The following is a 67,500-nucleotide window of genomic DNA, read 5'->3' on the forward strand; positions in this document are numbered from 1 at the left end:
AGTGGTAGTACCTGTTAGGGTCCCAACTATGGGTTAAATAGAATCCGACTTAAAAAAATATATACTCCATTAAAAATCGTTCCTGAAAATGAGTAGATTCGGCATTAAATAACCTGAAAAAGGTTGATATGCCGTAAAACAAAAACAACCAACCTTAACTGCCTTCAATAGTTGTTGTCATCTCACCACAGTTTGGCCGACTAATTCTCTGGCCGGCTTTGGGTGGGATCGAGATCGCTACCTCTAGACAATACTCACGTGGAATCATAGACATTCCGCATTTCTATCCACTGTACCACGGGCCCCAAAGGGCAATAAATTGGATTTTTTGGTCTTATAAATCACCACCAAAAGATTTAAAAGACATTTTAAATGTTGTATGGGTTAAATTCGACATGTTTTTTTTTTATTAAATTTAATTAGATATCTTAACTTATATTTTAACGTATCTTTGTAATAATTAAATATCTTTTCAATATCCTCTGCAAAATCTCTCCATAAATGAAGATGAGATTTTACTCTTTTAGGAGAGGATTGCCACGGCCGCTGCAAGGAAGGTGGGCTCCCTCTTCCGTGCTAGAAAATTAGGTCCGCCTGATGAAAGTATCCTGTACCTCTACAAGGTCACCATTCGCCCATATATGGAGTATTGTTGTCACATTCAGGCTGATGCACCTGCTACTAATCTCTTGCTCCTGGACAGGATTTAATAGAGAGTCGCCAACTTGATACATCATGAACTGTCATCCAAGCTTTAACCACTGTTCCATCGACGAAATGTTGCATCCCTCTACCTATTCTAGACGTATTTTAATGGTGGATGCACTGACAAACTACAATCCTTATACCCCCGCGATGTAAAAAAAGAAAACACCCTGACAAACTCGACAAGCAACAAAGTTCCACCCCTACACAGTAGACATCCCTAGATGTAAGAAAGCCTTCTACTCTAATAGTTTCTTCCAAAGAACTGCTAGACCCTGGAACTCCCTTACGGGTTCCTGCTTTCCCAACTGTACTGAAATGCAGAAGTTCAAGTGTAATGTGAACAGACATCTTGCTGCTCGACTCCCTACGTAGTATCCCTGCAACTACTGTCCTCGATTCCTACAACTACTGTCCTCGATTCCTACAACTACTGTCCTCGATAGTAGTCTTCAAAATACCTTTCACAGTTAGACATAGTTAATCAATTGAGAACCACGTCACTCTATATAAAACAAAAAAGATACTAGACTACCCGTGACCCGTTGGGCCAGTATGTTATGTCAGCTATGGAATTAATGTATGAGCGTGACACTTGTGACGTAAAGAAAATAGTTTTTTTGTGACATAACAGAAACATTTCTATGAAAGTATATTAAAATGAAAAAAGAATATAGATAGATTTCTATGAGTCGTTCTGTTTATAATTGTTTATTTTTTGAAAATAAAAGACGTACAGCCATTGAATTATAAGTGGTTTGTCATACTTATAGGTAAATGTGCATTGAACAGATACCATAATACTTGAAGTTAAATTCAAATGTTGATATATCTTAATTTAAATGCGAAAAAAACCCAACAAACAATTGCTACGCTGAAAACGTACACAGTAAAACAATAGTTTTATTGCCGCATTGATTATTTATTTGTAACGCAAATTAAAAAAAAAACAACATATTTTCAGGGTTATTTATGTTGGTAGTGTAGAAGAAAATGTATGAATGTTTTTTAAGAAAGATGTATTAAAAATGGAGAATAAATAAAAAAATAATGGCGGCAGTTAAATCGCCGTTGTAAAATGCTCTTATGGTTGTCAACGGGTTAAAGTCGATTTATTTGTAAGAAAATTGCGTGAAAATAACTTAAACATAATACGGAAATGAACGATGTAAAAAATGCAGAAAGTATTAACAATTGTTTATTTGGATAATTTAAACGCGAAAAAAAAACAATTGGGACGCTGAAAAAATACGCAGTAAAACAACACGTTTTATTGTCGCGTTGATTATTTGCTTATATACGCATGCGCGACCGGAAGTCATAAACTGGATTTATGGGTTACAACATCCGTTACAAGGTCATTTGAGTTTTATAATTATATAGATTATTTCACCCCTAATGTAGATATTGCTAGACGTCACATTCCTATTATGCTATCTAGCATCTTCTCTCCTCTTCTGATGAGAAGCATTAGTCTTGTAAATACCATGGTATAAAAAGTTTTACTAATCCTATATTCTTATATTGTATTTTTCTTATTTTATTGAAACTCCCTCTCCCTCCCACCTCTCTCTCTCTCCACACACACACACACACACACACACACACACACACACACACACACACACACACACACACACACATACATATATATATACATAATATATATATGTACATATATATATATATATAATTATGTTTACTGTTTTATTAGAAAGAATTCCAACAAAGTGCTCGATTACAAAGAAAAAAAATCAATAAAAAGCTTAATATTTATTTATTGACAACTGTACAGGAGGTCAGAAAAAACATTGGTACCGTCAGGTTCAAGCCTAACATAAAAGGGACCAGTTAATGGTAAATAATGTTAGAGTTGCGTCAGCCATATATATATATATATATATATATATATATATATATATATATATATATATATACTAACAAGGGCTTTTCTTGGACTTAAAATACGCTTAAATATGATATTTTAATTTCTCCAGATTTGGTATATGAATTTTTTTTTGTCATGTATTTATATTCATATTAAAAACCATTTTTCTATTTATTTAAAAAGAAAATACAACTTTGTTATATATGATTCGTGGAATTGCATTGATCTACAAAAGCTTTAGCATATTTGCATATCTTTTAAACATTCATTTTAATGAATTCCCTATTAGGTTTTTTTCCGTTTTCTTATGGGATGATCATCTTTAGTTAACTATTACGTGTAATTATAGTCATTCAGATATTCTACATGATTTATACTTGCGTAACATGTGCGTAAAAAGATTATAGTTAACGCAAATCTCTTCCTATATATATTATGTATACCTATATATACTTGTTTAAAAATTTTGCCTTCTAAACTCCTCTCTCAGTCTGTGATCTACAAACATAAGACTCAATATATAGAGTATTCGGACCCATGCGAAACATTACATTTGAGTTTTAGCCAGGGAAAATCGGTGCAAAAGTGTAAAAAAAAAAAAAAAAAATGAAATTTGCCAGGTGAAGGTCGAACGACGGCATTACGAATATGCATGCGTAACGTAATAGCTATTGGTTCATGTTTTATTTTTAGCCTTGCAGTAATCATGTCTTCATAGGTCAAGCATTAACGTCAAAGGAAAAAATAAATCGTAAGCTAAACGTTTTGTATGTAGTATATGTTTTAGGGTTAAAGTTGGGGCTTAACTGGATGTGCGGTGGTTCTATTTTAACAGCGTGTAAGGTGTCTATTATCTATGGAGGGGCATTTTTTTTACAGATGCAAGCGAGATGACAACAGCACTATGAATTAGTGTATACTTTTGAGAGGGATATTATGGTTGTTATTTAAGGCGAAATAGGTGGGTCTGGGTAGGTAGTTATAAGGCTATAATACTGGATTTCAAAGTATACTATATGCTAGGTAATATGTGGCAATATTTTTATGTTTTCTTTTTTATAAGGAAAAGGTAGAGAGATAGGGTGGCAAATTCTTTGGAGGTGTCTAACAGGACAAGATAGATTATTTGATATGGATGATTGGCGTGGTGGAGTAATAGGGGGAATTTTACTATTAACCATAACAATATTAATAATAACAACAGTAATAACGACGATGGTAATAACAATAAAAATGATTATTATTATAACTGATGAACTCAAATGAGGGCGAAACTCGAGTCTTGGACTTCCGGTTCGTTGACTGTCATGGCTCTTGTGAGCTGCGACGTTGTTTGGCTGTGGAATTTATTATATACAATCTCTCACATTCTGAAAATCATATATATATATACATATATATACACACATATATATATATATATATATATATATATATATATATATATATGTGTGTGTGTGTGTGTGTGTGTGTGTGCGTGCGTGTGTGGGGAGGGGGAGATAAAGAGAGTGATCAAAACTAAATGAACCTATTAAAATTCAGTTGTCGAACGTACATTAACAGCGTAATTTAATTAAAATGGTATTAGCTAATAGCCGGTTTCATTAAAATTCGGTTATGGTAAGAGTTTTTTTGTTTTTTTTTAATCTTACATAAAATTATATAAAATAAAACACATAGTGAACTACAATAAAATAAACCGCGTATAATCTCTTTTTAATGGAAAGATCGATTGCTAATATAATCTTAAATAAATTAGGGAAATTATATGCGCTTCTAAGCGGGTTATATTTAAAATGTTTGAGAAGAAAAGAAGGAAAAAGAAGAAAAAAGAAGAGAAAATAAACGGTGTGCTAAAGGACAATATAAAAAAAGAAAGTTGAAGATGAGAGAAATGAAACCTGTGGAAATTCCACAGGGGATTATTTCATATGTAATATATTGATGTTGGCATTCTGTAGATGTTCAGCGTAAATGGAGACGCTCTGATATTATTGTAGCTCTTTTGTTAAAGCTGCAAAAGTATTTATCTAAGCTAGCACGAACGTCCGGTAAAGCTTGGTCGTAAAGTACGCTTAAATATGATATTTTAATTCTTGCAAATTTCGTATATATTATTATAAAATTAATGTTCTATCGATAATAAGTTGCGATTTCAAAAATAAAAAAAATATATCCATTCGACTTGGGTGCATTAAGTGAATCGAAACCGAGATAAACACTTATGAAAAACAATATATGTATAAGTATGTATAACTTGAGTTCTTTCATCCATAATCAAAACCGAAACCAAAATTTATGAAGAATTCTTGAGAAAATTATTAATAAAAAAAATAGATGATTTAAGTGCCATCAGCCATAGTCGAAACCGAAACCAAAACTTATGAAGAATTCTTGGTAAAATTATTTATGACAAGAAATAGAAAAATGTAACAATTAAACTATCGTATTAGTATATAATAATAATAAACAACAACAACAACAACAACAACAACAACAACAACAACAACAACAACAACAACAACAATAATAATAATAATAATAATAATAATAATAATAATAATAATAATACCACCCAAATTTCAGTCAAGACCAATGGTCGCTTCCAACGAGAAATCAATGGTAAGTGGTTGTCACCATAACGCAAATTCATCTGCAGAAGTTATTGAAAGAGGTGGAGAGTACTGGAAATCTGGGGAGACTTGTTGTCACTTAGACTCCAGATAACACCACAGTTTGTTCTCAAACTAACGACTAACGCAAAACAAATAACACAATGAACAACATATATATAGTGAACCTGCCAAAAGTCCATGGGCATGCACGAAATAAAAAAATACGGATTTTATTTGAGCAAAAATAATAAATATCGCACTGATTCAGTTTTCCTTAGGTCCATTTAGAAAATTCCAAAATCTTTTCCAGACTTTTCCAAGAATTATCGTGAGGAAATTACCTCCCTTGTGAACTCTCCTGTGTCTTGCATAATCGAACACGATCGCGTTCTTCAAATTCTATTTTCTTTAATAAATAATTTTCTACGTCATCGATTTTTATAATTTTTGGATATAATCATCTTAAAATTCGAAGAATACATAAATAGCATTGTTTTCATGCGAAATTCAGATTTACGATTTACAAAATTTCGTTCCAATAGTGTAGAAGTGCCACACTTTTTTATCTGACTGTTTGCTGCCGACTTCAAGTCGCCTATTCCTCTGCATCACTACGATTTAGTGAATGAACAAAAAATCGTGAGACTCCATTGTAGACGAGGTTTGTTTGCTAGTATACCATTAATAAAATGTATATTTAAACATCAAACGTAAGAAAAGTGGAGAAAAAAAAAACGTAAAATGCCGCCGGCATCTGGGGGATATCGTAGGAACCAGTCAAAACCATTCTTGCTTTTGACAGTTTGTTAGAATTCTCGTTCTATTTTCGGAGAAAATAATTGATTTGTTCTTCGACAAGATCATTCCAAATAACGGCAGACCCAAGTCAAACAGAAAGCTTCCCCCCCGCCACTTTCACTTCTACCAGTAACACCCACGCAAAAAAGTCTCCGAACTTTCTGAAACGGGCAAACATCTATACACGCACATATATATATATATATATATATATATATATATATATATATATATATATATATATATATATATATATACACAGGATGACCCCCCCAAAAAACGGGCCCCAACTCTAATTAATAAAGTGTACACGGCCCCCGTATTGGGTCACCCTATATATATATATATATATATATATATATATATATATATATATATATATATATATATATATATATATATATATTTGTATAATCCTAAAGGTTCTCAAGACGTATTTTTCCAACTGAAAACCAAGAATCTCTTTATAATCAACATTTATATCGCTAAGGCATTTTCCTGTACATTTCGATCACAAAAAAATATATATTAAAATACTCCTCAATTTTGGAATTAATCTGTTTAAAAATGCACTAATTGGACGTAATTTGCAATTAACTATCCAAGAGATTGACCTCTTACTAAAATTTTATATATCGTATTACTCTTGTTCTATTTGATTGTATATTGTTTAAAGCGCCTATCCTATTTTAGAGTTTTTCACTTGTTGCTTATTGGGTGTTTCTACAGAATAGAAATGAAACTGAAGCAACATTTGATGAATGAGATTTACGTAAACATCCAGAAGAGCCGATCTAACCTGCTTTCTTATCAAAATAATCTATAGTCCTATAAATTTTTTTCTTTTTGTTTGTATATTGATTTTCATATGAAAAAAAATATTTATTTACTTCCCCAAGAAAGCAAGATGTGACACAAGGTCGTTTTTAATGTGGAGTTAAACCAGCGCCGCCAAAGAAAGGCAAATATTGAAACTGGGTTAGTTATGCCAATTTTATGCTGTTTTATTTATTTTTTAAATTTTTTTTCCATCACGTTCGCTGTTTTTTTTGTTTTTGTTTTTCCGATTTTTTTAAAAAGAAGTTTTAACATTTAAACGGGGTGATTTATGCCATTTTCTTTTCGTTCGCTTATTCGGTATTTGGCATCACGTTTGCTGTTTTTTTTTGTTTTTGTTTTTGTTTTCCGATTTTAAAAAGTTATAAAATTTAAACTGCGTTATTACGTTCGCTTATTCTTTATTTCCATTTTTTTATTCCCCCCCCCTCCAACACACCTCACCACACCCAGTCAACGTCGGGCATCCAGACTAGTATAACAATAAACACGAAATTAAAATATCATATATAAGCGTATTTTACGACCGGGCAATATCGGGTGGCCTGCTATCAAAAAAAAAGAAAAAAAAAAAAACTTCAATGCATTTTTATTTATGTAGAAGAAAACAAAGTTACCTCACTATTTACGGAGTCTTTTTTGCGAGAAGTGTTTTTAACCATTACATGAAAACATTCATTATTTTTTGTTTTTCCTGGAAAGTATCTCAATCGTCGACAAACGGTTAAACAGAGGTAAGGGTTAAGTTAGGGTTGGGTAAAGGGAAGTTTAGGAGGAGTTAAAGTTAGGTTAGCTAGTATTTTGGGGTAAACAAACAAACAGCAAACTCTTAGACCGTTAAACATTTTCAGTAGCTATAAAACCGTTAACATGTGTCAATAGACGAAACAATAAAGATATAGAGGCAGACTAGCAATGACTATACTGTAAGCTGGTGGTAACTATGTAAAAAAAATAATCTGGGGCTAAAAAGGTCGCTCGTTTTAATAGTACTACTCCTGTCTTAGCCTTTTTAGTTAAAATATTAGGTTTTATTTTTAGGAACGACTTTTGAAATATAATAACAAAAAAATGAAGTAGATTTTGAATTCGTAGATGATAAACTATGCTGTGTTGATTGTAAAGATTTACGGATTTTTTTAGATCTAGCAGAACGAAAACCATATTGCATATCACTGGGGAGGTTATGTTTGCTGAGGTGGTTGACAACTTCTCTCATACAGATTCCAGCAACATACCCATAACGCACTTTATATTTAATCATGCATATCATTGAGGACTAATTATCTTTTTTTAACACTAACCAGTTTAATAATAATAAAACAACAGTGACAACGGAAAATGAGTATATTATTAACGTCATATATTAGCATATCTTAGATTTACTGATGTTAATATCGTTTTAATATAATAAAATACTGCTATAATATCAAACTACATCCGGTTGTACGCGTGTTAATTTGCATCATGAATAATTTGTTATAGCAAACATCGTGAATTGACAAATAAAACAAATACAATTCTTTACGCATGTCGAAATAAATTTTGTTGATTTTTTTTCCCCAACAAACAGCAAACATTTATTCTTTGTTCGTTCTGACGTTGGTATAAAAACTTTACCATTTCTATTGCTATTCATTTGCTTCCAGACGGAAGCAAAATATGACAGCAAGGATTTAGATGTGAGAAAAACAAGCCATCCCCTCAAGGGTTTTCTGAAAGCAGGCAAAACTAACATTGCCTTAGAACGGGTTTCCTCTGCATTAACTAAGGATTAATTAACACATTGAGCTTGAATGTGATCATAGCTCTACTTTTTGTATTTGAAAATTATTTAAACGAACATCTTAATATACTCAATCATGGATATGCTAACTATTACATGAAGGTTTACTAATTTGCATATTCCTTTGACATAATAAGCGTTATTTAATTACATATTTATTTTTAATGATTTCTTATTAGATCGCTGGTTTCATTTCACTATTACGTTGAATTCTCTTTATGCATAGTTTCTACATTCTGTATAATTCCGTAGAATTTTAGATAAAAACTTTCCAACACACAGAAATATTTCTCTCTTGCTCTCTCACTCCATATATAAATAGTCTGGTAAAAGGGTAAAATATGCAATAACGGTAAAATCCAAAAATCCAGAATTCAAAAAAATTGGTTATATATATATATATATATATATATATATATATATATATATATGTGTATATATATAGTTAAATGGAATATGTAGAAGGCGATACAATACAGAGGTAATGGGAGGACACAAGCTGAAGCAGGTGATAAAGTTTTATTAATACAACTTACAAATACATGTGTACATATTCATATATTTCTTATACACATTATATTTATATTTTCGTCGTGGTTACCTGGGAAAGTCGGTCTGGTGGTATGTCCGTGTTATATATAATATTTCGAGAAAGCTCTCTTCGTCAGATATTTATTTGACTTTGGTTCAAACGTGCTGTTGTAAACAGTAACAGTCCCGCGACAAACAATTTCCCGCGCCTTGTAGAAACATTTTAATTTAATATGGTAAGGGTTTTTTGTTCATTTCTTCGTTTTTATTTCTAATTTATTTTTTTATTTTTGTTTTTATTTATTTTATATATCTTTTCTATAATAGTTTATCTTTGGTTCAAACGTGCTGTTGTAAACAGTAACAGTATAGCGGTAAACAATTGCCCGGAATTTGTTGATAGAATTTTAATTTAATATGATTAAACTTTTTTTCTCTTTATTATTTTTATTTCTATGTATTTATTTATGTATTTATTTTTATAATCATTTATATTTTATATTGAGGAGATTTAATTAATTAATTGTTTGTGTTTATGCGTTCTGGTTGAGAGGGGGTGGGGCATAGACTTTGAATTAATCGGTTTGTAATGGGAGACTACTTGATGAGGTAATCTAAGAGAGATAACCGTTACAGATATTTCTTCTCAGATAGTGTATAACTTTTTATGTATTTTATTTATTTATTTATTTTATTTTAGTAATATTATTCCCATTCTGGGGGGTATTTTATTTAATTCGTTATGTAGTGTATATATACTCGTTTATGGATTCTTGTATCCTTTAATCTAATTATATAGTAATATTCTATTGACTATAATTATTTATTTATATACGCAATGTGTTATGATGAAGTAGTTAAAAGTTATTTCGAGAGTTTTTCTAATTTTTTTTAAATATATTTATTTATTTTGGTTAACTGTTTTTGGTGTATTATGTCTCATTTGTTATTTGTGATTATTATTATTAGGCTTACTCGGAGAAATCAATTAGGCTATACTAGTTCATAGAAACTTGTATGAGCACATATACATGCAGCCATGTAGCCCACATGCTCGCGTCATCTAATTCATATATCATAAGCTTGCTGTTTAATTGTTATACATTGTTATTATTATTAATGTGTAGTAATCTTGAATAATCTAAGCTTATTTATTATTTTGTTTATTTATTTATTTTGATTAATTTTAATTTAATTTAATTTTTTATTTTATTTTTAATTGTTATTATATAATGGTGGGACGGTGTGCGTTAAGTTAAGAATGGAGAGCCTAATTCATGCCGGCGATTAATCTTGGGATGCAATTTGGCAATAAGGATAGATTCTTTGATACGAAGGTTGCTAACATTGCGTTCGGTGGCTAAAATATTTACTCTGGTGGATTTGTTAGTGTTGCCGCATGTGTGAAGGTGTCTGCGAACAGAAGAGGCTTGTGTTTGTATGTGTTTTTTTACTCTAATATGCAGGTGTCTCACTGAGCTACTGACGTATGATTGGTCACATTTGGTGAACTGTATACGATATACTGTGTATGCATGATGGCACATGTTAGTAATGATCATCGGGCAGTTAATTAGGGTGCAGGGTACGTTGTTTAGGTTCGTTTTGCGCTTTGACAAATGCTGTCGTAGTGATGGCCTAGTGTGTATAAGTTGTATGTCTAGACTCTCTCTGCGTATAGCTTTGCGGATGGCTGTTGTGATCCTGTCGTTGAAATGGGGCAGCTTTAGAAAGTAGGTGTTAGAGGAGGAATGCTGCGTCCGTCTTCTAGGTTTATTGAGGTTTTTAATGGTTGGTGTGGGGTATCCATTGGTTTCTAGCACTTTGTTGAAGTTATTAGTGTAGGTGTTTTTATCGGCTTCGTTGCAACATTTTTTGCGGATACGCGTTATTTCATTCCTCGCATAGCTTATTTTAGCTTTACGGGGGAAGGCAGATTTATAGTGTACGAAGAGATCTCTACAGGTGGGTTTCTTATAGAATTTGGTGAATATATTCCCGTCTTTGGAGATGTTGGAGCTGAAGTTTAAAAGTGCCAGGATCTAGAGCTCTCGGGGTGCTGGATGGTGAACTTAATGCGTGGGTCAGTGTTGTTAAATATGTTAAAAATTGGGTTCGCATCCTGCCGGGATGGTGTTAAAAGTAGGATATCATCAACGTATCGCGTGAAGAAGATGTAGGAGTAGCAAGAGTTGAGGGAACGGCGTTCAAGTTTGCCCATGAATGCGATAGCGAGTAGTCCTGACAGGCTGGACCCCATAGGCAATCCTGTGATTTGTTTATATGTGCTTTGTTCGTATGTGAAGTAAGTGTTATCTATTATTATTTTTAGGAGGTCGTGTATGACAGTTCCAGTGAGGCCAAAGCAATAGAGGTTACAGGAAGAAATGCAGTCGATAATTATGCCAATTGCCGGGAATGCAGGGACAGATGTGTAGAGGGCGACAACGTCTAGGCTGAAGGCATATCTGTTGTGCTTGAGTTGTTCGGATGAAAGTGAACGTAAACGTAGGTTGCGTTCAATTTCATCAGAACAACTGGTCTATGGGGTCCAGCCTGTCAGGACTACTCGCTATCGCATTCATGGATAAACTTGAACGCCGTGCCCTCAATTCTTGCTACTCCTACATCTTCGCGCGATACGTTGATGATATCCTACTTCTAACACCATCCCACATTAGATATTCAGTGCCAACAATATTTTTCCCGATTTCGATACAATTCCCAATTCCGTACTAAATTTCCGATTCCGATACAGTTACCGATTCCGATACAGTTACCGATTCCGATTCTTTATAAATCTCTAAATATTTAACTCTAGAATTGTTTTCCCCGATTACACTGAAAACGCGTGCTAAATGCGGAGATATTTTCCTAAATGAAAAAAAAAAAAAAACTTGTTGGGGATCATCTATCGATTTTAGTTTTACTAATAGCTAAAAATCAATAAATGTTTACTATTTTATAATTATTACCAGCAAAGGAAGATTTTGCTTTAAACACATTCAAGTAAAAAGACAAAAGAATCGTTTTCGCATCGGAAAATATGTACAAACTTTTTCGATTCAAATACCGATTTCGATACTATCAAATGTTCCGATTTTTCCGATTCCCGATTCCGATTCCGATTCCGATTAATCGTCCTAACACTAGTAAAAGGCGACAAGGACACAGACTGCCAAATTGAATGTGCCAAATTCGAACCAAGTTCGTACCGCAGAAACACTTTTACTTAGGATGTTGGCAACCTTCACGTTGTCTATCCTATAACTTGTTTATATTGGACTTAAAAACGACCATGTTGTAGTAAGTTGGAAATTAGACCCGTGGTATAGAGCTACACAGACGTGCAGTTCTAGGAAAAAATATTTGTTTATGGAATTTGTGTTTAGATTCAAACACAGATAGAAAGTGGGGGAAATTGTTGATAGTGGCTGTAGATAGATGAGTGTTTTTTTTTTAAATAAATGTTTACTTTATTCACAGGTAGAGAGTCTCTAAGCATATAAATGTTTTAAAATTCATGCTTTACTTTGACTTTATATAAATTTGTGTGCAATGAATTTCCCCGAAGACTTTTGTCAATGCGATAAGCAGGTGCCCACTGAAACTCTAGACATTTTGATTTAACAATCTCTTAGATATTCGTCCGGCTTCTTTCGTGTCACGAACACCTGTCAAAGTTGGAGGCAGCTTCCTCTGCAAAATCTACGACGAATTTCTACGGATTACCGTCGTTGCGAACTGGAGTGATTCTAACAGACTCGAGTTCACTTAATAACTCTAGAAATCTAACATAAGTGGAAAATATAGTCCAACGCATTAGAATTGCAGGTTGTATTTGTTGGAAGGACAATGTTAATTATTGGTATGCAGGATAACTTTTCTTTGCATTGCGTAAGTTTGCCAAAAGCATTCGTTAACTTTTTTACTGCATATGCGATTTTTTTTTTTTTTTTTACTATTTACTAATTTGTCACAATCGAATCGAAAAACATCGAAACTTTTCAGAGTATCGGAATCCCTATACGAAAAAAAAAAAAAAAAAAATCGAAATCGAATCAGACCCCCCCCCCAAAAAAAAAACCCCAAAACAAAAAAGAAACGGAACTTTTCGGCGAATCGAAATCGGTATCAGGATCAAATCTGTACGGAATTATATTGAAGAAAAAAAATCAGAATTTTTCAGGAGATCAGATTCGGTATCGAATCTAACCTATTCGGAATCGAATCGAAAAAAAAAAAAACCGGAACTTTTCGGGGAATCAAAATCGGTATCAGGATCAAACCGGTACGGAATCGTATTGAAGAAAACCCCCAAGAATTTTCCAAGATATCAGAATCGGTATCGATATCGGAATCTAACCTATTCGGAATCGAATCGAAAAAAAACCCAAAAAAACCCCGGAACTTTTCGGGGAATCGAAATCGGTGTCAGGATCAAACCGGTACGTTTGGACTCCATCTAGGCTCTGGGACATAGTTGCTGATTCTCTGTTTTGAATGTTACTTTTCACTGCACTGCCTTCGTTCAGTGACATGTCCTAGTGACATATGGCTGAGTGGTCCTAGACATTGTATCAAAGTTTACAGTTACCCAAAGGTGCTGAGTTTAAAGACAGTGAAAAGTACCAATCAAAACAGAAAATCAGCAACTATGTCCCCGAGCCTAGCTGTAGTCCGAACACGGTACCCCCGTAATAATAACAAAGGGTTGGGTTCGAAACTCCTAACAAACGGTTCCCCAGTTCGATATAAAACATCTGATGACGGCCGGAGGGAAAAACGGCCGAAACGTTGTGACTATAACAACCAAGATGAGGAAGTCAGTCCGACAATCTCAATAAATATATTGTGAAGTTATTCGTCGTTTTGAAAGAACCATGGATAAATGCATATTATTTGATCTTGAAAAGAGTATCGAGTCGGATTTTTATTTCTTTCCTGTTTTATTTGTTTATTCCTTTGCGACGGCGTCAGACGGCGTGTGGGTCGAGAAGTTTGAAATGAAACGATGCAATTAAAAAGTAATAGCTACGTTACATCTTGAGCGATTTTCATAAAATAAAATAGCTTATGGAGTAAGAGATATTTTCCTCGAAATATTTTATGGAACAGTGTCTCACACAGTACATCACTTTTGTAGGAGTTTAACTTCTCAAGTAAGTCTTATTATGAACAACATTAATTATTAAAAAATTATCATGGTTAAACTGCTAGTTTTACTCATTTAGAACAGCTTTAAAGCTTCATCACTCACTCATTTTTGTGACTAATTTTCCAAAACATTTTCAGTTCATAGGTAACCTTCTCAGCTATATTTTGAATTAAAAATTGAAAATTTTCGTTCATTAACACAAAAGTTTAATAAAATTACTGGTGTTCAATCATCTTCAGATTAAGTAAAGAACGTGAGGGACGATTTCTTCTGATTGGTTGTTGTTACTATAGCAACTTTTTCGTCGTTGATACCATCATAAATCATAGCGAGAATGTCGCTCGCATGCCATCTTATTTGAATTGTATAGAGAGATTTAACAATAGTGATGCTCTTTGCCGTGCTGTGGCTGATAATCTTTCGCTTACAACGTCACCCGTTAATTCTGTTTCTCTCTTTTTTTGTCCCTTCTTTCTGTTTACTTACATAATTACGTCTTTTATTTGATTTTTTTTTATTTAGTCAATTTAAGAAATTAGTAATAAAGTTTTATGGATTGTTGACAATGCCTATGATATTGAACACAAAAAAGAAAATATTATTTAAAAGTAAAACCTGGAAAAATCGGATATTACATAGAAAAATGCGAGCATGAAAAGTAATATCGTTAAAATTAAACTTAGAAAGGTAAAAGTTGTTAAAATTGGAAAAGAAAAACACAAGATATTCTAGTAAAAATATAATACATTTATAACTTCAAATATTGCAGCATTAAGATATTTATATAATGTTAAATTGAATTTTAAAAAAAAAGTTCCTGATGCTGCAACATTTTAAATTATAAAATTATTATATTTTTACTAGACTATCTTGTCTTTTTTCTTTTTAAAGTTAAATCTTAATCATATTACTTTTACATGGTCGCATTTTTCTATGTAATATATATATATATATATATATATATATATATATATATATACTAGCAAAAGTACCCGTCGTTGACTGGGTTCAAAAACAGCCTACAGAAAATGGACTCTGATTTATGAAAGTATGATAGGTTATGAAAAGGAAGGGTTGCAAAGAGATAGCTTCGAATTTGAGGGTATCAAAACCAAAGCAAAATATGATGAAAATAAAAATATAATAGATAAACCTTATAATTTATTATACCATACCTGTTCACATTGAAACACTTATCACAATATTCTGTGGATCTATATTGAAAAACTTTATTAAACTTTGTGACATATTTCCATTCTATTGAGGTCAGGCGCGAACGAACACCCCATAATTTTATTATACCATATTTCTTCAAACAGAAACATAATTATCAAAGTATACTTACGCAGATAGATATGAAAATTTTTATTAAAGTTTGTGCCTATTTCCATTCTATGGAAGCCAGGCGCGAACGCAGACCCCACAATTTTATTATACCATCCCTATTTAAGTTGAAACATACTTATCCAAGTATTTTTATGTACATCTATATCAAAAACACTTGTAAACGTTTTTTTTTAATTTTTAATTTTTTTATTTCCATACTTTGTGGACCAGGCGCGTACGCAGACCCCACTATTTTAATGAATCATCAATATGCCAGATAAAACATACCCATTTCCGTGTCTCGATACATCTTCTATCATTATATGTGATCAGTTTTCTATAATAGTCAACAATATAGGAGCCTATTCGTGACCAGACACACAGAAGTTCAGCTTTATATATATATATATATATATATATATATATATATATATATACATATATAAATATATATATATATATATATATATATATATATATATATATATATATCCCGATTCCAATATAATTATCGATTCCGATTCTTTATAAATCTCTAAATATTTAACTACAGATTTGCCCCTATTATCGTAAAAAGAACACCAGTTTAACGCACAGATATATAAATATGTGGGTAGACATATTTATATATAGAGATTTAAATATACTACTTGTTTTTCTAATCCCTTTTCAACACCAAGAACATTCCATTCTTTGCATTGTGATAGCCTTCTAACATTTACCTTTATACATAACTCACACAATGCTTCAAGCAAACTACATTTCAATATATATATACATACATATATATACATACACATATATATATATATATATATATATATATATAAAATTCAATTATAAATTCAATTAACTTTCTTGAAGTTATACATTAGGATTTTACCGTCACTGGATTATTTATCTTCCACCAGACTATCCATTCATGTGTAATCAACTTTTTCTTCGTCATATTCCCTCTGCTTCACTTTTTTGTTTTCAAGTAAGATCTTTGACTTACTTGTGGTTTCATCAAATACTTTTGCATGCAAAATCCGATCCCGCATTTTGCTAATTCCTACCCTCTGATGAGAAGTAAAGTATTTCTTCGAAACTCCGCGGATTAAGGACTATCTATTCATCTAGTGTTTCCTTTTCAGATTAGATATGTTTTTAACTCATTTCAAAATGTTTTTTTAACATTTTTTATTAACTGTTTGCTCGTATATATATATATATATATATATATATATATATATATATATATATATTACTTGAGAGTCACCGCTTATCAAGGCTTGAAGACCACTCGAGGATAAGGGTTAATGAATGTAATGTACCAGTATAGTAGTGGCTAATGGTGTAAATTGGGTGGAATTTGATTATTTAGTGGGGGGCGACTCAACAAAAACTTGTTTACATTGGATTTTAAAGCCTCAATGTTGTATTCAACTGACATGAAGTCCAGCGGGACAGTGTTCCAAAAGAAGGCAGTTATGAGAAACAAACTTTGTTCATGGAGTCTGAGTTTAGATTTAGGTACAGATTGTGAGTGGGGAAATCATATATAGTGTTTAATCGCTAGGCTAGGTAGCTAGTCGAGGTTTTTTTGTGAAAGTTTTGCAAGGGGGTATACTTAGATTTTTGTATTCACTTCTAAACTAATTACGGGATCAACCATCATTTTGGAACACAGTTGATACTAGTATGTTGACCTGCTTATCAACTATTCCATTCTAACTGTCGATTTATAGATATAACATGGAATACGCACCATGAAAGCCACACACCGGAACGGTCAATTATTTTATTTTCTGAAAGAAAGAAAAGTTATTTCATTTTATAATTTTTGAAAACTAAATATTAGAGTGACACCTTAATCCATAATGCTTTTAAAAGTCAAAGTTCAAGTTTGCCGCCTTCCATCAAAAATCTCCGATGAAGAATCTTGCCTTTACGTGTGGCTGAAATGTTTGTCAATGTTTGAGAAAACAAATTGAAATTCAAAAGAAGCCGAAAATGGATTCTATTTCCATTTTGCATCCATCTTTTTTATTTTTTATCGCAACGAAGTTCCATTTTTTTTTTATTTTAATATTTTGTTTTACGAATGTCGAAACGAAGATTTGCAATAATTGGACACAAATGACATTTAATTATATTGAATAGCTGATTAAAATAAAATAAAAATAACATATCAGTTGGCCTGTCAAAGAAATCCTATGCGTATACGTCAAGATACGTGTTCAACGTGATATTTAAAACCAGCCGCGTCCGGCGAAAGGTTTTATCGCAATTAGCGCTCTTTTTATTCGTTTAAAAATGAATGAATAAATTGTGTGAATTTTGTTTAAACTAGAAGGACACCCGGCGTTGCCCGATCGTAAAATACGCATAAACACTGTATTTAAATTCATACAGAAACTGTGACATGTACATGCAAGTATTATGTCTTTTCTAAACAGTTCATTTCTAGTAAGTAAAAAAAAAACTCGAGCTGAAATAGAAACCAAAACCTGAAAACAGTGACTCAAGTATGATAACCATTAAGCCAGCTTGACACGGTCTTTAAAAGTCTGCTTTTTTAGTAAATATTTCGTCTTTTTAACACTTTTTTTTAATTGTGCTTTTTTTAGTTAATCATTCCTTTTTCTTCACTTTCATTTTTCTTAAATGTGCATTTCTTAGTTATCTTTCGTCTTTTTTCACTTTTTTAATAATTGTAATTTTTTGAGTTTATCCTTCGTCTTTCTGGACTTTCTTATTTCATAATTGTGCTTTGTTAGTTAATATTTCGTCTGATTCTCTTTCTATTTTCATAATTGTGTTTTTTTAGTAAATCTGTCGTCTTTCTTCATTTTATTTTTAAATAATTGTGCTTTTTTATTTAATCTTTCGTCTTTTTTCACTTTCTTTTTTATAATGTGCCTCTTTTAATTAATCTTTCGTCTTTCTTCACTTTCTTTTCTCATAATCGTGCTATTTTAGTTAACTTTCGTTATTCTTTCTTTATTTTTTCATAATTGTGATTTTTTAGTTAATCTTTGGTAATTCTTCACTTTCTTTTTTCATATTGTGCTTTTTTGTGAATTTTTCGTCTTTCTTCACTTTCTTTTTTCATAATTGTGCTTTTTTAGTTAATCTTTGTTCCGTCTTCCTTTTTTCATAATTGTGCTTTTTTAGTTAATCTTTCGTCTTACTTCATTTTTTTCATAATTGTGCTTTTTTAGTGAATCTTTCGTCTTACTTCATTTTTTTCATAATTGTGCTTTTTTAGTTAATCTTTCGTCTTACTAAATTGTTTTCATAATTGTGCTTTTTTAGTTAATCTTTCGTCTTACTTAATTGTTTTCATAATTGTGCTTTTTTAGTGAATCTTTCGTCTTTCTTTACTTTTTTCATAATTGTGCTTGTTTAGTTAATATTTCGTCTTTCTTCACTTTCTTATTTCATAATTGTCATTTTTTTATTTACTCTTTCGTTTTCTTTTACTTTCTTTTTTCATAATTGTGCTTTTTTATTAATATTTCGCCTTCTTTTACTTCTTTACATGTGTGCTTTTTTAGTTAATCTTTCGTCTTTCTTCATCATCTTTTTTCAAAATTGTGCCTTTTTAGTTGACCTTTCGTCTTACTTCACTTTCTTTTTCATAATTGTGCTTTTTTATTTAATCTTCCGTCATTCTTAATGTTTTCACAATTGTGCGTTTTTATTTAATCTTTCGTCTTTCTTCACTTTCTTATTTCATAATTGTGCTTTTTTTCTTGAATTTTTCGTCTTTCTTCACAATCTTTTTTAATAATTTTACGTTTTTTTATCTTTCGCCTTTCACTTTTTTTTATAAGTGAGCTTTTTTTTCTTCATCTTCCTTTTTCATAATTGTGATTTTTTATTCAATCTTTCGTGTGTCTTCACTTTCTTTTTTCTTAATTATGCTTTTTTAGTAAATCTTTCCTCTTTGTTAACTTTTTCATAATTGTGCTGTTTTTAATCAATCTTTCTCCTTTCTCCGCTTTTTTTCATAATTATGCTTTTTTATTAATCTTTCGCCTTCTTTCACTTTTTTAATAAGTGACCTTTTTTTAGTAAATCTTTCGTCTTTGTTCGTCTTGTTTTTTCATAATTGTGCTTTTTTATTTAATCTTTTGTCTGTATTCACTTTCTTTTGTCATAATTGTGATTTTTTTATTCAATCTTTTGTGTGTCTTCACTTTTTTCTTAATTATGCTTTTTTAGTAAATATTTCCTCTTTCTTCACTTTTTTAATAATTGTGCTTTTTTAATGAATCTTTCCTCTTTCTTCGCTTTTTTCGTAATTGTGCTTTTTTTAGGTAATCGTTTGTCTTTCTTTACTTCTTTTTCATAATTGTGCTTTTTTATTTAATCTTTTGTCTGTATTCACTTTCTTTTGTCATAATTGTGATTTTTTATTCAATCTTTTGTGTGTCTTCACTTTCTTCGTAATTATGCTTTTTTAGTAAATCTTCTCTCTTTATTAACTTTTTTCATAATTGTGCTTTTTTAATTAATCTTTCCTCTTTCTTCGCTTTTTTCGTAATTGTGCTTTTTTAGGTAATCGTTCGTCTTTCTTCACTTTCTTTTTTCATAATTTTACATTTTTATTTAATCTTTCGTCTTATTTCACTTTCTTTTTCATAATTGTGCTTTTTTAGTTAATATTTTGTCTTTCATTGCTTTTTTCATAATTGTGCTTTTTTATTAATCTTTTGCCTTCTTTCACTGTTTTTAATAAGTGACCTTTTTATAAATCGTTCGTATTTGTTCGTCTTGTTTTTTCATAATTGTGCTTTTTTAGTTGATCTTTCATCTTGAGTTTCTTTTTTATAATTGTGCTTTTTTAGTGAATCTTTCGCGTTTCTTAACTTTCTTTTTTCATAATTGTGCTTTTTTTATTTAATCTTCGGCTTTCTTCACTTTTTTCATAATAGTTCTTTTTTAGTTATTCGTCCGTCTTTCTTCACTTTCTGTTTTCATAATTGTGCTTTTTTAAATTAATCTTTCGTCGTTCTTCACTTTTTTTATAATTGTAATTTTTTAAGTAAATCCTTCGTCTTTCTTGATGTTCTTATTTCATAATTGTGCTATTTACATAATATTTCGTCTTTCTTCATTTCATATTTCATAATTGTGCTTTGTTAGTTAATATTTCGTCTTATTCTCTTTCTTTTATCATAATTGTGCTTTGTTAGTAAATCTTTCGTTTTCCTTCACTTTATTTTTAATAATTGTGATTTTTTATTTAATCTTTCGTCTTTTTTCATTTCTTTTTTATAACGTGGATGTTTTAATTTTTTTCTTTTTTCATAATTGTGCTTTTTAGTTAATCTTTCGTCTGTCTTCCTTTTTTTCATAATTGTGCTTTTTTAGTTAATCTTTCGTCCACTTAATTTTTTTTATAATTGTGCTTTTTTTAGTAAATATTTCTTCTTTCTTAACTTTTTTCATAATTGTGATTTTTTAGTTAATCTTTGGTAATTCTTCACTTTCTTTTTCATATTGTGCTTTTTTTGTCAATGTTTTGTCTTTCTTCACTTTAGTTTTTTCATAATTGTGCTTTTTTAGTTAATCTTTCGTCTTACTTATTTTTTTTATAATTGTGCTTTTTTTAGTAAATCTTTCTTTTTTCTTAACTTTTTTCATAATTGTGATTTTTTAGTTAATCTTTGGTAATTCTTCACTTTCTTTTTTCATATTGTGCTTTTTTTGTCAATGTTTCGTCTTTATTCACTTTAGTTTTTTCATAATTGTGCTTTTTTAGTTTATCTCAATTCCGTCTTCCTTTTTTTCATAATTGTGCTTTTTTTAGTGATTCTTTCGTCTTTCTTAACTTTTTCATAATTGTGCTTGTTTAGTTAATATTTCGTCTTTCTTCACTTTCTTTTTTCATAATTGGGCTTTTTTATTAATATTTCGACTTCTTCACTTTTTTATACGTGTGCTTTTTTAAGTAATTCTTTCGTCTTTCTTCATCTTCTTTTTTCATAATTGTGCTTTTTTATTTAACTTTTGTCTTTCTTCACCTTCTGTTTAAAAATTGTCCTTTTTTAATTAATGTTTTGTCTTTCTTCCTTTTTTTTATTTAATCATTTGTTTCTACTCACTTTCTTTTTTCATAATTGTGCTTTTTTACTTAATCTTTTGTCTTTCTTCATTTTCTTGTTTCATAATTGTGATTTTTTTAGTAATTGTCTGTATTTTTGAGATGAGGTGTTTTCATTTATTTAGATTGTCGGTCTGACTTCCTCATCTTGGTTGTTATAATCACAACGTGTCGGCTGTTTTGCCCTCCGGTCTTCATCAGATGTTTTGTATCGAACTGGGGAACCGTTTGTTAGGAGTCTCGAACCCAACCCTTTATTAGTATTACGGGGGTACCGTGTTCGGACTCCAGCTAGGCTCTGGGACATAGTTGCTAATTCTCTGTTTTGAATGTTACTTTTCACTGCCTTCGTTCACGATTGAACACAGCACCTTTGGATAACTGTAAACTTTCATACAAAGTCTAGGACCACTTGGCCATATGTCGCTAGGACAATTCCTTGTTGGTTTTTGTAATGTTAAACCTATGTTGTTATTCAAGGTTTTCTCTCTCTATCAGAAGTGTCCAAATTGCATTCAGCTCTATGCTTGGTTTGCTCAGTAGGTTGTTATGTCCGAGCATGTGAACTGTTTCTTTAAGTTTTCCCACTTTCCAGGGGGTCTCTCTGTTTATTTTTTACTTCATCCCATAGGGGGCGATGGTCCCCCCTCTCCATTCAGACTCAGAACCATAGTGAGCTGCCGAGACTCAGCATGCCACCCACTGAGCAGGTACCTTCTGGATATAATAAACCCATTAGCAGGCAAGTCAGCAACACATGTAAAGTATTCTGCCCACTGCACGGAACTGATCAAGGTAGCACACATCAGTACAAACCAAATGGTAAGCCTAGATGTAGTTAGCGTGTTCACTTAAAGTCCCAACCTTGAGGCACTAGCAGTAATTCAAGACAAACTAGCTGCGGACCTCTCTATAGAAGAGCGCACATGTGTACCATTGCCAAACTTAATGGAAATGCTGACATTCTGCATAGAAACAACCTACTTCAGAATGGGTACTGACCTATATCGACAAGAGGAGGGGCTAGCTATGGGCTCGCCATTATCACTAGTGATGGCGAACATGGAATACTTTGAAGACATGGCCTTAGGTTCAGCTCCCTTAAAGCCAACCATGTGGCTACGATACGTTGATGATACCTTCATACTCTGGCTCCATCAGGAAGACATCCAGGCTCTCCTAGACCATGTGAACTCAATAAAACCATCGATACAGTTCACAATGAAGAAAGAAAAAGATAACCAACTGGACTTCCTTGATATACTCATATTACGCACAGAGCATGGGTTTAAGACATTCGTATATCGCAAGTCTACCTTCACCAGACAATACCTTAACTTCAACTCCCATCAGCTATACAGTATCAAACATGGAATCGCACGCTGCCTACAACATCGAGCAGAGACAATAAGTAGCGACACCATTACATACCACCAAGAAATGGTCAGGTTGAAGAATACCCTCCGTCGTAACAACTACCCCGATAGCATACTATCCACCAGACATGTTAATAGTATAAGAGAGGAGAACGAAACCCAAAAACCACAAACTCTCTGCCTACCATGCATACGAGGCATCTCCGAAAAGATTCAGAAAATATGTGCCCCCTACAACATCAGGACGGTATTCAAGAGCGAGTCAACACTCAGACGACACCTGGTACGAGTGAAGCCCCGAATGGAAGAGAACATGACCAAGAACTGCATATACTCCATCCCATGCAGTTGCAAAAAGGTTTACAAGGGTGAAACAAGCCGCCTCCTCAAAGTAAGGGTGGAAGAACACGGAAAAGCGGTAACTAAAGGGGAGACGGAAAAATCGGGTATAGCTAACCATGTCTGGATGGAGAGGGGGGACCATCGCCCCCTATGGGATGAAGTAAAAATAATATACAGAGTGACCCACTGGAAAGTAAGAAAACTTAAAGAAACAGCTCAAATGCTCGGACATAACAACCCACTGAGCAAACAAAGCGTACAGTTGAATACAATTTGGACACCTCTAATAGAGAGAGAAAACCTTGAATAACAACATAGGTTTAAAATTAACAAAAAAACAACTAAGAGTTGTCCTAGTGATATATGGCCGAGTGATCCTAGACTTTGTATCAAAGTTTACAGTTATCCAAAGGTGCTGAGTTCAATCCTGAACGAAGGCAGTGAAAAGTAACATTCAAAACAGAGAATCAGCAACTATGTTCCAGAGCCTAGATGGAGTCCGAACACGGTACCCCCGTAATAATAATAAAGGCCTGGGTTCGAGACTCCTAACAAACGGTTCCCCAGTTAGATACAAAACATCTGGTGAAGGCCGGAAAGCAAAACGGCCGAAACGTTGTGACTATAACAACCTAGATGAGGAAGTCAGCCCGACAATCTCACTAAGTGCTTTCTTTTAGTTAATCTGTCGCCTTTCTGCACATTGTTTTTGTATAATTGTGCTTGTTTTAGTTAATCTGTCACCTTTTTTCACTTTCTGTTTTCATAATTGTGCTTTTTTAGTTAATCCGTCGCCTTTCTTCACTTTCTGTTTTCATAATTGTGCTGATTTTAGTTAATCTGTGTCCTTTCTTCCTTTTCTTGTTTCATAATTGTGATTTTTCTAGCTAATCTTTCATCTTTCTTCACTTTTTTAATAATTGTACTTTTTGTGTCTATCTTTTGTCTTTCTTTTTATAATTGTGCTTTTTTAGTTAATCTTTCGTCTTACTTCACTTTCTTTTTCATAATTGTGTTTTTTTAGTTAATCTTTCGTCTTTCTTCACTTTCAGTCTTCATTTTTGTTATTTTTTTAGTTAATACTTTGTCTTTCTTAACTTTCTGATTTCATGATTGCGATATTTTTAGTTAATCTTTCGTCTTTCTTCACTTTCTTTTTCATAATTGTGCTTTTTTATCATCTTTCGTCTTATTTCACTTTCTTTTTCATAATTGTGCTTTTTTATCATCTTTCGTCTTACTTCACTTTCTTTTTTCATAATTGTGATTTTTTAGTTAATCTTTCGTCTTTCTTCACTTTTTTTTTTCATAATTGTGATTTTTTTGTTAATCTTTCGTCTTTCTTCACTTTTTTTCATAATTGTGCTTTTTTAGTTATTCTTTCGTCTTACTTTACTTTTGTTTTTCATAATTGTGATTTTTTTGTTAATCTTTCGTCTTTCTTCACTTTTTTTCATAATTGTGCTTTTTTTATTTATTCTTTCGTCTTACTTTACTTTTGTTTTTCATAATTGTGCTTTTTTTGTTAATCTTTCGTCTTTCTTCACTTTTTTCATAATTGTGCTTTTTTAGTTAATCTTTCGTCTTACTTTACTTTTGTTTTTCATAATTGTGATTTTTTTGTTAATCTTTCGTCTTTCTTCACTTTTTTCATAATTGTGCTTTTTTAGTTAATCTTTCGTCTTACTTTACTTTTGTTTTTCATAATTGTGCTTTTTTTGTTAATCTTTCGTCTTTCTTCACTTTTTTCATATTTGTGCTTTTTTTAGTTATTCTTTCGTCTTACTTTACTTTTGTTTTTCATAATTGTGCTTTTTTTGTTAATCTTTCATCTTTCTTCACTTTTTTCATAATTGTGCTTTTTTTAGTTATTCTTTCGTCTTACTTTACTTTTGTTTTTCATAATTGTGCTTTTTTTGTTAATCTTTCGTCTTTCTTCACTTTTTTTCATAATTGTGCTTTTTTTAGTTAATCTTTCGTCTTACTTTACTTTTGTTTTTCATAATTGTGCTTTTTTTGTTAATCTTTCGTCTTTCTTCACTTTTTTTCATAATTGTGCTTTTTTTAGTTATTCTTTCGTCTTACTTTACTTTTGTTTTTCATAATTGTGATTTTTTTGTTAATCTTTCGTCTTTCTTCACTTTTTTTCATAATTGTGCTTTTTTTTATTTATTCTTTCGTCTTACTTTACTTTTGTTTTTCATAATTGTGCTTTTTTTGTTAATATTTCGTCTTTCTTCACTTTTTTTCATAATTGTGCTTTTTTTAGTTAATCTTTCGTCTTACTTTACTTTTGTTTTTCATAATTGTGCTTTTTTTGTTAATCTTTCGTCTTTCTTCACTTTTTTTCATAATTGTGCTTTTTTTAGTTAATCTTTCGTCTTACTTTACTTTTGTTTTTCATAATTGTGCTTTTTTTGTTAATCTTTCGTCTTTCTTCACTTTTTTTCATAATTGTGCTTTTTTTAGTTAATCTTTCGTCTTACTTTACTTTTGTTTTTCATAATTGTGCTTTTTTTGTTAATCTTTCGTCTTTCTTCACTTTTTTCATAATTGTGCTTTTTTAGTTAATCTTTCGTCTTACTTTACTTTTGTTTTTCATAATTGTGCTTTTTTTGTTAATCTTTCGTCTTTCTTCACTTTTTTTCATAATTGTGCTTTTTTTAGTTAATCTTTCGTCTTACTTTACTTTTGTTTTTCATAATTGTGCTTTTTTTGTTAATCTTTCATCTTTCTTCACTTTTTTTCATAATTGTGCTTTTTTTAGTTTATCTTTCGTCTTACTTTACTTTTGTTTTTCATAATTGTGATTTTTTATTTAATATTTCGTCTTACTTTAATTTCTTTTTCATAATTGTGCGTTTTTTAGTTAATCTTTCGTCTTACTTTACTTTTGTTTATCATAATTGTACTTTAGTTAATCTTTCGTCTTTCCTCTCTTTTTTCATAATTGTGCTTTTTTTAAATTAATGTTTCGTCTTTCTACACTTTTGTTTTTCATAATTGTGTTTTGTTAGTTAATCTTTCGTCTTACTTTATTTTTATTTTTCATAATTGTACTTTTTTTCTTTTTTAGTAAAATCAATTTTTTTCTTTTCTTATTCTGCTTTATGAAATGGTTTTCTTTTCTTTCTTTTTCACCACTTTTTCTTTTTATCTATTTGTCTTTCTTTTTCCTCATTTCCTCTTTCTCTGTATTCTCCAATTTATATGTATATAGGATGGCGTGTATGTTATTTATTTTTAGTGCCATGCTTATATCCGAGTGACTTAATTGTTATGGACTTACATTACTTGTAATGAATAAGTTTTCCAAGAATTCTTCAGAAGCTTTGGTTTCGGTTTCGAATATAGCTGATGGCACTCAAGTCATTTTTTTTTTGTAAATAATTTTACCAAGAATTTGTCATAAGTTTTGGTTTCGCTTTATCGTAAACCCACTTCATACCCTGCGCGGTATTTGCATATAGCCGCCATATCGCTCTGTTACATAAGTTTTATCCTCCTCTTCCTCCACCTATTCCTCCTTCCTCTCTATACTCTTTGTATTTCTTTTTCTCTTACCCTCTATCACTCCATTTTCTTTTATTTTCTATACTTTTGTCAATCGTGCTTATTATTCATATTTTATATCAATTCCTACCATCTTATTGACGACCTTCATTTTCTTCATCTTTTCCTTTTCACACCAGTTCGTCTCATTCTTTTTCTCCTTCATCCCGAAGTTTCATTGATAAACCCTAACCTCTTGCCACCCAGAGCTGCTTAATTGAATTAATTCACATCATCTGGCATTTTACAATCCTGTCATATCCGTCTAGACAAAAAAAAAAAAAAAAACAACAAAAAAACAAAACAAAAGAAAACAAAAAACAAAAAACACACACAGACACATACACACACAAAAAAACGGACCCATTCTTAAGATACGCCCATGAAATCTGTGCTTAAGATGCGTCTATTACATCTGCACGCTTAGCGATAGAAATACTCTTTAAGATTGAACGGTGACAGACCACCGAAAAGCCTATTTCAAACTTAAGCATAACGGATGAGGGGGGAGGTGACGGAGGTTAAGGACACAGAAAGAAAACCAGGATGTGCCAAGTTCGAATCTAGTTCGTTCTACAGAAACTTTTTCATCAAACTAACACTTGACCTTGTGCCTTACTTCCCGAAGAAAAGATGAGTAAAATAACGGACCATGCAGATATACATTAACACTTATATAACCCTAACCTTAACCCGATCCTCTCTATTCCATCACGATGTGCCTATCCAATGTACACATTTCAAGATGCCAAAGTTCTTTCAAACTATTCACCATCTATGGCCTATTGTTGCCACATCTCAGCTGGTGCACCAACCACTAGGGCAGGGCACAAAAAGAGTTTGCAACTTAATAGATCTCGCACTGTCTACCAATCCTCAGCCGCTGTCCCTTCGCCGCAACGTGGCACCCCTGTTCTATTTTGAAAAAGTACTTCAACGGAATGCGCCCCGATTAACTTAATGCACATAACCCTCCTTACGTAAACACTCCTCGACCAGCTCGACTTGCAGCAAAATCCCACCGCTTCGCTGTAAAAGCCCCCAAATTATTGGAAAACTTTCTCTTCTAATAGCTTCTTTTTTTTTTCTGGGACCGTTTGCCCTTAGAAGTTCACCGGCTCCTCACCCCACTTTTTCCGACTGTACCAATCCCGCAGTGCCTACCGATCCCCAACCACTTTCCCATCGCCGCAATGTGGCATCCCTGTACCTTTTTGACAAGTACTTCAACGGATTGTGCTCCGATGAACTTCATGCACATAACCCTCCTAACGTAAATACTCCTCGATCAGCTCGACTTACAGCAAAATTCTAACACTTCGCCGTAGAAGGCCCCGATTACCGGAAAACTTTCTCTTCTAATAGCTTATTTTCTTGGAGACTTTACCCTTAGAAGTTCATCGGCTCCCTACCCCCCCTTTTACTGACTGTACCAACATGTTGACATTTAATTGTATATTAAAATTTAAAGTCTGTGGAAAGAATAAAGTGGGCCGTAGATGGATGAAGAAGAAAAGAAAAAAGAGGAGGAGGAGAAGGAAAAGGAGGAGGAGAAAGAAAAGAAGGACGAGTAGAAAGAGCAGGAGAAAAAGACAAAAAAAGCAAAATTTCTACAACTACCCGTTTGTGGAACTCTGTTCCGTTGGCGTGCCTTCCAGCTGACTACAACATGGTCGTCTTCAAGTCTAATCTTAACAATTTTTCGTTATCCCCGCCCCCTTAAATAGTCCAATTCTGCCCGAATCCCACCAAAAGCTATAACTGAGCTGTTATTTCATTGATCACCTGATACTACTTAACCCTCATCCTTGAGTGGACTCCGGGCCTTGATTACTGGTGACTACCTTGTAAAAACAAGTGGGAGAAAGAAACAAAAGATGACGAAGAAGAAATAAAAATCTTACTGACCAACTCTCTATTTAGGATGCCCATGTATATTTGACCTCTTATGTCTCAGCGACAGTGTGCCTTGCTTCGGTTTGTAACGGTTGTCATACAGGTCCACGCTCTGTTACAGGTTGAATGGAAGTAAAAAAAGACCCCCCCAAAAGCAAAAACAAAAACAAAAAACAAAAAAAAAACACAAACAAAAGTAAAGCTAGAATTAAAACCGACCGACAGAGCCTTTCGTAAATATGCGAGGACACACGGTAAATAAGACGAAAAAGAAGGAGAAATTACAGAAGGAGAGTAAGATAAAATTAAAATCTTATTGTCAAACTCACTATTAATGATAGATATTTGACCCCAACTCACAGTAACCCCTTACGTTTCAGCGGCTATGTCCCTTGCTTTGGTTGAATAAATGTTAAAAAACATTAAACGGAATTAAAACCGACCGACAGAGCCTTTCGTAAACATGCGAGGACGCACGGAAAATAAAATGAACAAAGAAAAAAAAATTCTTTTCATGGCAACAAAATGTCAATATGAAAATAATTTTCTGTCAGCTGTAATGGAATTTTAATTTCAAATAAAATTAATTTCGCTTTCATAAAACTCAAATGACACGATAACCCGACCGAGCCATGTCCACATCCAATGAAGCCAGATTTGGGGGGAACTGTCACAGACAAATGGCCAATTATTTAGCTTAGAATCAATTGATAAATACCATTTCTGCTTCTTTAGACTACCGCCTTTAAAATGGAAGTCTGATAACAATGTTTCTATTACGTTTTTATGAGAAACGTTCTTAAGAATACCGATAAAACTAGTAATATCCTCTGCAGGAATGTCGATAAGTTGCGGTGGTTTAATGAGTAAGGATACGGACTGATGACGTTCATCTTTCAAGTTCGAATTCAGTTCATTCCACGTCCAAGGATGGAGTATTTTGCCACATTTGGGAAGGAGCTGCTAGAATGATTTTCTTCTTTCTTTTTTGCTAATTGTGCTTTCTTAGTTAATCTTTCGTTTCTCTTCACTTTTTTCATAATTGTGCTTTTTTAGTTAATATTTTGTCTTTCTTCACTTTCTGTTTTCATAATTGTGATTTTTTGGTTAATCCTTCGTCTTTCTTCACTTTCTTTTTTCATTATTGTGCTTTTTTTAGTTAATCTTTCGTCTTTCTTCACTTTCTTTTTCATTATTGTGCTTTTTTATTTAATTTTTCGTCTGTCTTTTTCATAATTGTGCTTTTTATTTAATCTTTCGTCTTACTTCACTTTCGTTTTTATAATTGTGCTTTTTTAGTTAATCTTTTGTCTAACTTCACTTTTTTTCATAATTGTGCTTTTTTAGTTAATCTTTGACTTTCTTCACTTTCTTTTTTCATAATTGTGCTTTTTTAGTTAATATTTCGTCTTTCTTCACTTTTTCATAATTGTGCTTTTTTCATTAATCTTTCGTCTTTCTTCACTTTCTTTTTTCATAATTGTGCCTTTTTTAGTAAATATTTCGTCTTTCTTCACTTTTTCATAATTGTGCATTTTTAGTTAATCTTTCGTCTTTCTTTACTTTCTTTTTCATAATTGTGCTTTTTTCAGTTAATAATTCATCTGTCTTTACTTTTTTTTCATAATTATGCCTTTTCTAGTTAATCTTTTGTCTTTTTTCTCTTTCTTTTTTCATAATTGTACTTTTTCTAGTTAATCTTTTGTCTTTCTTCACTTTCTTTTTTCATAATTGTGCTTTTTTTCTTTTTAGTAAAATCAATTTACCAATAATTCTTCATTAGCTTTGGTTTCGGTTTCAGAGTTCAAAATAGACTTTGTGTCCTAGTAGGAGATGTCCTTCTATATTCCCTTCAATCTATGGCCCCACCTCGCCAAACTTTCAAGAAAAACACTCATCTAGCTGTCTATATCAATAATTTTCCCCATCTTTATCTGTGCCTAAACCTAAACGTAGATTCTATGAACAAAGCGTCTTTCTTAGAACTGCACAACTGTGGAACTGCCTTACGTTTGCCTGCTTTCCAATTGACTATAACATGGTTGTCTTCAAGTCCAACGTAAACAAGTTCTTGAAGAGTCGTTTCCAATTTACCAAATTTACACTACTAATGATTCCTATGAATCCCCATTGACCACTGTAGACGCTTTAATCCGTATCCTCGAATGGTCTAGAGGCCTTGACGTGGTGACTCCTATGTACAAAAAAATCACTTTCATTTAGGATGCTTGAGAACTTCACGTGGCTCCTCCCATAAGTACTCAATGTGTTTCTAAGAATAATTCTGACTAGAAAAATATCGAGGGAACCAAGGCCAACAATAGAATCACCTCGTTCATACGATGTGATGATGATCCAGGAATATCGCAGCTCGTAAGGATATATATATATATATATATATATATATATATATATATATATATATATATATATATATATATGTATATATATATATATAGATAGATAGATGTATAATCCGTCAAGTACGGCATAATCGTGTTGTCGCATCAGTTCTCGTTGAATCACCGAATTTAAGCAACGTCGAGCTTGGCCAGTATCAGATAGGTGTTCATTTAAGAATACCAGGCGCTGTATGTAGGAAAACGTCAACACTTCTGGCAACTCCTGCATAGCACCAGGCCGTAAGCTGTCTTGACCCTGTCCTGATCCTGGATCAGGCTGATTGGGACGAAAGAGCAAAGCTTTTAAAAAAAAATTCCCAGTGCGTCTCGTCCATCATCACTACGACGGCACATAAACCTTCTCTGATAAAGTTATTCTTTAAAATCTAAAAAAGATCGTTGGTATTTATAACAATCTTTTAAAGATCTAATTACTGGGTAAGTAAAAAGGTAAGTCATTTTAAATCATAATGAAAAGGAGATATTTGTTTGTGAAATGTTTAAGGATCGAATATTGTGATTCCTAGTTACATTTATGATTATTGTCTATTACTATAATATAAGTTTTATTTATAAATACCAACGATCTCTTTTAGATTAAAAAAAATATCTTTATCAAATGAGGTTTGCGCATCAAGAGGCCTCCTTACGGCTTAAAAAACAACATGGAAACACTCCCTTACAAAGGTACTTACTTTATGAACTTATTTTGTAAATATAATTCCTTATTTTTGTTCAAATCCTTATATAATAACAAAAAAATCTAAAATAAAACCCAGCTGTTCATACTTATAGTTAATTTCTTCTTTTACCATTTAACCAATTAAAAATCATTACACAATAGTTTAATTGTATCGCATAGACATTATATCATAACAAATTTAATTTTTTTTTTTTACACAGTGATCACCACTTGTCAATGCCCGGAAGCCACCCAGGGATAAGGGTTATTGCAAGTACATTACGTTAGTGTGGAGATTTGATGAAGTGTTTACTTAAGGGGGTGGTTCATTAGGAATTTGTTAACATTGGACTTGAAGACATCCAAGTTGTAGTCCGGTGGGAAGCAGGCAGACGGAACAGAGTTCCACAGGCGTTCAGTTCTAAAAAAGACGCTTTGTTCATGGAATCCGCGTTTTGGTTTAGGCACAGATATAGAGTGGGGGAAATTTTTCACAGTGGATTCAGCTAGACGGGTGTTTTTCGTGAAAGATTGGCGAGGGGGGGACCAGAGATTGGAGTTCAGACGAGCATCTGCCATGGAAATAACGATAAAACAAGGATAGGCTCGCAACGTCTCTTCTGTGGGAGAGAGGTTGCAGGGTAGAGAAAAGGGCATCCCCCACTAAGCCACGAAGTCTATTTTGTACTCTGTCAAGGCAGGAGAGGCTGTTTTTAGCAGCTCCTGCCCAGATATGGCAACAGTATTCCATCCTTGGACGTACTTGGCTTTTATATAAATATAGAATTGCATCAGTAGTGAGATATCTTCTGGAGCGGTAGAAGGATCCCACCATCTTTCAATTGAAAATATATTTAATATTAATCATATAAACAAAAGAATTTAATTCCATTTGAATTTTTTTCTTTTATTATTATTTTTTATTCTAGGTGCGAAAACCATATTAATTCAATAAATTTAAAATTTGGTGACCCCCGACCCTCCATTTATGCTTATGAGGCGAAGATATCCAGGAATATTTTACTTATTTCTTAATTTTTTTTTGTAAATATCGAATAAATAAAAGGATTTCGTTTCTGAAACAATCGTACATATAAATTTGATTTTATTATGTTTCCTCCTATGAAAACTTGATTGATAATTTCACAATTATTAATCCCTCACCCTTTCTTCAATAATATATATATATATATATATATATATATATGCATATGTATATATATATATATGTTTTGCAGCGAGTAATTATTCAACACGGCAGACTTATTCTGATAAAAAAATTATCAATACACCAAGCCTCAAAGGAAAAGGAAAGGAAAACAATAACAATAACAATCGATCCGATGATCACCGGATGCACTGATAGAAAGCGCTTGAGTAGAATATGGCTGAACAACTTTTGGGCGCCATTTTATCCATATGCCAGCTGAAAAAAAAGACTGCTCGGCGAATGGAAAAGATATCCAGAAAAATCCGAAAAAAGAATAACTAGGTCGTGTTTGAATATATATATATATATATATATATATATATATATATATATATATATATATATATATATATATATATACATACAAAATAAAACTCACCCTAGGATAGCGATACAAAATAGCTTAAAAACTAACAATAACAATAGAAAACAAACAAATAAATAAATTAAATAAACATTAATATACATAAATGATCACACACACACACACACACACACACACACATATATATATATATGTGTGTGTGTGCGCATGTGTGTGTGTACACATAGGTATATTCATATATATATATATATATATATATATATATAAAAAGAGGGAAAAGATCTACCTTAAACCACTAACCTAGTTCTAAAACAGATCCTTTGTTCGATAAAAAGCATGCCCATTGGCTGATAGGAGAGGGCGCGGTGGATACTAGAAAGCTGATTGGCTAACTAGAAATCCTCAACATATATAAAAACAAGAAGCAACCACAAAATTCGCGCATAAACCTGACGAATCCTACAGTGGATGAAACGCATAATATTCAGTGTAGCTTAGTCACCATATATACTTTATAAATTACTAACTAGCTCTACCTACGTATTGAGCACTTTTGAAGTAAATACTTAAAGTTTACGCATAAATCTATACTTTCGTATATTAAATTTATGTGAGTAAATGAAGTAGTTATATATATATATATATATATATATATATATGTATATATATATATATATATATATATGTGCGTGTGTGTTTAAGCACGTTCGATTAAACACGACTGAGTTCTTTTTCTTTCCGATTTTGTTGGATAACTTTTCGATTTTCCGAGAGGTCTCTTTTATTTCGGCTGGCATGTTGCATATTATGGCGCCCACTAGTTGTTGGTTGGCCATATTCTTCTAAAGCTCTTTCAGTCGGTACATCCGATCGTCGTTAGGAGCGATTGATGCTATTGTCATTTTTTTATTTATTGAGGCTTGGTGTATTTATAGTTTAAAATACACCAAGCCATAATAAAGAAAATGCCCGTATTTGCAACCATTAGGCTATTTTTCTTCTTCTTAACAAAATATCTCAATTTGATAAGAGACAATTTTTGAATTACTACATAATTTTTCTGAAAATAACTTTATGAGATTTATGAATTGTTTTTCCACCATAAACAGAGAAGGGAAAAACAATTAAATTCTCTTATTCATAAAAACTGAAACAAAATAAAAAAATAAATTAAATCTTTATTTATGAGTAACTTTAAGCAAACATCATCAATCTACAGTGTTTTGATTATTCATTGCAGCGATTCCCAACCTAGGGGACACGACGCCTTAGGATGGGGGTATAATCTTCTATAATATAAATCTCACCTGTTTATTTAGATATATGTATGTATGTATTTATGTTTGTCTAACTTTTGACAGAGGCGACAGGTTTTCACAAGATCGGTATCGTTTTGAAGATCGGCTCCTCGGACAACAAATATCGAAAAACTAACTAAAAACATTAATCATCTCACCCTTAACTGGCCACTTTTCTAACAAGGAGGGGTCGCTTTTTTCGCCGATATTTTCAAAAGTCATCCCCTCTTTTCAATTGACTAGCCTTAAACTTCCGTCACTTTCGGTTTGGCGATGGGTGCAACGGCAAATACGTCACTTTTTTTTACGTTCTTTTCCTCCTTGGTACGGGTTCGAGCCTGCCTGCCTGCCTATTACCATTTTTCTTTGCTCAACACACATCTCCAAACAATCTAGTAAAGATGGGCACCCAGGCTAGTAATTTGTAAGGGTTGTGGAATGATAAAATACTCTTTTGAGAGAGCTTTATTTCCCCACATTGAAAAGCTTCCTATCCAACTTTCTGTTCACCGAGGGAGACAGTGGTATATAAAGGGTGTTATGAAAAACATAGCAAATACAGTAACCCTTTACTTAATGCAAGCTGGCATTTGTAGGCAAAAACAAAAGCAGCCTGTTAAGGTTATGGTTAAGCTGAATGTGTGTGTGTGTGTGATCACGAATAGGCTCCTATATGGTTGACTATTATAGAAAACTGATCATATATAATGATAGAAGATGTACCGAGACACAGGAATGGGTATGTTTGATCTGGCAGAACGGTGGTTCATTAAAATTGTGAGGTCTGCGTTCGCGCCTGGTCCACAAAGTATGGAAATAAATAATAAAAAAAAACGTTTACAAGTGTTTTTGATATAGATGCACATAATAATAATTTGATAAGTATGTTTTAACTTAAATAGGGATGGTATAATAAAATTATGTTTCAGTTTGAAGAAATATGGTATAATAAAATTATGGGGTGTTCGTTCGCGCCTGACCTCCATAGAATGTAAATATGTTACAATGTTTAACAAGGTTTTTCAATATAGATCCAGAGAATACTGTGATAAGTGTTTCAGTGTGAACATGTATGGTATAATAAATTATGGGGGTTATCTATTTTATTTATACTTTCATCATATTTAGCTTTGGTATTGATACCCCCAATTTCGAAGCTATCTCTTTACAACCCTTCCTTTTCATAACCTATAATACTTTCATAAATCAAAGTCCATTTTCTGTAGGCTGTTTTTGAACTCAGTCAACGATGGTCACTTTTGCTAGTATATATATATATATATATATATATATATATATATATATATATATATATCTTGTATCCCTCAATACGAGAGAAAAAGATAATCAGTTGGATCTGGAACTTTATTGCCAACAGTTGGAATTTTGACTGTTAAGGTCTGTGCAAGCAGATGGGATCTGATTTTTATCGGCGACGGACGTGTAGTGCCATCTGAATGTTTAAAGTTCTTAAAATGCTTCTTCAAATATAAAAATATGATTATATTTTAAATAAGAAATATGCTTTGTTCCTTATTTCATACAGTGCTCACTTCTAGCACAAAAGGTCACTCCCCTGACAATAAATTCTCAGGAGAGAATTAATGACGATGAAAACCCTGTCGGTAATTACGCTAAGAACCCGACACTAAATCCCCCAAGCAGACATCACCATTTGATCTAAATGTGTCTATGGTTTTATGATGGGGATGTGTCTATAGTTTTATCGTGTTTCACACACGAGGAAGATGGTTGTCGTATAAAAAACAACCGCGCGATAACGACACGCCAAGTCACTCTCCCCAGCAAGTGATAGTAACCTAAGGAATATACTAGCTCTGGAGAAAAAACTACTTTCCAGATTAAGCAATAAATGATAGTACACTCAAGATTTCTCACACAATATAGTATATCTGAACGTTTTGATGAAAAGTGATTAGATAGTATGAAATGAAGAAATCGTTGATTTATGATGCTTTCAGAAACGACTCATTTTCGACAAGAAATTGCTTAAGTCTTCAATTGGACCAATTTCAGTTGTAAAAGAGAAAAGAGAAACGGATTAGCAGTATTAACTGTTACCAACTATTTATGTCTCAATTCTACTAAAGGCTAGAGATCATTTTCCAAGGACTCTGCGATTGTCTTACATATATGCTATTCGTTTCATCTACACGTTTAAAGTGTGGTGTCATCTGCAAAAATACCCATCTCGGACACTATTTCATCAGAAAGGTCGTTTATGAAAATCGGTGACCATAAGATCCAAACATCGACTTCTGCAATACATCCGTATTAACACCATATTTGAATTTACTAGATCGTTGTTTTGACTCGGAAGCGATCTACTTATATTAAATATTCGTCCAGTAATAAGATATGACTTACTTTTCCTGATAACACCTTCATTCCAGTCCATATAAAGGCTTTAAATATACCAAATATTACCGTCCTAGCGCACGGCTATCGAAAAAGTAGGCCAGTGAACATGACAGCGTGATGTCATTTCCTGATCAACTTGTAGGTATAGGAAGTTTCCAGTGTTCAACCACGTGGTCACGCTAACAGGCATAAACGGACATCTGTTTTTTTTTTAATAATTACACGACGCTTTAAATTTAAATCAATGTATGTAAACGGTCCTTCAAGTTTTATTAGATCTTTTTGTTTATTAAATTGTTAGATGAATGTACAGAATAGTTACAATACACCCGCCAGCCCGGTAACATAAGTGCATAAGTACCAATAAAGTGATTTTTAATATCGTATTCAGCTAAATCCATAAAAAGCGATAATTAAATGAATGGTTTATTTTATTGCTACAACGTAATCACGTGATTAAAATTTTAGCAGACGAAACGTTGGGGGGTCAAAAGAGTAGGGAATTCCTTAGTAACCCGGTTTCTCTTTTTTGTACACCTGTTCATACCTTCTGACCTTCGTGCTGTTCACAACTTTCCACCATCTACGTCCGCCATTACTCCAACTTTCACTTCTATCCAAGTATTCGTATACAAGTGATTTGTGCCTTTAATTAAACTTTAAATAAAAATTAAAGGTCTTTGATTTTTTCATTTATAGTCTGGCTTCCAATCCAGCCGGAAGTATCAATCACACGACGAAGTCATAGTTTGACCAAATCGATAGCTCTGTTATGGCCGTGCCATAATGTAATTTGTTTATTAAAAAGTATGTACACACACACACACACACACACACACACACACACACACACACACACACACACACACACACACACACACATATATATATACATATATATACTTGTTTATTGTTATATAAACATGCTCACATCCCGCTGCTACAAATAGCCACTTGTTTCAATCAAACAACAGATATCATCAGGCAGCGACTTGACTATTCAATAGTTAAGTCGCTGCCTGATGATATCTGTTGTTTGATTGAAACAAGTGGCTATTTGTAGCAGCGGGATGTGAGCATGTTTATATAACAATAAACAAGTATTATCAGCTCTTTTTATTGAGCACTATCTAGCAACCTCTTTGAATTCATTAGTCCATTACTTTTGAATAAAAAAACCCGAGTATATATATATATATATATATATATATATATATATATATATATATATATATATATATATATATGTATATATATACTAGCATTTCGGCCCGGCGTTGCCCGGGTATTTGGAGGTGTATGTTGAAAAAATATAATATAACCGTATAGCTAAACGTTTTGATGAAAAGCGATTAAATAGTATGAAATGAAGAACTCGTTAATTCATGATGCTTTCAGAAACGACTTATTTTCGACAAGAAATTGCTTAAGTCCTCAATTGGATCAATTTCAGTTGTTAAAGTGATTTTTAATATCATATTCAGTTAAATCCATAACAAGCGGCACTTGAATTAATGGTTTATTTTATTGATGTTACACCGTAATCACGTGATTAAAATTTTAGCAGACAAAACGTTGGGGGGGGGGGTCAAAGAAGTAATGATTTCCGTTACTAAAAGCATAGGTGTGGAGGTTAATAGTTAAAACAGCGGAAACATAAGAAAAAGAGGAAGAGAAAACAGATGATAAGTTTCCCGGCAAAAAGTCCGTCGCCGGGGTTCCTATTTAATTTGCCTACCCACGGGACACAGTTAGACACCAGGATCGTTTTTTTTATAACGTGGAGAAAGGAACAAACACAAAAATTGTCTCAGTCCTGAAGAATTTCTCATCCACTTACAGAGACCAAGAAATCGGAGTGTAACATCTGGAGAACAGATACTACACTTTGAGGTATTTATTTGCACCCCACTGAGCAAATTAGGCACAAGGCCGATTTTTAAAGTGAGGAGTGAAGAGGAAATGGGGGACCAACACCCGGGGGAGTAGGGGAGCTGGATAGTGACAATTCGTATGAACGGTTGCCCCTACATTTACCAAGGTCTTATATGTGGTGTTTCCCCCACATATGGTCTTTGCTTGCAGTATCTGCCGGAACAGATACTACACTTTGATCTTGGCCTTATCAGGTAGATTGGATTGATAAACTATTTTTTAAAATTTTAATTATTGGGTACAAAGTTTAAATAAAGCATTAACTGTCATCTTATGGTTATAATAACCGAATGAATGAGATTAAAAAAGAAAGAATCATATTTTCATCAAAGTAAACACTCTGATACAGGCTTACAGTGCATTTGAGAGTTTTTATCACTGCACAAGCAGAAGAGTCCGATGTATAAAATCAACAGTAGGTTTTTAATAACACATGGGCACATTCGAAATTAATGTTTTGTATAGAGAACAATGGATCATGATACTTAACCTTTGCATTTTAAACTAATTCAGGCCGTTATATAAATAAGAATTTTATAAAATTAACGGTATGTTCTTTACAGTGCAATATAGACTACAATGCACCATGATGTGTTCCAACCAGAGCAGGCAATTAATCAATTTGATGAATAAATGGGCGATTTCACCGCTTTCGATGATAATAAAAGTTCATATTACGAACCAAAATGTCTGCTGGAACTAATGTACGATTTGGGGTCTTTGATGTGTCTTCTTTTTCCTTTGTTCCGATATTATATTGTAATACATTTTTTTTCTTTTTAAGCAAATATTTTTTTTATTTTTCTGAGATGTATATGCATGAAAAGAGTCGGTATTGACACAATAAAAATCTATTAGTTTTGCATAGCGAAAAGGATCCGTAAAAATGTAGCAAAATTTCAACATGCTGAAGGAGATGTTTTTGCATGAAAAATATATATTTGGATCTTGGAATGTAGTTATACTTTTATTCTATATATATATATATATATATATATATATATATATATATATATATATATATATATATGTCACATGACGAAGGGCTGAGGAATAGTTGGCCGCAACATCGTGAAATGATGAAGATAATAGTCCGCAATAAACAGAATTAATAAATAATACTCATCTCAATAATGAATTCCAATTAAATAATATGTATATTTGTCCACAAAGTTTCCGTTATGAATGTTCAGCAAACCCTGTTTTATCGCCGTTTATATCATATACAGAGACACTTCTAGATAGTGTGATCGCATTAATCGGACCTTAAACTTCCAGATTTTTATTTATGAGGTCAAGAGGTGTCTTCAATAAGTTTCCAGATTTTCTGTGCAGACATTTAAAATTGTCTTAGACTCTAGAAAATTCAGTAGGTTATTGCTATATATCTGATGAGATGGCTGACCAATTGTTATAAATTCAGGTTCAAATGGACAGCTCCAGCAAGAATTGGAATACACCCTACTAAAGCCTGATTGTAACAGCTGGTGAATTTAAAAAAAATGATGTCCCGACGTTAGAATATTTTAGAAGTAGGAAAATGAAATAAAATTCTGTGTCAAAGGTACTAAATGGTTCAGTCTACTTTTGCAGCATCTTGCATGAATCAAGCATTCGTTTTTGAGTGGCTTTAGAGATTCAAAGAAAACAGAGCGTCTCTAAGGGATGATGAGAGGTCTGGGAGGATTATAGATGTCAGAAAACCGGAGTTGATTGGCCAAATAAAGAATTTCATGGATGAGGAACGTCATGTGTCTATAGAAACAAAAAGTGCACAGTTTGATGTCAGTGTGGGAACTACACAAACTTATTCGCAGGAACTAAAGATGCGGAACATTTGCGTGAAGTTTTTACCAAAGGTGTTCCATTCTGTTTACAGATTATTTGACTTAGACGGGCATTAGGACTGTTTCTCATCGTTCCTATAGACCGGTCTTATATCCCTGTGATTTTTGGTATTTCTCTAAACTCAGGAGAAACCTTTCACGAAAAACACCCGTCTAGCTGAATCCACTGTGAAAAATTTCCCCCACTCTATATCTGTGCCTAAATCAAAACACGGATTCCATGAACAAAGCTTCTTTCTTAGAACTGTGGAACTCTGTTCCGTCTGCCTGCTTCCCTCCGGACTACAACTTGGATGTCTTCAAGTCCAATGTTAACAAATTCCTAATGAACCGCCCCCTTAATTAAACACTTCATCAAATCTCCACACTAACGTAATGTACTTGCAATAACCCTTATCCCTGAGTGGCTTCCGGGCCTTGGTAAGTGGTGATCATTGTGTGAAAAAAAAGAAAAAAAAAGCTTCGACGAGGGTCATTGACAGGTTCACACAATTGAAGTTCCATGAGATCTTCCAAATGTGTTTTTTTTTTTTTTACGGCATATCAACCCTGTTCAGGTTATTTAATGCCGAATCCATTAATTTTGAAGAAATATTTTTTTAATAGAATATATTTGTTTTTTGCAAGTCGGTTTCTATTTACCCCATAGCTGGGACCCAAATAGGTACTACCAATCCGGGTCGGAGTGGACCTGGAAACAATGGCAATTAAAGGATGCCTCCAAATTCATCAAAGCCCGCAAGCTGGAACCTCATCATCGGATATATTTAAGGTCATATCCAGGACCGAAATATTGGAATGGTACAGAAAGTTAATAGCATCAGGAGGAAATTACTTCGAAGGTGACTAAAGTTTCATGCGTGTTCTATCAATAAAAGCGCCCATACGAAAAAAAAAACAAACAAAAAAACTAGAAATTTATTTAAGGCATATTGTGGATGGCATAAGCGGGCCTGGAGTTCTAGGAAGATTTTCATTATTCTAGTAAGTTTACGAGTGATCGGACCTATGCAAAAGAATTTCAAAAACTTCCTAACAAATATACCCGATGAACCAAGTTGAAGATAGAAAGAAACAATTGTAATTGTAGTGACGGTTGTAGTCTAAAAGGGATCTCCCATTTGGAATGTTTGCGATAACATATGAATATCCGACATCAGATAGGATGCCCCATTTCCAGCAAAAACGAAATGATGTAAAAAATTAAAATAAAATAAAAACAGTAAACATCGATCATAAACTAAAAAAAAACAAAAAACAAAACAAGAAGAAAAAAATCGTTACTTGAAAAATATGAAAAAAATTGTTCGCTTTGCGTACGTTTTTTTTTTTAAAGAATATTTTCATATTAATTGTATGAAAAACATATTGTTTTTTTAGAGTCTTTTTCTTTTTATTTTTTTGAGAGCTGAAAAATCGAAGAATCTTTTTTCGATCACGAAACAATGGGATACTCAAATCAGCGGATGAAATCGTCAATTGCACCGAAAATAAATTGCATTTTTCCCCCCCAATTCGCCATGTTTTTCCTTTATTCATCTTTCATGTTTTCGTTTGATTTTGCAACTTCATTATTCCAAGTGACGTCTTTTTAAATGGCGCACAATTGTGTCTTCTGGCGAAATTTATAGCCCCGGCTTCCCGCGCTCTGTTATTATGGGCGATTTCATAGATTTATCTCCGCAGTTAATTTTTCGGTTTTTCTATTCTCTAAGCGTAAACATTGTCGGATTATAGTCTTCGAATATTAGCTTCGTGACGATCTATTGAATACGTAAAAGAAATAATAGAATGATATGAAGTAGAGCAAAGAAAGGAAAAGAAATACTATTGTCAGAAAATAAAATTAAAATTACATTAAGAAAAACAATGGAAATGTAATAAAAACAAAGAATGAAATCTTAAAGGACACAAGTTGGTTGGTTGGTTGGTTGGTTATTTTACGGCATATCAACCCCTTTTTAGGCTATTAAATGCCGAATCCAGTAATTTTGAATTTTAATAGAATATATATATTTTTTTTTTTTCAAGTCAATTTCTGTTTAACCCATAGTTGGGACCCTAACAGATACTACCACTCCGGGTCAGAGTGGACCTGGGAGCAATGGCAATTAAGGGGTGGCTCCACACTCCCCAAAGCCCGTAAGCTGGGGCCTCACCATCGGATATAGTTTAAGGTCATATTCAGGACGGATAAAGGACACAAAATATATAATATAACTAGAAGGCCACGTGGCGTTGCCCGGGCGTAAAATACGTTTAGATATTATATTTTGTTAATGCAAGTTTCGTATTTAGTATCGGACCAAATATATGGTAATCATTTACAAAGTAAAAAAAAAAAAAATATGACGAGTGCGCCACCACCGAGAATCGAAACCAAAACGTTTAGTTTACTATTTTCTTTTTCCTTTGACGTTAATGCCTGAACTATGAAAACATGTTTGTTGCAAGGCTAAAAATTGAAACACATACCAATCGATATTACGTTACGCATGCATATTCGTAATGCCGTGGTTCGACCTTCATCTGAGAAATTCCTTTTTGTTAATTTCCACACGTTTGCACCGATTTTCCCCGGCTAAAAGCCAAATATAAAGTTTCGCATGGGTTAGAATACCCTATAGATTAAGTTTTATGCGAGTAGACTAAAAACTGACGGACGAGTTTGGTAGGCAACATTTTTTAAACAAATATATATATACGCATACATAAATATATATAGAAAGAGATTTGTGTTTACTATAAGCTTTTTACGCAACTATTACAGAAGTATAAATCATGTAGAATGCATGTATGAATATAATCGCTCATAATACTTAACTAAATATGATCACCCCATAAGAAAACCGAAAAAAAAACTAATAGGGAATTAATTAAAATGAATGCTTAAAAGAATATGAAAATTAGCTAAATCTTTTGTAGATTAATGCAATTCCACGACCAATATATTACAAAGTTTGATTTTCTTTTTAATAAATAGAAAAAGGGGTTTTTAATATCAATATCAATACACAAAAGCGCCCCAAACCTGTAGGAATATATATGCATATATATATATGTATATATATATTTATATATATATATATATATATATATATATATATATATATATATATATATACTTATAAAACACAAATGACCTTGTACGATTTCCGGTTGCGCATGCGTACATAAAAATAAACCCATAACAGCGTAAACAAATAAACACAAATCGCTGGACTGGTTTCGTTCGAAGAAACGGACGTCCTTAGAAAATGGAATATCTTAAATTTATGGGAAACAAACGCAAAACGTGATTACAAATAATACGTATAATTATAGACCTGTTTCATATATACGATATATATTATAATAAATAATCAACACGACAATAAAACGTATTGCTTTACTGTGTTTTCAGCGTCTCAATTTTTTTTCGCGTTTAAATTATCCAAATAAACAACTGTTAATACTTTCTGCATTGTTTACATCGTTCATTTACGTATTACGTTGAAGTTATTTTCACGCAATTTTCTTACAAATAAATCAACTTTAATCCGTTGACAATCGTAAGAGCATTTTACAACGGCGATTTACCCACCACCTACCTTGTTTTAATTTATTCTCCATTTTTTAATATACCTCCCTTAAAAACATTCATACATTTTCCTCTACATTACAAACATAAATAAATAAACTCGAAAATATGTTTTTAAAAAAATTGCGTTACAAATAAATAATCAACGCGAAAATAAAATATATTGTTTTACTGTGTATGTTTTCAGCGTCACACATGTCTTTTTTTTCGCGTTTTAATTAAAAGATATATCAAAATTGAAGTATTATGGTATCTGTTCAGTGCACATTTACCTATAAGTATGGGAAACCACTTATAATTCAATGGCTGTAAGTTTTTTTTTCAAAAATAAACAATTATAAAAGGAACGACTCATAGAAATCTATCTATATTCTTTTTTCATTTTAATATACTTTCATAGAAATGTTTCTGTTATGTCACAAAAAACTATTTTCCGTACGTCACAAGTGTCACGCTAATACATTAATTCCATAGCTAATATAACATACTGACCCAACGGGTCACGGATAGTCTAGTCTAGTATATATATATATATATATATATATATATATATATATATATATATATATATATATTTAATTTATTAAGTTCAGGTATACTACTGACCTAAAAACCAATAAGTTTAGAAAAGTGCTCAATACGCGTTTTGAACTTTTATATAAATAAAATTCAATAAACATTGTGAGGAGCCTAAGCGGGTCTAGCAGCCTTTTTACATAATTCCTATATATATATATATATATATATATATATATATATATATATATATATATATATATATATATAGGCTTTGGACGGTCCTGGATATGACCTTAAACAATATCCGATGGTGAGGCCTTAGGCTTTGGGGAGGGTGGAGCCACCCTTTTATTGCCCTTGCCCTCAGGTCCACTCTGACCTGTAATGGTAGTTCCTGTTAGTGTCCCAATTATGGGTTAAATAGAAACCGACTTGAAAAAATATATATTCTATTAAAAAAAAAATTCTTATAAATCACTGGATTCGGCATTAAATAACCTAAGAAGGGTTGACATGCCGTAAAACAAAACAAAAAACAAACAAACAAACAAACAAACCAACAGTAACTTTGAGTAAAAAAATGTAAAACAATTATCAAGAATGCAGTTTAAATTCCCCGAAAAAAAAACTAAATTTAGCACATAACTAACACAGCACTTACCTAATGCGACCTCTAAAACGTTTATGATTACAAAATTAATTATCTTATAAGGTTGAAAAAAGCAAAAAGATTTGAAAACAGGACAGCTGATAAACACACACACACACACACACACACACACACACACACACACACATATATATATATATATATATATATATATATATATATATATATATAATAAAAATTACAATTAAATTTACCAAAATGATCCAAGATGGTAAAATTAAAGTATATTATGAATATTAAAGAATTAATATTTATAAAGTTATCTCAGCCAGATGTAAAAACTCGATAAAACCAAATAGGAGATAGAGCTTATAATACGAGAAAACAGTTAATAAAACATGTTATAAAACACTTTGAAATGAGTTAAAAACATATTTAATCTGGCAAGGAAACACTAGATAAGTGGATAGTCCTTAATCCGCGGAGTTTCAAAGAAATACTTTCCTTCTCACCAGAGCGTAGGAATTAGCAAAATGCGGGATCGGATTTTGCATGCAAAAGTATTTGATGAAACCGCAAAATAAGTTAAGCAGAGCGAATATGGTAAAGAAAAAGGTGATTACACATGAATGGATACTCTGGTGGATGATAAATAATCTCACTGGATTATATATATATATATATATATATATATATATATATATATATATATATAATTTTGCGTCCACATGAAAGAGAAAATATATTTATGTATCGAATTTAAGTTAAAAAATATATATGGCGATTAAGCTACACTGAATATTCCGCTTCATCCACTTGAGGACTTTTCAGGCTTATGCACCCGAAGAGTCCTAGAGTAAATGAAACGCGGAATATTCAGTGTAGCTTAATCGCCAAATATATTTTTAACTTACTAACTAGCTCTACCTACGTATTGAGCACCTTTGAAGTAAATACTTAAAGTTTACGCATAAGTTTCTACTTTTGTATATTAATTTTATGTGAGTAAATGAAGTAGTTATATCTATCTATCTATCTATCTATCTATCTATCTATCTATATATATATATATATATATATATATATATATATATATATATCGATTAAAGCTAATGCACCCAATCGCAACTTTATAATATATTAAAATCGATAGAACATTAACTCTATAATAATATATACGAAATCTGAAAGTATTAAAATATCATATTTAAGCGTAATTTACTAGCGGACTTTATGGAGGGTTCGTGCTAGCTTAGATAAATGCATTTGCAATTTTAACAAAGAAGCTACAACAATATCGGAGCTAAGATCAAAGTGTAGTATCTGTTCTTCAGATGTTGCACTTCCATTTCTTGTTCTCTTTCGGTGGAGGATCAGTCCTTCACGACTGAGACAATTTTTTTTTATTTTTGTACCTTTTCTCCACGTTAAAAAACGACCCTGATGTCTAACTCTGTCCCGTGGGGAGGCATAGTAAATAGGTACAACAATATCGGAGCGTCTCCATTTACACTGAACATGTATAGAATGGCAACATTAATATATTACATATGGATGAGTCCCTTGTGGAATTTCCACGGGTTCCGCTAGTAAAGGGATTAATATTATAATACAACTCTACACAAGAGGCAAAGTTTGAGGAGATAAATACAAGGATCATTTAAGTAAAAATTTTAAGAACTGCGAAGACAAAAGTTTTTGTTTTCCAGAATTTATTTTTCTACATAGTCACCATAATTCTCAATGCACATTTGCTAAGAATTCAATGACGCATCTCTGCTTCTGTTGCACATCCGTGACAGGGATTGTGCTTTCTTAGAGTCTCAGACTGTCAATATCTGCAACACAGAGATGAACCTGAAGTCATTTAAGTTTGAAGTAGAACTTTGCTGGTCTGTGAAATTAAACGTTCAAATAACATCTTTGTTAATCTGCCACGCTTAAGTGTAAAATACTTTTTCTTTATCCTAGTAATGAATTTAAAAGATATCCAGGGATGACGCCCTATTTGGAAATTGTAGAGAATGTGGAGTTGTTCCTTAGTTACCATTGCTCCTAGGTTCACTTTTGCCCCGAGTGGTAATACCTATTAAGATATCTTCTGCTACCAGATCAGGCAGTCTGAAGATTCTAGTCTTGAATAATTGACGGGGAGACGTCGGAAAATATAGGATGTATGTGCACACACGTAATGACGGTGAACGGAGCGATTCCATATATCGAATCAGATTGCTGGTTTGGATGACTAGGAACAATGTAAGCAAAAACATCTACCTACTTTCTGACATGGGCTATAGATATCAACCACAAAGGAAGTTTGTAGATAGGAACATTCTGGGCTGAGTTTTGGATTGTGTAAAACGCAAAACAAAGGAACACTCAACATTCCAAATCAAGGAATTTCAATATAAGAGGGAGTACGCAGAAGGAATAAGGCGAATCAATAGCTGTCGAGCCATTGCGTTACATAAATTCAGTCATCATAACAATATAATTTACACTCCCTTCTAATCCATTCGGGCGGAATAAATTAATATGGAGGACATTACCTTTGGAACGCCTCTCGAACATATCAAGTTGGTCAATTGGCGTTCATCTTCAGTATATAATCAAAAAGATTGTGTAGTGCCATTTTATGATTATTTGATTTGCATACCGCTATTGTGTTTATCGTCTTCAACGATGGAATATTCCCCCATATTGCATCGTCCATATCGCTCACATAATTATAAGTCTTCCACAAACAAAGAGTACTATTATAAGATAAATATTTTCTGGTAGTTTTTTTCCCCCGGAGTGTTTATTCGGGGAAGCGTCATCGCATCTTTAGAAGGGGCTTTGTCAGTTAAACAATACGCCAGTGCGTTGTTCTGTCATGTTTTAGTTTAAAATATTACAACAGGGACCTATCATATATTTGTAACGTGGCCGTTACGTTCGAACCGTGTTCGTTATAGTTCAAACCTTTCTTTGGCCCCCCACGCCGTCTGGTATCGTTGACAAGAAAGAACCAAACAAAAACTCGGCTTGTGTTTGTGTTTTAGCAAAAGGCATTTATTCCCATTACTTTCAAAATAATGCCTGCTTCTTTTATTTTCTAACTGTTCATTTCATCTGCCATGAGATCAACAAAACCTTGCCGTCTCGACACCAGCTTAAAAGTTTCTCGCCTCCACTAGGGGATCCACACGCCCATATCACCCGCCTTGCGTTTTTCTTCCTGCTCCTCATCACGTGAGGCATTTTTTCTATTTATTCTTTTTCTTCTGACTCAAGCCCGCACATACTTGCTAATTTGCATACGTGTTCAAAACGGCTGCGGCTGCTGATACCTTGCTATCAATCCATACTACTACTGCTGATATCTTAGCACATGCTCATACGCGTTCTGCTGCACATTGTCTTATGTTGGTTTGGTTTGTCTTGTATTGCTTTACGGCATATTAACCCTTTTAGGATTACTTAATGACGGATCCAGTAAAAAAACAAAAACATGCTTCAAGTTCTTTTGTATTATTCGAAATCCTCGAAGGCCTTCTGGCCAGGATCACAGTATAGTATATTTTCTGATGCTGCATTTCACCTTTTCTGTCCTCGGTCATTGGAGGAGAAATCCTTCATGACTGAGACAATTTAAATTTGTGTTCCGATCCGGCGTGCCCCTTTTTGGCCAGCTGGATTTCCGCCACATTAAAAACCGACCTTGCGTCTAACTCTGCCCCCGTAGGGAGGCAAGAAAATAGGAACTACTATTCTCATCTTGAGTGTCGTCGTGAGATTTGGAACGTCCCGCGTATTTCAAATATATTCTGACAGACAACCGGACAAAATACTTCAAAAACTAACCATGCCAGACTAACAACATCACTATTTTAAATTTAAGCGCGACTGATCCGAGCAGATAGTAAGACGCATCAAGATTAAGGTTCGCCTATTCTTGATAACAAATTGCATCAAACTACAAATCGCCTGTAGATTTAATATTCCCATGACACTTGCTCCTTTGGATTGGGCTGGTTTAAACCCCCTTAGGGTGAACAACAACAACAACAACAACAACAACAACAACAACAACAAATAGCATTTTCGTCAATCTAATATATAAAAGTCTGTCTGTCTGTCTCCATATTTTCGAACTCTATCTGCTCCGAAACCAAAAGTCGCAGTGCGGCACTAGAGTCTCCAAATAATTGGATTTTTTTACAGGCCGTTCTTTTTATGAGCCGTTAGCCGGTTAAAATTGGTTTTAAGGGCTCAAAATTGAACAAAAAATTGTTATACATTTTGTACATTAATTTTAGTTTATTTTTAATTTTTATTGTTACAGTTTAAGTTTATTTTTAAATTTTATTGTTACAGTTTAAGTTTATTTTTAATTTTTATTGTTACAGTTTAAGTTTATTTTTAATTTTTATTTTTACAGTTTAAGTTTCGATTTTAGCTGGTGGCACCTCAGTACGTTTTTACTTTTGGAATCACGACTCTATAATAATATATACGAAATCCGGACAAATTAAAATATCATATTAAAGCGTATTTTACTACCGGGCACAGTCGGGCTCCAGCCCCCGCTAGTCTATCATATCTGTCGGTTTGAAATAGTATTTTCACCAAGGTGTCATATTTATTTAACTTTGAAATAGCAATTTCTTTGGTTTGTAGCAGTTATTTTCAAATATCATATCCGTCGGTTCGTCACGTTTATGTTTGAAATAACATTGAATAGCTTCGTCTTTAGAATATCTGTAGTATTCTTGTTTTTATTCTTATCAACCTTTATTCTTGTTTTTCTTTTCTTATCAACCTTTATTCTTGTTCTTTTTTCTTATCAACCTTTATTCTTTAATTCCTTTTGATATATTTTATTTTTACCTTTTTTTTTTCTACTTTCATTTTAACGATCCGTTTGTGATAATGGCATTTGATTACAGAATAGGAAAACGGTTCTTCCCAAATATCTGTTGTAGAACACTCGCATAATTTGTAGGTACTTAGCAATTTATTAAACGATCCAATGGCGATCGCTGTTAGAGAGGGACGCGGAGGAGCGGTGGCAGAAAAGGAAAAGGATCTGCTACAATTTGCATAACAATTTTCTTTTGCTTCAACTAAAACCGCCAATAATAGATGCGTTAATGGTTTTGCGAGAAACCGGCCAATAACAAAATACCACTGATTTCGACGCTGGATATTTCATGCTATTAAACGTGACTAGCTATTTTATACAGACACTTAAAAATATTTCTCCACGTATGTATTTACTAAGCCACAACAACAAAACACAATAAAACAGCATATACAAAGTGTCTTCAATGAGTTACCTGACTTTTTATACAGGCATTTAAAATTGTCGTATACTCTTGAAAGTTCACTATGTTATTGCTATACATCTTAGGAAATGACTGACCAATTTTTATGATTTCAGGTTCACGTGAACAGCCACAAGAGGAATTGGAATACACACTACTAAATCCTGACTGTCACAGCTGGTGAATTTCAAAAATGCAATCTGCGCGTTAGGACACTTTAGAAGAATGAGATGCAATAAAATTCTGTTTTCAACTTGGAAAAAGGTTCACAGAAACCTATGGAATGCTTCAGACTGTTCTTGAACCATCTTGCATGAATCAAGCACCAGTTCGGAGTGGTATAAGAGATTCAATGAAAGCAGGTAGTTTGTGAGGGATGAGGAGATGCGTGAAAGAAGTAAGGGAGTCAGAACACTAGAGTTTATCTTTCAAATAAAGAATTTCGTGGATAATGACCGTCGTGTATCTATAGAAACAATAAAAGTACTATTTGATGTCAGTGTGGGAACTGTTCCAATTATTCGCCAGAAATTGAAAATGTGGAAGATTTGCACGAATGCACCAGTCCACAACTCCATCCTTGTCACAGACTATTTGACAAAGATGAGCATCAACACCGTTGTCACACCCACCCTATAGTCCAGAACTTGCTCCCTGTGACATTCGGCTATTCCCTAAGCTTAAGGAAAACCTTAGAGGCTGTCGTTATGAATCAATTGAGGAGATGAAAGAGACTATGACGAGGGTCATTGATATGCTCACACAATAGGATTTCCATGCGGCCTTCCAGAAGTTGTTGGAACGGCACAACAAGTGCATTTCAGCTGAAGGAGATTACTTCAAAGGAGACTAGAGTTTCATGTGTGCAGTGTCCATAAAAGTGCCCATACAAAAAAAATTTGGAAAGTTGAAATATGAAGGAAACAGCGATTGAGTGATGACGGATACGCCCTGATAACTTGAATCCAGTTCGTTCCACAAAAAACTTAGAAACTTCTGTAAGTGCCAAATGTTTCTGAATTTTTGAGATGAGGATTGATAATTCATATTAGTTGCGACTACTATTCTCATTTTTAATGCTATTTTCACAACGTTTCGGTCGATTCACCATCCGAACTTCTTCAGGTGTATCTTTTTGAATAAGGGAATCAACATCGAACGGAGTCCTTTATTCAATCCGCAGGAGTAGCATGCTTTTATTCTGTCAAGCATAGCTGGCTCTCTTTCCCACAGAAGAGACGTTGTGAGCCTGTCTCTTCTTTATCGTTATTTTCATGTCAAGTGTTCGTCTGAGCTCCAATCTATGGTACGCCCTCACCAAACTTTCACAAAAAACACTCGTCTAACTAAAACCGCGATCAATAATTCCCCCCTCACTCTTTATCTGTGCCTAAACCCAAACGTAGATTCCATGAACAAAGTTTCTTTCTTAGAACTGCACGCCTGTTGAACTCTCTTCCGTTTGTCTGCTTTCCATCTGACTACAATCTGATTGTCTTCAACATAAACAAGTTCTTGATGAACCGTCCCCCTAAGTAATCCAACTTACAAAAAAACCCACTGCTTATCTTTACTACGCTATAATCACATTGACTAACGTATACCCATTAATCCTTATCTTCGAGTGGCCTCCGGGATAAGTGGTGACTCCTGTGAAAAAAAAAAAAAGGTTGCAAATAATTCATAACTGTACTTTGCGTGTCTCACGTTCCCAAGAAACCTGTGGCGTAGTGGTTAAAGTATTTGGTAAATTAAGTTATGAGTCGCATTCTTATGGACGTTGAAGGTAAATTCACAGTGTGGGCGAAACTCCAAATACAATTACGAATTATGTAGGACTTTACACAGTCATGGGTGACGGAACGAGAACATGCTACCTTTTTGGATTGAATAACGGGGTTCGTTAGAAATTCCGTGCAGGTTCCCTATTTAGATAGAAAAATTTCGCGAATTCGGAAGATTCTATTTATTTAAAAAAGAAAATACAACTTTGTTATATATGGGTCGTGGAATCGCACTTAAAACTAATTTGCATATTGTTTTAAACATTAATTTTAATTAATTTTCTTTTAATTTTTTCGGTTTTCTTATGGGATGATCATCTTTAGTTAACTATTTCGTGTTATTATATTCATGCAGATATTCTACCTAATTTATACTTGCGTCATATTTGCATAAAAATTAACCTACTAAACTCCACTGTCAGTTTTTGGTTTACAAACATGAAACTTAATATATAGGGTCTTCGAACTCATGCGAAACTTTATATTTGGGTTTTAGTAGGAGAAAATCGGTGCAAAAATGTGAAAATAAAAAAAAAGAAATTTGCCAGGTGAAGTTCCAATGATAGCATTACGAATATGCATGCGTAACGTAGTAGCTATTAGTTCATGTTTTAATTTGTAGCCCTGCAACAAACATATCTTCATAGCATTAACGTCAAAGGAAAAAGTAAATCGTAAGCTAAACATTTTGGTTTCGAGTCTCAGTGATGTGGCACGAGTCATTTAAAAACATCTTTTGAAATCATTATTATTTATTGGGTCCAATATAATAAAATAATAAATACGAAATCTACATTAATCAAAATATAATATTTAAGCGTATTTTAAGATCAGGCAATGTCGGGCGGCCTGTTAGTATATATATATATATATATATATATATATATATATATATATATATATATATATATATACTTATTTTCCACAGCCGAATCAACGTCGCAACCCACAAGACGCAAGAAAGCCAACAAACCGGAAGTCCAAGACTCGAGTTCGGGTTTCAAATCCTGAGCGCTGATATGTCTAACTGATGAGCTCAAATGAGGGCGAAACTCGAGTCTTAGACTTCCGGTTTGTTGGCTTTCTTTGCTTTGTGGGCTGCGACGTTGGTTCGGCTGTGGAAAATAATTATATATATTCTCTCACACTTTCTGAACATTATATATACATATATATATATATATATATATATATATATATATATATATATATATTGGCAAACCCATGTGTTCGGGCGTCTTTAAACTTTCTTACCCAATGAATGTTATTGTGAATTAATTGTGTAGACGTTGTCCCATGGGAGATGACATTTGCCTTTATTATCTCAACAAATATAATCGAATAAATCCGACTCCCATGTGGTCCACGAAATAGCATTTTCAATGGCTGACTGACTTTACCTTTTTAACAACTCTCACAATAAGGAGCGTCCGAGGCAGCATTCTCCCTCATAAATCGATGAGTTTTGGTATAAACTTTAGTAGACATATTCCAGCATTTGCTTTCGACTTTTTGACTACTACCATCTCCAACAGAGCAGTGACATGTCTATTGATATCTCCATGTAACACGTAAGTTTGACATACCCTTTTCGTTACTATTTCACGTTAGGGACTTTGCGTTAATAGTGATTTAGTTAGTAAAAAGTTTGGCATAGGCTCATTTAGTGCGTGCCTTAACGAGTCAAATCTGCAAACCACAATCATTTTAAAGGTTGAATCAAAAATGGCTGGTGTGTAAGATCAAACACAAGTAACGGTTACATAAATTAGACACAGCAAATGTTTGAGTCGAGATAACGAATGAAGTCATGTTTTTAGAGATAAGATAAAACAAAGAGTTTCAAATCAGTTTATCTGTGAAAGCAGGTTGAAGATACATCGCTAATAATGCCGTATGAGACTTTAATAATCGCTAAGTGTGAAATGTATCCCTCAATGTTATGCCACTTATTTCAGATAGATAATTAGGTAAGAAAACGATAGTCTTACTCTCTCTCTCATAGGTCAAATTTCTCCCAAAATAAAACCTTTAATAACTTTCAGCAGACGTCTCCCTATGTCTGTCTAGCACGAAAAGAAGATTAATTTGTATGGAAACCATTAGACGAAACTGCGACGACGACGAGAAACATGACTGGAGACTAAACTGCGTACAAACTGTCGCGCCTAGAAAAGACGGCATGATTCCATTTCCGTTTGATGAAAATTGTTTTTCTCTTTTTGTTGCAGACCATCTACTAGTTGGCCAGTTTTGTACAAATCCGAAGAGCGATAAAAGCCTTCTATCATTTCTGAAAGTCACACAATTCGCCGCTGTAAAACTCATGCTCTCTAGCGATCCAAATTATGACAAAAGAACCATTGCCAGCACCCTCAAAACGCATAGCTGGCTTGCCATGAAAAACACAGACGTGCACAAGATGATGCAAGTTTCCAGCCACAGTTATGGTCTTTGTGTGGTTTCAAGTGAGAACAACATCATTCATCCTCACATCTTTGAAGTCGGCCTGGAAGTCAACACCAAAGTGTACCTGGATATGTTGAGAAAAGACGGCATGATTCCATTTCCGTTGGATATGTTGAAGAGTATAGTGATCCCTTAGTGTAATCAGGTTGCCGCTGGTAGACATTGGGTGAGGCAGCAGGACTCGGCACCCGCACAAAAGTCCAAGAAATCCAAACTTGGTTTTAGAAAGAGTGCTATGATCTTGTATCCTTCTCTCACTGACCCCCTCATCCCCCGACTTGAACCCGCTGGACTACTTCGTTTGGTCATACGTCGGGAACATCACCAACATGACCTCCCACAACACAAAAACCAGCCTGATCGCCGCAATCCGCACCGTAATCGCCGAGCTCCTGCCGGCGCTTGTGGAAAAGGCATACTCCCAGTTCCGGAGCCATATCGATGAAGTTATTGATGCTGAAGGCGGCTACATTGAATAGATGTAAGCTCTACTACATAATCAAGTTACCTGAATTGACTTTTTTCAATAAAAGTTTTAAAATACAGCTGCAGTGTTGCTTTCCTTAGGGCGACACTTTTACAGTTCATCTCTCTTCCTCTCACTCTCTCTCTCTCTCTCTCTCTGTCCATATATATATATATATATATATATATATATATATATATAAATTGTAATTCAATGAATTTCAAAAAACTCTCATTGAAATTAAATGAAGTGGTTGAGTTTAATATCAAAGAATTTTTATTATTCTAAGCAAGACAAAGAATGCTTTAGAAGATTAATCTCCTTAACCTATAGGGTTTCGATGTCTACCATCTCATCAAAGGAGAGAAAATATTAGCAAATACTTATAAAGGTATGCACCCTATTTGCTAAAGTCAGTGAGACATGGGAAGTCAAAGTATATATATATATATATATGAAGTATATATATATATATATATATAAAGATATATATATATATATATATATATATATATATATATATATATATATATATATATATATATATATATAAGTGTGTGTGTGTATAAAGGAAGCGTTGAAATAATTTCAAATTATAGAGGGCACAATAGTGTAAACTAAAAAAGTCCGTATAAATATTAGTATCAATATTTTGCAGACAATCTAATTAAATATTCATATTAAATGTTTGTTCGAATAATAAATTTTTTCTAAATTTTCTTTATACAATGTATACGTTTCAGGTAAGCTATTAATCAGTAAACAATATACCTAAACTTAAGAAATAAAAAAAACAATGTATAAGTATATATATACATATATATATATATGTATATATATAATAGCAGAAGTACCCGTCGTTGACTGGACTCAAAAACAGCTTACAGAAAATGGACTGCGATTGATGAAAGTATGATAGGTTACGAAAGGAAGGGGGTTGTAAAGAGATAGGTTTTGATACACAAAAGTTTTTACCCTAAGCAAAATATGATGAAAGTAAAGATAATTTTCGCGAAAATATATTTTATATATAAACTTTGTTTCCATTCGTAGCCAAGAGTGACCAACAAAATTATGTTTCCTTACAAAAAGAAAATGTTATATATATATATATATATATATATATATATATATATATATATATATATATATATATATATAATATGAATATACAATAAATAACTGTTACCATAGTCAATAGAAGTCACTTTTATGGTAGAAAAGTTCATTGGTTTGTATTTTTAAGTAGTTTGTAAAAAAAAAAAAAAAATTTAATTCATGAACCAGTAAAAAATAAATCAAAATGGCAGCGACTTTGAAATGGAAAGCCCCGTTTTCAATTTGAAGGAGAGGCACCTGAGCATTCTGTGTTAACAATTTAAGAGAGTTCCGTTAACGTAAGGAATATTTATAAACACATTTTAATGTTTTTCCTTATTTTGTGCTGGAGGAATATTCGATTATGGCATGTGTAGTTTATATAAAAATTCATTTAAGTAGTTATTGCCTCAAATTTCGTTTTAATTTCGGTTCGTTCAAGTAAAGAGCATTAAAACAATTTAAAACAAACAAAAAAACACGAACTAAACTTTTACTGACGATGGTAACATTTATTTCTTGTATATTTATTTTCTCGGGTTGTCGTTTGTTGGTTTTTCTGCTAAATAGTCTTACTAAATAATATCGACGAAATATCGAAAAACAAAGAAACAAAAACAGTTTGGAAAAATAATGAAGCTTTACTTACTTTAGTAAAATAATCCGAAACAGCAAAATGGATATTAAAAAAGTAAACACGTAATTACTTTAGTTTTTTAAAGCAAAGAATCGATATAAATATGAATAAGAAGAAAATGGCGCCTTTTTCAAGCAGAACAGCTTCGTTTCAGTTCTACAGTATTGAACGGTGTAGTATTGTGCCATCGGATTCAGGGTTGTACTATTGTAATGTAAAGAACACACAGAAAGGGTTGTAATCAACTGAATTCCTCCTAGTACACTGACAAAAAATCACGTGAGCAGGATTTTTTCTTTTTTTGACACGATAACAAGTAACGTTCTTATTTTTTATTAGGAAAAAAAACAGGGTTATGCAAAATTTGTGTCGAGAATTGTCTAAAGTTCCGACTTTTTATTTTGGCTTTCACTTTAATAAGAACGTGAATTCATGAGGTGAATTTATTCGACACAATATGATTCAACTAAAAAACATAAATAAAAGTTAATGTGAATTAAGATTAAAGTAAAGATGTTATTGTTGATCCTCTCCCCTTTTAAAAAACTTGTTAAACTTTGTGATATATTTACATTCTATGGAGGTCAGGCGCGAACGAACACCCAATAATTTTATTATGCCATATTTCTTCAAACTGAAACATAATTATCAAAGTGTACTTACGCAAATAGATATGAAAAGTCTTTGTTAAAGTTTGTGCCATATTTCAATGGAGTACATACGCGAACGCTGACCCCACAATTTTATTATACCATCCCTCTTTTAATTGAAACATACTTATCAAAGTATTCTTATGAAATCTATATCAAAAACCCTTGTAAACGTTTTTTTTTTCATTTTTTATTTCCATACTTTGTGGGCCAGGCTCGAACACAGACCCCACATCTTTTATGAACCACGACTCTACCAGATCAAACATACCCATTCCTGATCCTCGATACATCTTTTATTATTATATGTCATAAGTGTTTTTAAAAAATAGTCAACCAATAGGAGCATATTCGTGACCACACACACACACACACACACACACACACACACACACACACACACACACACACACACACACACACACACATACATACGCACTCACACACAGACGTTCAGTTCTATATTATAGATATACTATGTTGCAATAGAAAATGCGAGCATGAAAATTAATATGGTTAAGCTTAAACATAGAAAAGTATAGGACTAGTTGTAAAAACTGGGAAAGAAAATGGCAAGATATTCTAGTAAAAAATTTAATAAATTTATAACTTAAAATATTGCAGCATTAGAGAATTAATTATATTATGTTATAAATTGAATTTATAAATTCGTAATGCTGCAATATTTTTTAGTCAACAACTAGTCCTTTACTTTTCCATGTTTAAGCGTAACCATATTACTTTTCAATTTCGCGCCCGCATTTTACTAATGTAATCCATGATTTTTCTAGGCTTCCAATAAATTCACTCGTTCCCTGTTTTTCAGTCTTATTTTTTTACCCCCATAAAAATAACATACACATATGTAAAAAAAAATGTACGATACTCGTATGCTTTCAATAAAATTCCCTTTCATTCTTTCATTCTCACTGTTTCACTTGCTACTTCTCTTGTCACGAGAGCTGTGAATTGGTAGCAACAGCAGTCACTGAGGCGACGTGGTTGCTATGGAAACCAGTCATAAATAACATCGCTCACCTCCTTAGTTTTTTTTACGATTTTGAACACCAGAAAATTCTTAAGAACTTTTGTTTTACTGAAAGAAAATTGAAAAACATTTTTCACAATATATCTGAGAAATATAAACTGTAACAATTATTTGAAATTGAGTCGAAAACTGAGTGAGTGGTGAAGCTTCAAAGCAGTTCTAAATGACTAAAACTGCCACTTAACCATATATTCGAACACGCTAGTGTTTGAGTAATATATATATATATATATATATATATATATATATATATATATATATATATATATATATATATATATATATATAAGTTTCGTGGTTTAATTTAAAATTCTGAAAAAAACAACAACATATTTATTGACAAAGGAATATAGAGAGGGTTATTTCAATTTCCTTAATCCATGGATTTTCAACAATGGCACATATCATCAGAGGAAATGAAATGCAGTTAGCAAAATGTTCAGCTGCGAATGGACGCTATTTTGCTTTTCAACTGATATATTGCTCTATTCTTAAATATTGAGCTTTTCCTTTTTGGCTAGGATCTCCTTGAAAGTATTACTTCAAGTAATATCGATAAGGATTTTCATCTGAATTCTATCAGTGTCTTATCTCGCTAACGTGTTCGAATATATATATATATAATAGGCGTAGATGCTTGCCTGTGCTCAGGAGTGAAATACGCTTAAATACGATTTGGACACTATATATATATATATATATATATATATATATATATACTAGCATGGGTGGCTGGCGTTGCCCGGGCGTTTCGAGATGTATGCTGAGAAAAAAACCCCAAATAAAAACCGGTCAATTTTTTAAACTTTGACCCTTATTATGACCCCTTAAGATTTATTGTTTTGGGCTAACGGCAAGTTATTAAGTTAGATCCATGTCCAAGGAACCTATATCTTAAATCTAAAGTGTTTAAACCCAAATTGTCAGAGGAGTTTGGTAGAGTTCTAAAATTCAAATCGTTGAACTTTGACCTGTTAACAGCCAAAGTTCTGGCCGAAAACCGACCACAAAGATTTTACGAAATCTCAGTTCGTGAATATCAAATTTCGAGTCTGTAGACTAAAAATTGATAGAGTTATTGCCTAGGGAAATGTACACAGACAGACATACAGACACATTCACTTATATATATATATTTATATATATATATATATATATATATATATATGACAATTTAGAAGGACAAAATATATTTTACTTATTATAAAGTTACACATTTAAAAAATTCGACATTAAATTAGCGTATATATATATATATATATATATATATATATATATATATATATATATATGTATATGTATATATATATATATATATATATCTCACTGGTTTTCCAACTGAAACCAATTTCCCTCTTTCCTCATTTGATTCTTAGCTTTTAATTTATCATTCTGACGTTTCCTCTTAGAGGGTCAGACGATAAGGCCTTAAGGAAAATTTTTTTTTAACAATACCACCTGCCCGTTTTTTTGTTTCTTTGATCTTTTTAATTTAAATTAAATTATGTTTCCTCTGAAATTTCTCCTTCCATTTTGCTGTACCAAGAATTTACTTATATATATATATATATATATATATATATATATATATATATATATATATATATATATATATACGATGAAAATAATGCAAATAGTATTCCGACAAAATAGAGAAATAAAAAGGAACAAACCGTATTATGTGTTCATCAACGTTTGGTCTTTATTTTCATCCAGAGGAAGTCTCGAAATAAAGACGAAACGTTGATGAACACATAATACGGTTTGTTCCTTTTTATTTCTCTCTGTCTGTCTGTCTGTCTTCCTGTCTGTCTGTCTCTCTCTCTCTGTTTATATATATATATATATATATATATATATATATATATATATATATATATATATATATATATATATAGGGAGAGAGGCTTCAATAGAGAAAGAAGGAGGCATAAATGTGTACGTGTGTGTATTTGCGCTGAAAACTAAAAACTCAGATATCTATTATCATGTCGGCAATTTGCATAAAATCCAAATCCTTTTGTCCAAAGAAATACGTTTTTTTTCCTTTATTAAAAAACAAGTACGCAGGAGCTAGAAATTGATTTCCTTACGAAATCCCCCAAACATAATTTCTCGATCCTCTAAAAAAGATCTCCTGAAAAAAAAATTGTTTTTCTTTTGTTTATTATTTGTGTGTTATTGTTATTTTGCTTTTGTTGTCTTTTCTTAAAAAGTTTTTTTATTTATTTATTATTTGTGTGTACTACATTTTGTTGTAGTTTGTTTGGTATTCTTTTGTTTATTTTATGTGCTGTTTTTTTTTGGTGGTTTTCGCTCCGCCTTTGCAGCCAATCAGAAGCAATGTAAATCGAAATGTAATTCGTGATTTATTTTTGTTCCTCGGTTTCCGCCACTTTTGCGTTTCGCGATCATTTCCATTATAATTTTTTTTTCACCAGTTTTCTTTCAAATGTCTTTTTTTTTTTAATATCATTATTTACCTTTCTTACTTACGCCCTCTTTTTTTTTGGAAAAATATCACAAAATATAGATTCCAATTTTCTCTTGCCGATAGGATTGCTTATATAAAAAGAAAATACGACAATCAATAAGATTTTGCGAGTTATTTCAGGGGATTTACTTACAGAAAATAAGTATAGGGAACAGGAAATAGGAAAGATTATATATATATATATATATACATATATATATATATACACATATATATATATGAATATATATATATATATATATGTGTGTGTGTGTGTGTGTGTGGCTGTTTGTTACGTGTAAAAGTTACGAATGTTGAATTTTACATAAATAGACGTATTCACTTTCGAACTAATTGCTTCTGAAGAGACCTACCGATGGAAGCCTTAGCATGCCCATATAAATCAAATTAGTATATATATATATATATATATATATATATATATATATATATATATATATATATATATATATATATCAGCAAGTACTAAGTCTATTTCTATTTAACAATTTTAGTTAAAGCTTCTTTCTTTTTCTAACAAAACTAGCATTTGAGCCCGGCGTTGCCCAAGTGTTTGGAAGTGTATGTCGAGAAAAAAAAAAAAGAAGCAGTTAATTTTTTAAAAACTTTTATCCCTATTATGGCCCCTCTAATTTACTGTTTTGGGCTCAAATCAAGTTATTAAGTTAGATCCATGTCCAAGGAATCTATATAAAAAATTTAAAGTGTTTAGACCTAAAATTGGCGGAGGAGTTTGGTAGAGTTCTCAAAGGTCATCTCGTTGATCTTTGACCTCTTAACAGCCAAATTTCTGGCCGAAAATCAATTACAAAGATTTTCCTAAATATCACTACACTGTATATCAAATTTCGAGTTTGTAGACTGAAAATTGACAGAGTTATTGCGCAAGGGAAATGTGCACAGACAGACACACATACAAGCACTGACAGACAGACACCTCCACTTTATTAGATATATAGATATAATTGAATTCTGTTTTGTAATTATAACCGTTTTAGAAGTCGGATTATGAATGTGCTAAGTTTGCGATAGGTTCAATTTAGTTTTTTTCCCTGGAATTTAACTCCATTTTTTATTTTTTATTTTTTAAAGCTTCTTCAGACTATATATATATATATATATATATATATATATATATATATATATATATATATATATACTAGCATGGGCACTCGACGTTGCCAGGGTGTTTGAATGTGTGTATTGAGAAAAAAAGGTGTTTCGTACCGCGAAAGAGGAAAAAACGGAGAAAAACGTGACGTCCTTGCTGTTACGACCACCGCCAAACCGAAAGGGCGTAGGTTTAAATTAAGGCTAGACAATGGAAAAGAGGGGAGTACTTTCGAAAATATCGTTGAAAAAAGCGACCCCTTCCCTGTAGAAAAGTGCCCAGTTAAGAGTGTAGAAATTAATGTTTTTAGTCAATTTTTCGGTATTTTTCGTCTGAAGTGTCGAGCTTCAAAACGATACTGGTCTTGTGAAAATCGGTCGCCTCTGTCGAAAGTTTTAGGCAGATATGCAAACATACATACATACATTTATATATTGGTAGCTTAAATTTTCAACCCAAACCGATTAAAAAGCTTGCCCCATCTTTATATATCCTTTATGTAAAATTTCAAATCTTTAGGCCAGAAATGTGGCTATTAAGGAGTCAAAGTTCAACGATTTGAACTTTGAGAACTCTACCAAAATCCGCCGACAATTTTGAGTATAAACACTTTAAATTTTAGATATAGGTTCCTTGGACAGGGATCTAACTTAATAACTTGATTTGAGCCCAAAATAATAAATGTTGAGGGGTCATAGTAGGTGGATCTTTATGCGCTATTTTCGATCGCCACGTCTTCGTTACGCTTTTCAGTATAAAAAAGCGAATGATGGGGCGGGGCGCAAAACTAGGTCAAACATCACGCGACTTAACTTTCTCGCACCTGTCAATTTCACTTTATAAACGTTAACTTAAGACACCTGTTATTTCCTCTCTCCTCGTGGCCGAGATAGTTAGGTCTCAGAGATTTTTTCCATTTAGTTTCCACCTTCACGTCAATGCTTCGGGGTTCGAGCCTACCTTCCTACAAAAATATTTTTTTTCTTTTACACTTCCAAACACCTGGTCAACATTTTTTTTAAACAGGGTTGTTTTGATCTACCCCCCCCAACACACACACACCTCCAAAACACCCAGGAAACGCCAGGTACCCCCGCTAGTATATATATATAAATGTAGAAATTATATTTAAAATCTGTGGATTAAAAATGTATATACATATATTCAAGTCAAGAATTTATTGTTTGATACGAGGAATATATGGGAAAGAATTATAATTATTTCCTGAATCCATGGATTTTCAATAATGACTTATATCATCAGACGGAAATTACGAGAAACATATCCTTTACTTATTCGTACATACATCGAAAATTTTATTACGAATTATTCAGAAAGCCTAGATGAAGGATATCATACGGTCTAGGCAATTAATTATTTGCGGGATATTCTTGCCAGGTCGGGTGAATAATAATCCAAGGCAAAAAGATCGGAAGCAATGGAGTAATCCATAACATTTAAAAGAATCCAAACCGGAAGTAACATAAATGCTGTTCCGATAATGTCTGAAGGCAGAGGAAATGGTAAATAATTCCGGTGAAGTAAAATCCGTTAGTGCTGAAAATTAGAAAAGTTCGGGAACGTGTAAGAGTGCAGAGACATTGGAACTGATTAGAGATTAAAAGTCTATTTAATTATATATCCAATGACCACACGCATACGAATATATATCAATAATATAAAGCTGAACGTCTGTGTATGTCTGGTCACGAATAGGTTCCTATATGGTTTACTATTATAGAAAACTGATCACATATAATGATAGAAGATGTATCGAGACACAGGAATCGGTATGTTTGATCTGGCATAATGATGATTCATTAAAATTGTGGGGTCTGCGTACGGGCCTGATCCATAAACTATGGAAATAAAAAAATTAAAAATAAAAAAAAACTTTTACAAGTGTTTCTGATATAGATGTACATAATAATACTTTGATAAGTATGATTTAGCTTAAATAGGGATGGTATATTTAAATTGTGGGGTCTGCGTTCGCGTCTGGCCTCCATAGAATGGAAATAGGCACAAACTTTAATAAAGACTTTTCATATCTATCTGTGTAAGTATACTTTGATAATTATGTTTCAGTTTGAAGAAATATTGTATAACAAAATTATTGGGTGTTCGTTCGCGCCTGACCTCCATACAATGGAAATATATCACAAAGTTTAATAAGGTTTTTTTTTATATAGATCCACAGAATATTGTGATAAGTGTTTCAGTGTGACAAGGTATGGTATAATAAATTATGGGGTTTATCTATTTTATTTTTACTTTCACCATATTTTGCTTTGGATTTAATACTCCCAAATTCGAAGCTATCTCTTTACAACCCTTCCTTTTCATAACCTATCATACTTTCATAAATCAGAGTCCATTTTCTGTAGGCTGTTTTTGAACCCCGTCAACGACGGGTACTTTTGTTACTATATATATATATATATATATATATATATATATATATATATATATATATATATATAGCCAGTATAGTTTAGTTTCCTAGAAGTACATCCAATGAAACAACATGTGTCTACCAAAGAGTGCTCAATGAGTGAACAGAGCAGGTATATTAAATTTATTTATACAAACATTAATGACTACATATGTGCATACATGTTTCTGTAATCACCCGCGTTGGGGGATTACGTCTTCAGGCCAAGAATTACTGTCGAGAACTGATATTTCAAACAAAAACATTTTCTTATTTCGTTTACAAAGTTAGAATGTAACCTGGGTGGGGTGGGGGAGGACAAGTGAGGTCTTTGAAGATAATAAACATTTTCTTTTTTATTTCCTTTTCTTTTTATCTATCCCAATCTTTTGGTTTTTATGGCATAAGGTACTTGAGAATTTAGTATTTTTGTCTTGCAGTCCGTAAATTTTAAAACATTTCTTATGGTCACTGAGTACTGACCGGTGTCTTTTAATCTACACCCATCCACACACATACATGTATACACACACATACATGGATACACACACATACAAACACGTTAATACAGATATTCAGAAGCGGATATATGCTGTTCGTTTTATTTAACTCACACACACGCACTGAAACTAGGCAATAACTATAACAACGCAAGTATAAAATTAAAATTAAAATTAAAATAAGGTAAATAAAACAAATAAATAAAACAAAACAAAGCAAAATAAAAACAAAACAAAACAAAACCAATAAAGAAACAAAATAAAAATAAACATAAAACCTCGAAAGTTATCAAAACTCCACATGTATACATATATATTAATATACGTATAAATACCTACACCTTGCTACACCCGCGCATATATACACACACACAAACACATACATAGACATATAATGGTCATATACAGTTATAACATGTTTACATCTATACCTACATGCATAGTAATATCCATACGCGAACCTCAAACCCAGACATCCATGTACACACTTGGGTACCATACATCAGGACTGTTATTATATCAAAACTAAACTTGCTAATATATATATATATATATATATATATATATATATATATATATATATATATATATATATATCCTGTATTTTCAAATTGTTTGGCATAAGCAATAATTTGTTTCTAAACAGTCATGGGCATGTTTTAGTTTTCTAGTATTTATTAACTAGAAACCTCTACAGGGAACAGCGCTTATATTCAAAACCTTATATTAAAAAGCTTCTATTCAAAACTTTATATTCTAAAGCTTATATTCAAATCTTTATATTCAAAAGCTTATATTAAAAAGCTTATATTCAAAAGCTTATATTCAAAACTTTATATTCAAATCTTTATATTCAAAAGCTTATATTAAAAAGCTTATATTCAAAAGCTTATATTCAAAAGCTTATATTCAAAACTTTATATTCAAAAGCTTATATTCAAATCTTTATATTCAAAAGCTTATATTCAAAACTTTATATTCAAAACTTTATATTCAAAAGCTTATATTACAAATCTTTATATTCAAATCTTTATATTCAAAAGTTTATATTCAAAACTTTATATTCAAAAGCTTATATTCAAAAGCTTCTATTCAAAAGCTTATATTCAGAACTTTATATTCAAAACTTTATATTCAAAAGCTTATATTCAAAACTTTATATTCAAAACTTTATATTCAGCACTTTATATTCAAAAGTTTCTATTCAAAACTTTATATTCAAAAGATTCTATTCAAAATCTTATATTCAAAACTTTACATTCAAATCTTTATATTCAAAAGTTATATTCAAAACTTTATATTCAAAACTTTATGTTCAAAAGCTTATATTCAAAACTTTATATTCAAAAGCTTATATTCAAAACTTTATATTCAAAAGCTTATATTCAAAACTTTATATTCAAAAGCTTATATTCAAAACTTTATATTCAAAAGCTTATATTCAAAACTTTATGTCCTAAAGTTTATATTCAAAAGCTTATATTCAAAACTTTATATTTAAAAGCTTATATTCAAAACTTTATGTTCAAAAGCTTTTCTTAAAAAACTTATATTCTAAAGCTTATATTCAAAACTTTATATTCAAAAGCTTATATTCAAAACTTTATATTGCAATACTTATATTCAAAAGCTTCTATTCAAAAGCTTATATTCAAAACTTTATATTCAAAAGCTTATATTCAAAACTTTATATTCAAAAGCTTATATTCAAAACTTTATATTCAAAAGCTTATATTCAATACTTTATATTCAAAACTTTATATTCAAAACTTTATATTCAAAACTTTATATTAAAAAGCTTAT

The 67,500-nt window shown here is 32.4% G+C and overlaps 1 long non-coding RNA gene across 1 annotated transcript; it reads right to left on the reverse strand.

The window, feature by feature from the left end:
* Positions 1–18,994: 18,994 nt before the first annotated feature.
* On the reverse strand, positions 18,995–31,268 carry LOC145246856 (uncharacterized). The gene is made up of 2 exons (XR_013863198.1): positions 26,100–31,268; positions 18,995–26,000 (listed from the first exon to the last, which is right to left on the reverse strand). It is a non-coding gene; the product is annotated as an uncharacterized LOC145246856 (long non-coding RNA).
* Positions 31,269–67,500: the final 36,232 nt, after the last annotated feature.

This window comes from Euprymna scolopes, chromosome 24, assembly GCF_053919585.1.
Source record: "Euprymna scolopes isolate OS-2025 chromosome 24, ASM5391958v1, whole genome shotgun sequence".
Classification (NCBI taxonomy): Eukaryota; Metazoa; Mollusca; class Cephalopoda; order Sepiida; family Sepiolidae; genus Euprymna; species Euprymna scolopes.